General features: G+C 40.7%; 6 protein-coding genes across 7 annotated transcripts; all 6 read left to right on the top strand.

The window, feature by feature from the left end:
* The first annotated feature begins 11696 nt into the window (after nt 1-11696).
* Nucleotides 11697-12269, top strand: LOC148216782 (olfactory receptor 2T5-like). Its single transcript, XM_088134706.1, has one exon. It carries the CDS (start codon nt 11697-11699, stop codon nt 12267-12269), a length of 573 nt encoding a protein of 190 aa, XP_087990832.1.
* A 6272-nt stretch (nt 12270-18541) lies between these two features.
* LOC103061247 (L-amino-acid oxidase-like) lies at nt 18542-31594 on the top strand. Its single transcript, XM_088134708.1, has 7 exons — nt 18542-18554; nt 20252-20478; nt 22044-22150; nt 23585-23786; nt 26684-26737; nt 28722-28858; nt 30814-31594. The coding sequence occupies exons 1-7, from the start codon at nt 18542-18544 to the stop codon at nt 31592-31594; spliced, it is 1521 nt and encodes a 506-aa protein (XP_087990834.1).
* A 5799-nt stretch (nt 31595-37393) lies between these two features.
* Nucleotides 37394-37981, top strand: LOC148216783 (olfactory receptor 2Z1-like). Its single transcript, XM_088134709.1, has one exon. The coding sequence runs from the start codon at nt 37394-37396 to the stop codon at nt 37979-37981; it is 588 nt and encodes a 195-aa protein (XP_087990835.1).
* Nucleotides 37982-43494: 5513 nt separating this feature from the next.
* Nucleotides 43495-46351, top strand: LOC148216784 (olfactory receptor 2T29-like). The gene is made up of 2 exons (XM_088134592.1): nt 43495-43572; nt 45390-46351. Exons 1-2 carry the CDS (start codon nt 43503-43505, stop codon nt 46349-46351), a joined length of 1032 nt encoding a protein of 343 aa, XP_087990718.1. The 5' UTR covers nt 43495-43502.
* Nucleotides 46352-54794: 8443 nt separating this feature from the next.
* LOC148216785 (olfactory receptor 2AK2-like) lies at nt 54795-58614 on the top strand. Of its 2 annotated transcripts, none has more exons than XM_088134590.1 (3): nt 54795-54892; nt 55691-55832; nt 57653-58614. In XM_088134590.1, the coding sequence occupies exons 1-3, from the start codon at nt 54866-54868 to the stop codon at nt 58612-58614; spliced, it is 1131 nt and encodes a 376-aa protein (XP_087990716.1). In that variant the 5' UTR covers nt 54795-54865. The 2 variants fall into 2 exon arrangements, with proteins under 2 accessions (XP_087990716.1, XP_087990717.1); XM_088134591.1 differs by lacking the exon at nt 54795-54892 and adding an exon at nt 55064-55166.
* A 7599-nt stretch (nt 58615-66213) lies between these two features.
* LOC148216786 (olfactory receptor 2Z1-like) lies at nt 66214-66801 on the top strand. The gene has a single exon (XM_088134710.1). The coding sequence runs from the start codon at nt 66214-66216 to the stop codon at nt 66799-66801; it is 588 nt and encodes a 195-aa protein (XP_087990836.1).
* Nucleotides 66802-71441: the final 4640 nt, after the last annotated feature.

Here is a 71441-nt window from a genome sequence, read left to right on the forward strand (position 1 = left end):
TGTTTTGTATTTTTATATGCTTTCATTTGTGTTAATGTTGTAAGCATCAGGTACTAAGATGGGTAGCTATATGAATCGATTTAAAAATAAATAAATAAAACATTTTTGGAAATAAAGCAATCAAGTATTTTTCAATTAAAAGACGTTTTTATTTGATAGCAATAAAAAAGTATGCAAATGTCCCTTGTTTTGGTTACTAACAGTACTTTTTAGGCAGTGGCAAGGAACAACTGAGATTCATTCATTCATTCATTCATTCATTCATTCATTCATTCATTCATTCATTCAGCCGTCTGGGAATCAAACTAGGATGCAGATCCCCTGACTTGTTAAAAACCCCTTTGGGCAAGGGGGGAGCTCATGCAAGACTGCCAAGGGCCATGTGTGATCTTGACCCTGAGATGTTAGAAAAAGATAATCCAACTTCTTAGACAAAAGAATCTGTAAATATGCAGTGTCTGTTTCTGTATGAAGTTAAGTTGCTTCTGCACACCGGTTAAATCAAGTTACTGTTGGGAATCCCTACAATACCAGAGTCTTTTCCTTGGATGGTGAAAACCAGGCATTTAATTTGCAAACCAGTGCTGAGATAATGATTCCTGAATAAAATGACTAGGCAGAGTTTCACAGTTCAGTTAGAATATTAATTCCAAGGAAGAGTTCAGATGTTAGAACCTCTTGTCTCAACAAGGATCTGCAGTGGAACAGGTATATTTTTCGTCCAAGAGCCTAGTAAAGTCAGCCAAAACAAAATCAAGTTTAACTTATTTTTTCCCTTTTGTTTCATCTTAATAAAATTGGTTGCCTAAATTTTTTCTATCCTTGTCATGTATAATAGCTAATAATGACATAGTATACTAAATATGGGGTTTTATTTTGTTTTGTTTTAACTTTGGTATTTTAAAAATACGTTGTAAACATCTAGCCTCTTCGGTTAGATTTCGATTCAGAAACTGGGTGATTCCGCAACACTACCCAGAATGGAGGAATGGTTGGTGAAGACGATGGAGCTTGCAGAGATGGCTAAATTAACTTCTTTGATTAGAGAAAAAGCAATATCTGCGTTTATGGCTGACTGGAACCCCCTTATAGACTTTTTGCATGAAAGAGAAAAAACATGCCTTAGGACTTGTGGTTTCAATGGCTAGAAAAAAAAATTGTATCATAGAAAAAAGTGAGCTTTTTTTTATAATGATAGAGTAAGAGATAATTTAGTAATTGTACTTATATTTGTTGCAGAAGAAATTGGAAGCTGCTTCTTTCTATTTCTTTTCACTCTTTCTTTCTGTATGTCAGGATCTGTGCAAGCTACAAACCATATTTTCCTTTTAATTTAGACTAGCAATGAATGCTTAACAGTTAAATGGTTAAAATGTTAATTGTAGGCCCGGTTGCTTGTTCCTGCCATTGAAGTTAGGAGAAGGGGGGAGAAAGATGCCAAGCCAGGTGCTGCTGTTATCTCTACAGAGGTGCCAACAAGGTCAAGCAACCGTGAGACCAGGAGAAAGGCGTGAGGAATTTCAAGTGGGAAAAGAAAGGGGGGGGGGAATGGGCTTAAAAGGAAAGGATTTGCTTGGAAATGCTTAGACTCAATAAATTACAGATGCTGTGCATTTCTCCTAATAAAGAAATCTTTAATGGAACTAATTAGACTCCAGAGGATTTACTGAACTTTGGGAATGAGTGTGCAGACTCTGACACTGTACTTCCCCCCCCCCCACTTTTTTGTTTCTTCTTCCTTTCTCTCTACCTTGTATTAGTTTGTGTTCATTTTTACCATATTTTTCCATTAATAAGACGCCCCCATGTATAAGATGACCCCCACTTTTCCAACCCAAAATTAAGAAATCAATATTTTAAAGATAAAGCAGGACACATTTTAATTTAGTAATTCGGTAACATTTACACGATACACTCAGTGGGAGGAGGTCCAAACTGTCTCTCTGCAGCCCTATTTGCATGCTCTTTTGCATAACTGATTACATTCAGTTTGAGTTCTGCAGAGTAAGACATTCGCTTATTTATTTTTTTATTTTCCGACATCTTTATGGGCTCAGAATGCTGTGACATTACCGGTCCCTAATGCATCTACGCGCTGCCTACAAGCTCTCCACCTCCAACAGGATGTGTTCCAATTGGTTTGTTCAGCATCAGCTGACATCAGTTACATAAGGCTCGTGATTGGAGGAAGCCTGTTTGCAGAGACAAAGTATGGGCAGTTTCACTCGTGATTGGAGGCTCGTGATTGGAGGAGGCCTGTTTGCGGAGACTAAGTATGGACAGTTTCGCAACCGCGCGGTTCTCTCCTTGGCTTACTTCCTTGCATAAGACGCCCTTCAATTTTTAGTGTAACGATTTTAGAAAAAAGTATTGTCTTATACACGGAAAAATATGGTATGTTCTTTGGAAAACTTTTAATAAAATTTATTTTAAAAAAAGAAAGAAAATGGATGATTCTAGTAATTAGTTAAACAAGTTATGTGAATGCAGCCAATGACTTTAAAGGCATTACAAAAGGCAAAACAAATTGGAATAGCTTTTCCACCAGTTCCATAACAGTCTACAGCATTTTCCCTAATCTGCTGTAGAGGATTGGGTGCAAATACAGGAGGGAGCAGGATTTCTGTTTTCCCAGTTCTAGTCTAAATTGATTTCTCTAAGGGCAGATCAACACTCTCAGCTTTGCTCACTGCTAGTACAGGCCACCCACTTGTTCCAGAGTGGATGATGTTGTCCTCTTCCAACTCCCAGGCCATTGCGATGCATCCTGTGCCTGTGGTTTTTCACCTTTGGTTCAAAATGGTTGTTTTCCAGCTCCATCGGTCAGAGCAGGTAGACTCCAGCTCTTCGTTCCATAGTAGCTTCATTCATTCATTCATTCATTCATTCATTCATTCATTCATTCATTCATTCATTCATTCATTCATCCGTCTGGGAATCAAACTAGGATGCAGATCCCCTGATTTGTTAAAAACCCCTTTGGGCAGAAGGGGAGCTCATGCAAGACTGCCAAGGGCCATGTGTGATCCAGACCCTGAGATGCTAGAAAAAGATAATCCAACTTCTTAGAGAAACTAATCTGTAAAAATGCAGAGTCTGTTTCTGTATGAAGTTAAGTTGCATCTCCACCCCGGTTAAAGCCTTGGGAATCCCTACAGTACCAGAGTCTTTTCCTTGGATGGTGAAAACCAGGCATTTAATTTGCAAACCAGTGCTGAGATAATGATTCCTGAATAAAATGACTAGGCAGAGTTTCACAGTTCAGTTAGGATATTAATTCCAAGGAAGAGTTCAGATGTTAGAACCTCTTGTCTCAACAAGGATCTGCTATGGAACAGGTATATTTTTCTTCCAAGAGCCCAGTAAAGTCAGCCAAAACAAAATCAAACTTCACTTATGTTTTCCCTTTTGTTTTATCTTAATAAAATTGGTTGCCTAATTTTTTCTACCAGTTGCAATCCTTGTCATGTATAATAGCTAATAATGACATAGCATGCTAAATATGGGGATTTATTTTGTTTTGTTTCAACTTTGGTATTTTAAAAATACGTTGTAAACATCTAGCCTCTTCGGTTAGATTTCGATTCAGAAACTGGGTGATTCCACAACACTACCCAGAATGGAGGAATGGTTGGTGAAGACGATGGAGCTTGCAGAGATGGCTAAATTAACTTCTTTGATTAGAGAAAAAGCAATATCTGTGTTTATGGCTGACTGGAAACCCCTTACAGACGTTTTGCATGAAAGAGAAAAAAAATGCCGCTAGGACTTGTGGTTTGAATGGCTAGGAAAAAAAATTGTATCACAGAAAAAAGTGAGCTTTGTTTATAATGATAGAGTAAGAGATAATTTTGTAATTGTACTTATATATGTTGCAGAAGAAATTGGAAGCTTCTTTCTATTTCTTTTCACCCTTTCTTTCTGTACTCCCCCCCCCTTTTTTTTCTTTCTTCTTCCTTTCTCTGTATCTTGTATTAGTTTGTGTTAGTTTTTCTGTTCTTTGGAAAATTTTTAATAAAATGAATAAAAAAGAAAGAAAGAACATGGATGATTCTAGTAATTAGTTGAACAAGTTATGTGAATGCAGCCAATGACTTTAAAGGCATTACAAAAGGCAAAACAAATTGGAATAGCTTTTCCACCCCTCCCAGAACAGCCTACAGCATTTTCCCTAATCTGCTGTAGAGGATTGGGTGCAAATACAGGAGGGAGCAGGATTTCTGTTTTCCCAGTTCTAGTCTAAATTGATTTCTCTAAGGGCAGATCAACACTCTCAGCTTTGCTCACTGCCAGTACAGGCCACCCACTCCTTCCAGAGTGGATGACGTTGTCCTCTTCCAACTCCCAGGCCATTGCGATGCATCCTGTGCCTGTGGTTTTTCACCTTTGGTTCAAAATGGTTGTTTTCCAGCTCCATCGGTCAGAGCAGGTAGACTCCAGCTCTTCGTTCCATAGTAGCTTCATTCATTCATTCATTCATTCATTCATTCATTCATTCATTCATTCATTCATTCATCCGTCTGGGAATCAAACTAGGATGCAGATCCCCTGATTTGTTAAAAACCCCTTTGGGCAGAAGGGGAGCTCATGCAAGACTGCCAAGGGCCATGTGTGATCCAGACCCTGAGATGCTAGAAAAAGATAATCCAACTTCTTAGAGAAACTAATCTGTAAAAATGCAGAGTCTGTTTCTGTATGAAGTTAAGTTGCATCTCCACCCCGGTTAAAGCCTTGGGAATCCCTACAGTACCAGAGTCTTTTCCTTGGATGGTGAAAACCAGGCATTTAATTTGCAAACCAGTGCTGGGATAATGATCCCTGAATAAAATGACTAGGGCAGAGTTTCACAGTTCAGTTAGGATATTAATTCCAAGGAAGAGTTCAAATGTTAGAACCTCTTGTCTCAACAAGGATCTGCAATGGAACAGGTATATTTTTCTTCCAAGAGCCCAGTAAAGTCAGCCAAAACAAAATCAAACTTCACTTATTTTTCCCTTTTGTTTTATCTTAATAAAATTGGTTGCCTAAATTTTTTCTACCAGTTGCAATCCTTGTCATGTATAATAGCTAATAATGACATAGCATGCTAAATATGGGGTTTTATTTTGTTTTGTTTCAACTTTGGTATTTTAAAAATACAGTGTAAACATCTAGCCTCTTCGGTTAGATTTCGATTCAGAAACTGGGTGATTCCGCAACACTACCCAGAATGGAGGAATGGTTGGTGAAGACGATGGAGCTTGCAGAGATGGCTAAATTAACTTCTTTGATTAGAGAAAAAGCAATATCTGCGTTTATGGCTGACTGGAACCCCCTTATAGACGTTTTGCATGAAAGAGAAGAAAAATGCCGCTAGGACTTGTGGTTTCAATGGCTAGAAAAAAAAATGGATCATAGAAAAAAGTGAGCTTTGTTTATAATGATAGAGTAAGAGATAATTTTGTAATTGTACTTATATTTGTTGCAGAAGAAATTGGAAGCTGCTTCTTTCTATTTCTTTTCACTCTTTCTTTCTCTACTCCCCCCCCCCTTTTTTTTCTTCTTCCTTTCTCTCTACCTTGTATTACTTTGTGTTAGTTTTTCTGTTCTTTGGAAAAATTTTAATAAAATTTATTTAAAAAAAAGAAAGAACATGGATGATTCTAGTAATTAGTTGAACAAGTTATGTGAATGCAGCCAATGACTTTAAAGGCATTACAAAAGGCAAAACAAATTGGAATAGCTTTTCCACCCCTCCCAGAACAGCCTACAGCATTTTCCCTAATCTGCTGTGGAGGATTGGGTGCAAATACAGGAGGGAGCAGGATTTCTGTTTTCCCAGTTCTAGCCTAAATTGATTTCTCTAAGGGCAGATCAACACTCTCAGCTTTGCTCACTGCCAGTACAGGCCACCCACTCCTTCCAGAGTGGATGACGTTGTCCTCTTCCAACTCCCAGGCCATTGCGATGCATCCTGTGCCTGTGGTTTTTCACCTTTGGTTCAAAATGGTTGTTTTCCAGCTCCATCGGTCAGAGCAGGTAGACTCCAGCTCTTCATTCCATAGCAGATTCATTCATTCATTCATTCATTCATTCATTCATTCATTCATTCATTCATTCATTCATTCAGCCGTCTGGGAATCAAACTAGGATGCAGATCCCCTGATTTGTTAAAAACCCCTTTGGGCAGAAAAAAGAAAGAAAGAACATGGATGATTCTAGTAATTAGTTGAACAAGTTATGTGAATGCAGCCAATGACTTTAAAGGCATTACAAAAGGCAAAACAAATTGGAATAGCTTTTCCACCCCTCCCAGAACAGCCTACAGCATTTTCCCTAATCTGCTGTGGAGGATTGGGTGCAAATACAGGAGGGAATAGGATTTCTGTTTTCCCAGTTCTAGTCTAAACTGATTTCTCTAAGGGCAGATCAACACTCCGGGCTTTGCCCATTGCCAGTACAGGCCACCCACTTCTTCCGGAGTGGATGACGTTGTCCACTTCCAACTCCCAGGCCATTGCAAATGCACCCTGTGCCTGTGGTTTTTCACCTGTAGGGCGAGATTGCTTTTTAATCTATTTAAGTCTATATTCAATAAGCTGAATCAATTAGTTTCATCCTTCAAACAAGTGTGGAATTATTAAATGGAATAATACTAATAATACTAATAATATAAAATGATATTTGCTAGTAATAAATATTTAAAAATGGGCATGTTACTACAAAACATTCTTCTCAGGATAAAAAAATAAAGAGCAAAAAAGTGTGAATAAGTATGAAGTAAGAAATCTTGAGTTCTGCTGTCAAGATACTTAATGGCTTTCATCAAGAAAATATTCCAAAATTTGGAAGAGCTGATCCTTGCGGAAGCATTTTGTAATAAACTATGTTTGGGGTTTGCCCTTGGAGGGGAGGAAATTGCTTTAAATATAGATATACAATGGGAACAGAGAACTAAAGGGATCACGAAGTGATTCTTGGGAAGCCACAGGGACCATTAGAAGAGAGCTGGATAGATGGGTTCAAAAGATCGCTTTAGTTTCCTATTAATCTACTTCCTTTGTTCCTCCAATGGGCGCTATTGTGTCGATTGTGTCGACTGTGTCTAAATAACAGAAATAGATGCTGCAAAGTCTCACACACCTTAAAAAAAAAAAGGAGGTGAACCTTCAGTGGCACCATCATGGGTACCATCTTGACTTTTCTTCCTATTCTTTGCCGTTTCTCAGCACCCCTACCAATGCTATTATCATTACGTAGAACAGAGAGAGAGAAAAAAAAGTCTGAAGTAACTACAAACCTAAGTACAAAAGGGGAAACAGGGTTTCCCACCCAGTCCAGGAGACTTTTGGCTGCTGCTACAAAGGAGGCAGGAATCTCTCCCTTCCCATCAATATCTTACCTGTCATCTGAAGCCAAGCTCTTGGACAGCTCATACTTGAAAGAGATGCGTAGGCAGGAAGCGTTGGGTAGGAACTCTTCAGGACATGCTGACTAGCAGTGCCACCCCATTACCTCCTCTGACAAACACCAGCCAAAGCTCCTGGCCAGCACATCCTACAGGAGGACACGTTAGACATCCTCTGGGAGGACACATTTTGGCAGCAGGTGCCAGATGGGCAAATCTCCAGGTTCTGTTGGTTAGGAGTTTTGGCCATTAGTGCCAGAGGGAGGTGGGCAGAGAACACCTCTGGCTCATCCTTCCTGAGAGAACTGAGGGAGAACTGAGGGGTCTTCAGGCTTGCCCTCTCTGGCCCAGGCAGAGGTTATTCCTGCAGTCCACACTGGACAGCCTAGCTTAGGAGATCCCTTGGCCACCTTCCTTCATAGTGCAAGTGGTGCAAGAGAAGGCCAAGGGTGTCTTTATGTACTGTATGTATGTATGTATGTATGTATGCATGCATGCATGCAGCTGTTTTTATGTATTTATTTTTTTAATTATTGTATGCCACCCAGAGTCATCTCATATGAGATGGACAGCTATATAAATAGATAAATAAACAAATAAAAAATAAATCTCTGAAGGGGACTGAAATGGAATGCTTCAGTTGCGTCACTTTCTTCTTAGAAGTCAAGTGAGCTCTATTTCTTACTTTTGAAACCACTGTGAAGGCAGGGCTACCTTTGAAACTTTGTTTTCTGATGGCAATTGCCAATAACTGGCTGAAAGGGGACCAGCCGTAGCTTGCTTGGACTGTTTTTGGTAGCAAGGGATAATTGAAGCACAACTTGTTTGACTGTCTGTGGCCCTCTGTTTGGGTTTAAATGAAAAAATAATCTGGGTATCAAGATGTCAATTGTCTCAGTAACTAGAGTACGAGTGGCCCACGACCACAGTTTTTGTGGTGCTTGTGGCTTTCAAAAGGAGGAAACTCTGCCATGGATTTTCAACATTAGTGATCAGAAGAGGCTCAAACAGCAGATTTGGGGCCACATGGGCCCCAGATTCACCTTGTGAGGGGAAGAGAAAGCACTTATGATCCTTGAAATCCTGGGCATGTAGCCTTTTCTGAGCTAGAGTGCCCCAAAGATACCTCCCCTCCCCCCCGCCACCTTTGTAAGGTTAGATTTGAATTCCCTTCCCTCAAAGAGGGTCAGCCTTGGAGGCTGATAGAGAGGAGGAAAGGAGGAACTGATTGTCAGCATATCTTCTCAAAGGTTGGAATCCTGTCTCTGGCCTCAGAAAAGAAAATCATTTGAATTCTGTAGCCACTAAAGGCATCAGGATTGTCATCTTCTTTAGGAAAGAGGGAACTTAATTGTTAATATTTGCTTGAAAGAATTGCCACTGTTTAATGGGAATCCTTCCAAGGGAAAATATATAAGATTATGTTGGGAAACCTGCTTGATATTCAAATAATACGGCTGTGTTGCTTCTCTACTGTTGATCAAAATGGTTGCTGATACTGGACAGAAATATTAAAAATAATTAGTCTGGATGTGTCCTTGTTTTCTCAGTTGCATTCAAACTGTTAAATCCAAAAGACTCTAAAATGATACAACACAGCTAGTGTAGAATTGCTCACATACAGTGAACATGTAGACAGCAGATTGGACACTCAGATAGATTCATTGTTTACAGCCCCCTGCTCTGCAGATGAGATGTACTGCATTCTGATTTACATGAGAAAGATTTCAAAAATTACAGGTATTGATATAAATTAGTAACTGTCAACTTATTGCAACAATTTTTTGGTGATATGACCATGTTTACAAGGACAGCTGTAGGCTTAAATCCATTGATTCATTGATTTTTTCCGTCTCTCTCTGCCCCAACCTCTCTTTTCATAGCTGATAGGATGACATTCACTACCAATTCAGAAGTGCTTATTCTTTTTCCCCAATCTCATCCCCATATTTCTTTCACAAAGGTCAGATATTGTATTAATCATGTGTAGTTCCCCTTTTTGTCACATTTAATAAGAAAAAACCAATGCCATGTCAACATCTAATAGCGGGTCTCTCCATCCTCTTAAGCAGCACTCAGCAAAGTGATGAAAACCCAGGAGTGGACTTTCGTATCAAAGGATGAGTGAGTGATCTGATTCTGAGGTCACCATGAGGAGGAACCTGATGAAGCTGGTGAGAAGACGTCTGAGCAATGCACCATGGCCCTGAGGCTCTACTTCAGGCAGAAGTTGCTTGTAAACACTCCAAAGAAAGGATGGTAGGAAAGTGGCATCTTAATTAAAGTCTTGAAAGAAAATTTCCCCAGGGTGTGAAGGATACTCCTTGGAGGAATGAAGATACTGTCACTAAGTTAATACATTCATCTGCACTTGCACATACACACCTTCAGTGGGATGGCCGCAGATTTGGGAAGAAGCTGCTTTGCTTTTTAAGAGGTAAGATCTTGAATTATTCTTCGAAATAGAAATTTCCCCAAAGTTTGTACTGTGTTGACCAAAAATCCTAAGAAAATAGGAGTTACAGGATGCCCCTGTTAAAGGGCAAAAAAGCATTAAGGAAATGCTTTGTAATTGCTTTGCTGGATATAGTTTAGAGTCAGGTATGTCTTTTTACGATTTTACATTGGATATTTCTCTGAAATTTGATTTTTCTCCTGTTAGTTGGTTCACAGAATGAAAACTGAATGGTAAGTAAAGGGATATCTCATCCCTTTGCGGGTAATGCTACAGTACTTGGCTCTGGGGGCTCTGGGGCCTACAGAATAATGCTATTCTGTACTTGGCTCTGGGGGCATTTTCAAATGAAATCTTTCAAATTTCCGTGTATTTTAGAATCATTCACGGAAAACAAGACATTATATTGCTATTCAATATGGAATCATCCCTGCAATTTCTATAACAGATATATCACACTGTATATGTAATCTAGCATCTTACTGATCTTTAGGTTAAATGCATGGAAGTGCACTTTTTCTGGGAAGAAAGAATCTTTTCACTGAACAATTGAACTGAAAATACAAGCAGAACCTCAGCAGCAATCAAAGAAAGAGAAGCTTCCTATGAAGTGTAGACTGAGCTACGCCTACTGAGCTGCTGGCAAACCGATGTTATGCATGCAGGCCTCTTCTCCCATCCTGCAGCTGGTTTGCAACAAAGGGTCTTTCTCAGTTGCTGCATTGAAACGCTTGACACCTATTTTGGGTCACAAGGAAGTGATTTACTAACCCCCACCCAACCTCTATTGTATCTCTTCTCAGTTTTTGCCAGATAGCACTGTCCTCTTTGTATGTGTGTGTGTGTGTTTTGTCTCCAAGTCATGCTTGACCCCTGGTGACTGCCTGAAGAAGTCCTTGAAGTTTTCTTGGCAACATGTTCTGAAGTGGTTTGCCAGTGCCGCCTTCTTAGGGCTGAGGAAGTTGACTTAGTACCTGAGGCTTGACTGGAACTCACAGTTCTCCGGTTTCTAGCCCAGTGTCTTCAGCCACTGCACCAAATTAGCCCTTGTTGGGTATGTAACACATCATAAGGAAAAGGAATGACTCTTCATCACACCCACAGTCAGTGGAAGAATGCCATTTCAGCAGTGCAACAGGAGTGGAATTGATTTGGCTGCAGGAGTCTGTCCTCCTTCCCTGGCTCCTTCATGTGCTCCTCCTACCCATGTCACGTTATTTCAGCCCAGGGCTTCCCAAGTGTTTCCTCGCTGAAGCACTGGCCGGCCCAAATCTGTTTCGCTTTTTGAGAAAAGCCAAGATCAGCCACATATTCCCTCCTGCTGTATGTTTTACTGGATTATATACAAGCCTCTTTTTGGTCTTGTAATGTCTCCCCGGCCATGCAGCTTCCTTTCATTTCTTTCTGTGTTCTCCTTCATTCTACAAACCAAGGGGAAGATACATAAAATCCATTCTCACAAGCTTTTTCTTTGTTATTAGGTGAAATCCAGACAGTGAAAGAGGGATGGGAGAAGAGAATATAACGCTGTGGACAGAATTTGTTCTTGCTGGACTTCTCCATCAAAAATCACCCACCATTTTTGTTGGTGTGATTAATTCCATGTTTGTGATTGCTCTGGTAGGAAACAGTCTTCTTCTTTTCCTTATTAAAGTGGATCCTCGTCTTCATATGCCAATGTACTTTTTCCTGAGTCAGCTGTCTGTCATGGACCTCTGCCAAGTTCTTGCCATTGTTCCCTTGATGACCGTGAATTTTGCAACCCAGAGATACACCATTTCACTCTATGGGTGTGCTCTCCAAATTTTTGTCACCCTGGCTGTGGGAGGAGCTGAATGCCTGATCCTGGCTATCATGGCTTATGACAGATATGTGGCTGTCTGTAGGCCTCTGCAGTATCCAGTCCTCCTAAGGAGCAAAATATGCTGTATTATGTCAGTAGGTGTCTGGTTTTGGTCTTCTGTGCAGGCATTGACTTCTTCTCTCTATGTCCTGCCTCTTCCTTACTGCAAAACTAATGTGATTTTTCATTATCTTTGTGAGCTTCCAGCCCTGATACATTTGTCTTGTTCAGACAATTCTGCATTGGAAAAGGCAAGATATTTTGCAAATTTCCTATCTTTTCTCATCCCTGTCTCAGTCATCCTTGCTTCCTATCTGGCCATTCTCTTGCAGGTTCTGAGGATGAAGTCCACAGAAAGGAGCCACAAAGCCTTGGGCACCTGCTTGTCCCACTTGTGCGTGGTGGGGTTCTTCTACGGAGCGGCTATTTCGACCTTCATGATACCCACATCCTCCTATTCAGCAGAAAGGGCCAGTATCAGCTCGGTGTTTATAACTGTTTTCCCTCCCATGATTAACCCTTTCATATATAGCCTGAGGAACCGGGATGTTTTAGCCGCATTCAGAAAAGCTATTTCAAAATAGATCCAAGGTAAATTATATGTATGTATTGTGAGAGGAAAATTATTAGTAGCCTTCTATATGTTTTAATGTTAGTTTTGATTGCATTTAATAAAGCCAAGTTAGCTTCTTATGACCTTTAGCGCAATGACAAGAAATGTCAAATGCAAGACTAAGCAAACTTGTTGATGGGAACAGACGTGACAGGAACGAATAGAACAGGAAAATATGGTAAAATTAGCACCAAGGAAGTTATGGTCCAATTGCTAAACCTAGGAGTCATGTCTGTGGTTTGTGGTTTTTAAGGATAAAAAGGATTTCAACGAGGGGGCTGGTACCCACTTGGTCAAGCTGTCTACCTGATAGCTCGGTCAAGTTGGTCGGCATTGCAATGTGAATCTAAGTGAGTACCTTGTATGCTATTGGTTGAATTTTACTTGCTTGTTGAACTAACATTTAATAAAACTTTTAGAACTTTGAAGTGACTTGTTTTATGGTGTGTCTGCTTCCCGTGTTTAACGTAGTTTTTTCCCTGACAGTTTGTATGAAGTAGTAAATTATTATTATTATTATTATTATTATTATTATTATTATTATTATTATTATTATTTTGACTTGTCCCCACCCATCCCCCCACAATGGGGGTCTCTGGGTGGCTTACAACAAAATTACATGAAAATCACTGGAATCCCCTTTGAAATAGCTCATTTTGCTTAATCTGCAAGCAATTAAGGAGGGGAGTAACTTGAACTCCAGTTGTACAAATAGACAAATAAGGACGCTTTCTTTGGAGTAGCGGGTGATCTAACATCATATAACATGTGCCCAAGCCTGGGGCCCTGGGGGTGTGATGCAGCCCATTCCAAAACATCTGGAGCACCACCTGAACATGATTAGCATTGACAAAATCATCATCAGTCAATTGCAAAAGGCAGCTTTACTTGGAACAGCTGACATTCTGCAACGATACCTTTAACACCATCAACAACATCTGCCTATCCCAGGTCCTTCGGAAGGCAGGTGGATAAAAATGGCAGATCCAGACTAAATATTTGGCTGACTGTGGGACCAACCATAATAATTTAAAAATGATATTTGCTAGTAATAAAGATTTTAAATGGGACAAATTACTACAAAACCTTTCTTCTTGGGCTAAAAAAGCAAAGAGCAAACAAGTATGAATGACTATGAAATAAGAAATATGAGTTCTGCTGTCAACATACCAAATGGCTTTCATCAAGAAAATATTCCAAAATTTGGATCAGCTGATCCTTGTGGAAGCATATTGTAATTATGTTTGAGGTTTGCCCTTGGAGGGAAGGAAATTGCTTGAAAGATAGAATATAAAATGGGAATGGAGAGCTCAGCAGGGAGGAGATTTAAGCCTCATGGAAACAGTTTTCGGTTGCTAGAAGCAACTTCAGCATCTGGCTTCACGTACCGTGACTCTTTCTTTGAATCCAGTTACTTACGGCCCCAGCTTGTTAATTGACTAAGACCTCATCTCTCCCTCAGTCTGACATCATAAATCTTGGCTTGACTTTGGACTGCTTGACCTGGAATTCACCTTTGCCCAGTTAAGGGCTTATCTTCGATTAATTGCTGCTTTCTTGCTTTTTGCCTTTTACTCCAGCAACTCCTGCTGCCTCGCTGTTGGAACTTGCAGAAACAAGTCTTTCCCTTAACACTGCACGTGCCCACGACCTGTGTCTGGCTCTGGAAAGGGTGCTAGGAAAGCCAGGATGTGAAAGCGGGACCGGATGGGGGAAACAGATTATGCTTGAATCCCAGCGAGATGGAGTTACCCCTGAAGGAGTCAGTAGGCGATCCGGGGGTTCTGTCCTCCCAGCTCCTGCTGGAACATCAGGTGGAAGCTGTTTCCAGGAGAGCTTTGACCAGCTTTGGAGGGTCTGCCCGTTGTACCCTCTCCTGGAATAGGAGGCACTGAAGACAGTAACTCTTACCCTTATCATCTCTCAGACGACTGCATTTTTCTGAAAGGTCAATTGTGTTCATTATCTCTCCACATGATCTACCTCACTGTTGTTACGTAAAACGAAAAATTGCCAGGTGAATTACAAAAGGCAAACCTTCTCATAATTTGTGGATATATTCATGTTTTTTTTTCTCCTATGTGGCTGGCGCTGTAAAATGTGAGATACGTATTTTTCTTCAAACTGATTGACAAAGAGGGTCCCAAACCTCAGTGCAGGATGAATGAATTCCCAATTCAATCACCCGTAAGAGACTTTCTCCTGTCGATAAGGAGGTTACAGCCACATTTGTGTTGGAGTATGTGTGAAAATCTGCAAGATTTATAACTGACAAATAACATCCTCTTTGTAGGCGTGTGCAGTATCAATACATGTGCAACAAAGGTTGCACTTCAGTCACAATGCCATGCCTGCCCTCTTGCATACCCTGTGGGCACTACTGGGTAGCCATTGTGGAAATAATCTCCAGGAGCAGAGCGGCCCATCTTCTCAAAAGATCCTCTGCCTTACATTGAAACCGGGGGGGGGGGGGGGGGGGGTTGGTGTCATTTTCAGAGCCTACCACCCTAATTTTTTATACGCAGGTTGCTCTTTGAAAATAGAACAATTGCCAGAAATCTTGCATAGCTACGTTCTTAATAAATCTGACTAATCAGTATCTGAGAAATGGTTCTTGGAATTAACTATTCTAGTCCAGGCACCTGCCAGAGAAGCTTGTTATGATCCTATTACTAATGTCTGCATTATCAAAGGCTTAATATTTAGCTGTTTGGGAATGGAAAAAATCTTGTCTCATCTGACATTATGATCTTGGATAAAGAATTTTAAAAAATTGTTATTATGTATGTGCATTTGAGCATACCAGAACTCTAAATTGGAGCCCAGCGACTGTAATTTGTTTCAGATTTAATACTTCTCCCCACCCCTATGCATACAGGGAGGTAGATTGTGCTGAAAGATAATGAGTCAAATTGACATTTTAGAAAATGTACATTACTAAGGAGTGCTACAGCCAGAATGCTTAGGTATTGGGTTATTTAGCTAACTGTATAAAAATCGTGGGTACAAAATCAGGAAGTCCAAACAAATAATTACTTCCCAGCATTAGCTGATTTTTCAGAATTACCTTTGTACCATTGTATATTTAACAAAGAATAGCTCATAATTCCCTTCTATTAGAATAACAGAAGGAAATACTTTTTTTAAGGCAAAAGAACGCTTAACATATGCTTTTCAGAGATAAGATTAATAATAAGGAAGATTTAATTTTGTCACTGTATTCTAAGATTTACAGTACATTTCCATTATATTCTATGTGAGTTCTTAGACAAAATCCAGTCAAACAAAGGAGGAAAGAACAGAGATTGCTTTTTGACCTTCTGCATCAAAAACTGCTCACAGTTCTTATCAGTGTGGTTTTCTTCATGTTTGTCATCGCTCTGTTTGGAAACAGCCTATGCTTTTTTCTAATCAAGGTAGACCCAGGTCTTTAGACCCTAATGCACTTCTTCCTCGGTCAGTCGTACATCATGGACTTCAGCCAGGTCCTTGCAGTTGTTCCCAAGATTTCTCATATGTTTGTGAGAATTAGGTTGAAAGCCTGTGGGCAGCTAATTCAGCTGAGGAACAGGTGTTGTTCTAGTAACATGGCTAACACTGGACTGCAAGTAGGCTACTACATTCTGTGACAGCTGCACAGGATGTGAAGTCTTCTTCAAGGGCAACTTCATTCAAAGTGAGTTGCAGTAGTTTGAGAAATGAAAAGGGTAAATGTCACTGTCTTCACTGCCTCCTGTTCCAGGAAAGGATGTAACTGGTAGAGCCACCAAAGATGGCCAAAAGATTTTGTTCCAGTAGAAGCCAGGAATTGAGGAAAAACCCCAGACTGCACAATGATTCCTATAGGAATTGAGGGGGATGTGTGAGAGAAAAGCTTTTGTACAGTCTGAATGGCCTTTATAAGTACATTAAAATTAAGCAGTTAAGGTTTTAATTTTGGACATATTTTAATTTGAGAAAAAATAATCACAAAAACATAGGCTGTGCATCCTTTCACTCCAGCTGTAAATATTGACATATTTAATGACTCTTACTAGAAAAAGATTTGTCAACCAAAATATCTCATTAATTTAGAACAACTGATATATGATTTTTTTTGCTAAAAAAAGAACATTGCACAAGGTATAATCTGTATGAGAATACATATCTTCAAATACTTTTAAACAATGACTATGGATGGGAGACTAAATAATATTTGAAGATTGAATTAAATCAGTCAGAACAATTCAAAGCTTTTCAGCCACTTCCAGACCAGGAGATAGAAAACCACATAATTTAAAGTATTATAATACTTTGTGTGCAGAAAGAAAGGGTGAGAAGAGTATCCAGAAAGCATTTTAGGCTGTCTTGAAAGTCACTAATTCAGAGTCACTATCTGTCAAAAAGAACACTGAACAGAATTTTGCTGAAAAATCAGAAACTCCATGAATTTCCTGTGATTCCAACACAGACCACCAAACAATGTTGTATATGCGATAAAATTTAGTTGGCAAGATTGTCACTGTATTTTTCCTTGGATGGCAGGGTGCTAATGATGGTATATTAACAGTAACAGAAGATAACTGTATGTATGCCTTCAGAATAGAACTTTCCTTTATGAATATTAATTGATTCAAATTATAACTGCTCTGCTTAAGCAGAATGCTAAATGCTAAAAGCTTTCCTGAACAAGGAAGCCAGATGCCTCATTTCAGCTTATTTTTGCTATTCTGCAAATCTGTAAACATGGAGATGGCTTTACAGTTTAGCGTAACCTGTTTGAAGTAGATGGGCTGAGATGAGTGTCTGTTCCCTGAGAGAAGAGGTAAAAACATGGAGGAAACTCAGGAAAATCTAAAGCTAGGGGCTAGAGCACATGATGTGCTGCTCCTTGTGTTATATCCAAACGCCACCATGCTTCCACAACTTCATGAGCAGATTGCAAAAGGGAGGCACCATCTGCGGTAATTTTTTTGGCTTTCTGGATAAATTCAAGAATTTTCAGAGTCTAGGAGCTAAGGAACATGTCAGGGGAGAGATACATCTTTTCTGCTTTCTTTCAGGGCATAATCTGACACCCCTGCAAGCATGAAAGGATAGCATATTTTTGCTAACATGTTCCTCCAGCCTGTCTCAAAACATGTGGGTTTATCTTTTCCTTCCCTGCATGGCAGGTCAAAAGTTTCCTCTGAGCAGACATAGTCCTTTCAGGCTTCCTTAGGCTGAATAAGGATATCTAAAATAATACTAGATCCCTTCTATCCAAAATAAAAATGCTATCTCTCTGCCAAGCTTCACAACTCGTTTCAACAACTGCCCAAAAGAACATCTCTTTGCAAAGCCTTGAATATTTTAAACAATATTGGCCTTCATCCCAACTGAAGGGCCTAAACCCTGCCTTTCCTGGGGTACTGGGGCACTCTGAATTAATATTTGGACGACTTAGCTGTTCTATGTTTTTGCAAATCAACTACAACCAAATGTCTATGATTGCAGCCTAACACTATATTCATCTTTTTAGCAACTACATCATACTGTTACAATTCAAAGTCCTTTTCCCACATGCTGCATTTGGTTTCTTTTTTCCTAAATGCCTTGCGTATGCCTCAGTTAAAGTGCCTTCAGTTATTTTCAGCCCACATCTCTAACCTATCAAAATCATTCTGAATTCTGGTTTCAGAACAGTAGCTATCCCACACAGCATCATGAGAGTTATGTACAGAAATAGAATGGACTTTTGTAGAAGAAACCTTTGGGAAACTGAAACACAGATTTTTCACACATTTAAGAGTTTTCACACATTTAAGAGCTTCTGACATATGCTGCCTTGGGATCTGCAGGAAGAATAGCTCCAACTGTTTTCAAAGGAAATTCCTTGATTTCTACCAAGTTCTTTTTTTTATGGCCTGTTTCTGTTTTAGAATATTCCAGTTTCAAAGAACCCTTTGAGAACAAGATGCCCCATACTTGAATTATACCATTATTGCTGTTAAAATCCTCCGTTAGAAGTTACAAGGCAGGAGTTCGGTTGTACCATACATCTTGGTTGAATTTTATGTTTAAATGCAAACTGTGCTCTACTGAACTCTCTGCTCCCTCCAGGTAGGTGCGTAAGGATCCAAATCAGAGGAATGTTGGCTATTTAAAGGGTTTCAAGTGAAAAAGCCAATTTTCTCCAGTTGTGATTTACTGCTGGCTCAGAGCCAGACATCTCCTGAGTATAAATAAGAGCACAGATTTGTATCCTTGTCCTGACCATTGAACATGGCCAAGTTCTGTAAGTATTTTATTTTCTGCATAGAGGTTATTTTAGGAAACTTCCGTGTTTTGGGGTATTGAAGTATAACTCTGAGCCTTTTAACTTGAATAATAATTTAAGCCATGCATATGATGGATTTCCTTTGGGATCCAAAGCAAGAAGGTCCTTTGGAGTGCTCCTGTTGGCAGCTCCTTAGCAGTTTTATCTTCTGGATCATGTGGTTGCCTTCTGCAGTGGCACTGCACTCCCTGGAAAAGATCTTACATTGATTGGGTTAAGGAATTGCTGACAGGGGTTATGAGCATATCTTTGCATACTCCAAAGCTATGATTCCCATGAGTCACTGCTATTTGTTTGGTTAACTTTCTGAGCAAAAAAATAATTTGCCCAAGACATGGCTGAAAAGCCTTTTAGAGAGGTTTAGAAAAAAAAAAGGGGGGGCGGGCGGGCTGTACTTATGGTCCATGACTTGACAAAAGGATCTGATTCCCTGGGTTCTCCATAATTCATAAAATTCATTTCTATGTTCTTCTTGACATTTTTTTTTCCACTGACAGAACTGGGAAAGGGAAGTGTATTATTATAGCAAGAACCCTTAAAATCCTTTAATCCTCCCCCCACCCAACCCCAAATATGGATTGATTTCTCTGGTTCAGCAACTTAAATGAGGAAAACATTTGCACTGGATTAAGGGGAAGTGTTTTAAATCATTTGTTTATTTTTAGACTGCTAGCCCACCTTCCTCCAAGAACTCATGGGGGCTTCCATGGGGATCCCCCTTCATTTTATCCCCCAACAGCTATCCTGTGAGGTAGGTTGGGTTGACAGAGCATGACTGGCCCAAAGTCACCCAATGTGGTTCTACGGTGAAAGGTTCCCCATGATCCTAGTGCAACATCTTAACCACCATAACTGCATACTGCCCTTGAAAAATATAAGCTTTTCCTCTCTCCACAGCATAGGTTAGTATAGCTGCAAATAACCAGAGGCCCATTAGATGGCAATAAAGATGTATAATTTTAAATATCCATTTGCTGCCATCTACTGGTCCTCTAGATTTAGGGACCATTTGAGGTTACGACAGCACTGAAAAAAATGACTTACAACTGGTCCTCACACTTATAACTATTGCAGTGTCCTCGCAGTCTACATGATCATGATTTGGGTGCTTGGAAACCATCATGCATTTATGATGGTTGCAGCATCCTGTGGTCACATGCTTGCCATTTGTGATTTTTCTACATCCTTTCTGACCCTGCCCCCTTCATATTCTTTGTAAAGTAGGATGATAGAATGGCTACATGGATAAGGAAAATGGATGTTCTCAGGTTATCACTCTGTATTTTTACATAAATTCAAAGTTTGGTAAAAACCATCACAAAATAGATCATTGTTCATTCAGCTATTAGTAATCATACAGTTATTACTGTGAAAAGGATTTTGGTGTTCTTCCTTGGCCAATATGTTAACTGATTCTTTAAGCTACTTGAAATGAGGTTGGTCATGCTGTATGTTCACCCAGCTGATCAGCTGTCACAACTGGTGAGCTAACACCAAATGGTTACTTACCCGAATGAAGATTTCTCTAGAAAAGTTCTATAGCGTCAAAATTAAATGTCTCACTCAGGAAAGCTGGCCAAAACATATTTTCAGGATTTATTTTCATTTGCTGTCTACTTTCCTTCACCTTTCAATCATAGCTTGGTTTTTTCTAGCAATTTTGCCACTCATACCACTTCTAACAGCTGCCTGGGTCTCTGAAAACCATGCCAATGAACAGGAAGATTGGAGGAAATGTTTTGAGGACCCGAACTATGAAGAACTGTTACATATTGCCAGAAATGGGCTGGAAAAGACTTCGAAGCCAAAAAGAATTGTGATTGTTGGGGCAGGAATCAGTGGACTCACTGCTGCCAAATTATTGAAAGATGCTGGACATCAGGTAATAGTGTTGATGAAAAAAGACCAGTCAGCAATCTTAACCCTCAACAATGAGGAGACATACCTGGGGTGAGTGGGGGGAGAGATACAGGTAGTCCTTGACTTACGACCATTCATTTGAGGTTACGACAGCACTGAAAAAAGTGACTTACGACTGGTCCTCGCACTTATAACTATTGCAGTGTCCTCGCAGTCTACATGATCATGATTTGGGTGCTTGGAAACCATCGTGCATTTATGATGGTTGCAGCACCCTGTGGTCACATGCTTGCCATTTGTGATCTTCACAGCTGGCTTCCGACAAGCAAAGTCAATGGAGAAGCCAGGAGGGAAGGTCACAAGTTGTGGTCATGTGATGTCTCACTTAATGAACACACTGCTTAACGATGAATTTTCTGGTCCCTATTGTAGTCGTAAGTCAAGGACTACCTGTATTAATAATTTCGTGTTCCCCAGCATGACATCTCAACATGATCTCCCAGAGAAAAAGATAGGTCAGTATAATTCAAACTTTATACCAGTGGTTCTTAAATTGTTTGACCCAATTACCCCTTTTCCCAGTCCTGAATAATGCCATTCTCCCCACAAAACAAAACAAAACCAGACTGTGTTGTTTCACATAAGTGCCTTGGCAGCAGCAGTCCCAAATTGGATCCTCAATTCACAAACAAGCAATTACAAATTACTCTATTACCCTCTAGGAGAGTGTTTCTCAACCTTGGCAACTTTAAGATGTGTGGACTTTTTATGTATTTATTCTTTTTAATTGTTGTACACTGCCCAGAGTCACTTTGTGTGAGATGGGAGGCTATATAAATATGATAAACAAATAAACAAACTCTGAGGGGAATTCTGGGAGTTGAAGTCCACACATCTTAAAGTTGCCAAGGTTGAGAAACACTGCCCTAGGATATGCCTAAATTACCCCCTGTTTAGGAGCTATTGATTTATACCAGTGTTGTCCCCATGGCTGGCTGGGGAATTCTGGGAGTTGAAGTCCACTCATCTTAAAGTGGCCAAGTTTGGACAACACTGCTTTATACAGAAGGAGGTGGCTAAGCACAGAAGTGAGTCCAAATTACCAATGTCGCTTTTACAGACAAATGTGCTTGAGTGGACTATACTGACCCTTCCCAATGCAGTGTTCTTTGCAAAAAACCAGTTGTTTGATAACTAGCATCAAATTTAGTATTTGCCAGTATTTGAAAATTGGCAGACAATAGTGTTCAGTATCTCAATAAATATTCAATAAATAACATGCCATGTTATCTAATATATGGTAGGGTTCAAAATCTCAACATTCTGCCAAACGCAAAATCAAGAGATTTATTTGTGGATGGCATTTTTTTTCCTCCGGGTCAATCGGAAACATTCTGTTCGATGAAATTACTGTTAAAACTGCTGCTTGTATCCCTCCCAGCAGATGTTTGAACATGAATTCTTTTATCAGTTAGAAACTTCACTTGTCCAGAAAAATCTGGATTTTGTTACTTTTGTTTGAGGAGTAGCAATATGTGAGAAAGGGGCAGGAGGAAGCAAAAGCTACTGTAATATGTTTGTTCCTAGGTTTGGGTCTTAGAAGCCAGTGACCGTGTTGGCGGGCGGATAAAGACCCATCGTGAGAAGGGTTGGTATGTGGAATTGGGAGCGATGCGCCTACCCAAGACCCACAGGTAACAAAAAGGATGTGAAACCAGTAATAGCCGCCCCCCTTCTACTATTGTGGTTTCAAGCATGGCTTCCAGTATTTCTCTCAGCACTTGTTCCTCTCTTCCCAAAATGCTCTTTCTTTTTTCCCAGTCTTCTTGGATCTGTTCTTTATGTCCTTCTTTTCCAGCAGTTTTATCCAGTTCTTCCTCTGATGCCTCCTGATACTCAATTTTCCCACCCTCCCCACCAGCTTTCTGACCATTGGTGGCCTGGCTCTGGGGTTCAATTGCTCTTTAAGCTCCCTAAGATTCCCACAATACAGCGACCTTTCACAGTTATGATGGTAATGAAAAAGTAACATTCTGACCAATCCTCGCATTTATGACCTTGGCAAGTCTGTAAAGCAAAGGAAAGCTGAAGTAAGATCATAAGCACAGTCACTGTTTTAGTTAGCAACCACTTTGTTTAATGACTGAGTTGCTAGTCCCAATTGTGGTCACTAAACAAGGACTATCTGTATTAATATTCTTGATAGTAATTGATTAATATGGTGAGTCCAGCTAGGAGGCTACACTCATTTGACCTTGGCTGATTGAAAAAAAGATTAAGCAGAGTTGGACTTAATTAGTATTTGGATGACAGACCACTGAGAAATTCCCAAGCTGGGGACTAGATGGTGAAATTAAAAAAAAACAGAAAAAGGAAATGGTGAACTCCTTCCATATTCATGTCAAGAAGACAAGATGTGCCCGTTAAGTCACCAGAAATCAAGCTCAACTCAACTTTCTTTTCTAATTAATATTGTACTTACTGAAACAGAAATTATAGAAGGGCAACACTGCATTTATTTTAGATTTATATCCCATACATAATGCTTCCTCCTCCTATTTTCCCCACAACAGCAACCGCATGATGTGGATTTGGGCTGAAACATACTGGTCCGTAGTCACCCAGCTGGTTTCCATGCAGAACCTAGGTTCTAGTCCAGCGCTTTCACCACTACAGGTAGTCCTTGTTTAGTTACTGCCTCATTTAGCAACTGTTTGCAGTTACGACAGTGATGAAAAAGGAACTTTACATGACCAATCCTTACACTTATGACCTTCTCAGGTCTGTAAAGCAAAGGAAACCTGAAGTAAGATCATAAGCACGCTTGTGGTTTCACTTAGTGACTGCTTCATTTAACGACCAAGTGACCACTTTGCTTAACAATACTTGTTTCTGTTTTTTAAATACCTTTTTATATTTTCCTAGAGGTAATCCCCCATTATTTCCACCCAAGCAGAAAACTGATGAAAGGTTTGTGTATTGTGTTTAGAAGAACATCTGCATGGAGCAACTAAGAGGGATACAAAGCCAGATGCAGGGCAATATATTCTCACCTTTTTTCTACTCTCATTTTAAAGGTTTTGGAATTAACCTGCAGGGACTTGCTTCTTTGCATTATTTTTCACCAGAATTATTCATGAATATATTAAGAAGTTCAACCAGTCATTAAACTCCTTTGTTCAGACGGATAAAAGAGCCTGGTACTTGTTCAGAAACAGAAGAGAAAGGGTGGCAGCTGTGAATGAAAAGGCAAATCTCTTTGGATATCCAATGTATCCCCATGAGTTGGGAAAGTCTGCTGGAGAACTCTACATGGGTGCGTTGGACAGAGTATGTATGACTTTGCAGCACTGTAAAGATGCTATTTTGCTCAGTACAAATACTGAATACCCTCCCTCCAAATGGTGACCTCTGATTTCTAAAAAAGGCTCCCTGAAGTTGAGCTTAACTCCTGGTGACAGCAATATGTTGTTTGCTGTTCCCTTTCTCTAGGATGCTTTTTCAATTTCCCAGCCTAACCTACAGCCTTAGAAATTCCAGTGGTCTCCCATCCAAGTGCTAAACAAATCTGATCCTTTTTAGCTTTTTGAGATCAGCCTACAGGAATATTATTTGTTAGGTTAATACATGTTTTACTTTAATTACAGAAGTGTATATGCTTGGTTGCTTCTCAAGGAGTTCATCTCTCTCTCTCTCTCTCTCTCTCTCCCTACCTACCTCCCTCCCTACCTACCTACCTACCTACCTACCTATCTCCCCTCTCACCTCTATGGGTGGTATGTGTCTTCCTCAGTCTCGGGTCCTCTACCAGAGTCCTGGAAGTTTGAGGGTTTGTGCAGTATCTTAGCTGTTCCTAGCATGGCACTCTTCTGGACAGAGAGCTCTGATGTTGTTCCTGGGATCTGTTGGAGCCACCCTCCCAGGTTAGGAATCACAGCCCCATGTTCCTATCACCACCGGGACCACTTTGGCCTTTTACTTTCCACATCCTCTCTAGTTCTTCCTTCAGGCCCTGGTACTTCTCCAGCTTCTCACACTCCTTCTTCCTGAAGTTGCTATCACTTGGCACTGATACATCTATCACCACTGCTGTCTTCTGATCCTTGTCTACTACCACAATATCTGGTTGATTGGCCAGTACCTGCCTGTCCATCTGGATCTGGAAGTCCCACAGGATCTTAGCTCTGTTATTCTCCACGACCTTCTGTGGAATCTCCCATCTGGACTTGGGGGGGTCTAGCCCATACACTGTGTAGATGTTCCTGTACACAATGCCAGCTACTTGTTGTGCCATTCAGTATATGCTGATCCTGCTTGCATGTTACACCCTGCCACTATGTGTTGGACTGTCTCTGAGGCCTCTTTGCACAATCTGCACCTTGGGTCCTGTCTAGTGTGGTAGACCCCTGCTTCTATGGATCTGGTGCTTAGTGCCTGTTCTTGTGCTGCTACGATCAGTGCCTCAGTGCTGTCTTTTAGTCCAGCCCTTTCCAGCCACTGGTAGAATTTCCCAGTGTCAGCCACCTCAGCTATCTGTCGATGGTACATCCCATGCAGAGGCTTGTCTTGCCATGGTATTTCCTCCACTTGTGTGAGATTTGCCCCGTTCGACAGAGAAACTCTCGTGACACGTGTGGTTCACAAAGAAGGTTTACTCATGCGTAACGTAGTAGTCACAAGCAAAGCCAGGACTGGCTTGGTACAATTGCATCACTTGTTATATTCCCCCCTTCCCGCGCTTTTCCCCGCCTCGTGATCGCGTTGCAGCTGTGGACTATTGGGCCCCCCAATGTCCCCCTTGATTGTTCATGATGGCAGGGTCGGTCAGAGTCCATTGTCCTTGATTGCCAGTCCCCCTCCGGCCGGGTTGGTCCCTCCCTGCTACGTGCAGACCCGCGGGTTCTGTGCTGCGTTGCGATCTTGTTTCGCTGCCCTGCGGCCCCGTTCCTTGCATGCTCGCGCCGTTATCAGTTCATAGTTAAAAGCTTCCGCTGCGGTTTTCCTGTTTAGCTGGCCGCAGGTGGCTCGTTAATTAGCGGCGCTTTCGGTTCCTCTTTTCCCCGCTAGCTACCGCCGGTGGATTCCGCGTGGTCTGGTTGCGAGCTTCCCTGCAGCCCCGTGCTTCCCTGAAGCCTCGTGCTGACCGAACCTGACAACTTGAACTTCTTCCCATGTCTGCTGCTGCCTGAGGCATTCTCTCAGCAGCTCCTCTTTGGGTGTCATCTTAGTGATGTACTCCTGGATGCTCCAGGTTTCATCCAGGACAGTGGCTTTGACACTCACCAGACCCTGCCCGCCCTCTTTGTGGCTTGTGTATAATCTCTGGGACTTGGGGTGGAAACCTCTGTACCTTGTGAGGAGCTTCTGGGTCTTCACATGGGCAACCTCCATGTTTTGGAGGCTGGCATGCTTTGGCCAGCTCACTATACTGGCAGGGTATCTGATGACTGGCAGGGCATACATGTTGATGGCATGGATCTTGTTCTTCCCATTGAGCTGGCTCTTCAGGATCTGTCTTATCCTTTGGTGGTACTTGGATGTTGCTGTCTTCCTTGCCTCCTCATCGTGGTTCCCATGTGACTGTGGGATACCAATGTACTTGTAGCTGGTCTCTATGTCTGCTATGTGGCCCACTGGTAGTTCCACCCCATCGGTCTTAGCTACCTTCCCTCTTTTTACTACCATCCAGCCACACTTCTCCAGCCCAAATGACATCCCAATGTCCTCGCTGTAGATCCGTATCAGGTGGATCAGTGAGTCATGTCTCATTCAATATCTCTATCTCTATCTCTATCTCTATCTCTATCTCTATCTCTATCTCTATCTCTATCTCTATCTCTATCTCTATCTCTATCTCTATCTCTATTGATACTGAAACGCAGGACAAATTAGAAAAATATAGGAATTATAGAATGCCATTCAATAAAATTAGCTCACAACTTAACAGCCTAAACAAATATCAACAACTAAACAAATATCAACAGCTAGGACAAAACCAAACAGAAGAATCATATATATAATCATATTCTGTCACACGCACACACACACACACACACAGATATTATGCTTTGTGTTAGTTTTAATAGCTCAGTTGCATCATTTGCTACAATGTTTTATGACTGTAAACCATCTAGCGTGCTGAGAGTAGAGGGCATTCAGAACTGGGGTTGGAGAATTTTATGTATTTCTTTGTTCTTATCTGCTTCCTTTTTCATGACTCCTGTCAGACAACAAAAAACTGCACAGTGCTGAAGATGAAATATGACTCATATTCCACCAAGGTAAGCCAATGACATCTGCCTGTTTTTAAATAATCTCAAGCATTTTAAATGTTTTTAAATAATCTCAAGCATAAAATAAATTATATGTTGGGGTTTTCTTCTAGTCAAGGTGAATATGCATCCTATGTATGCCAGTATATTGCATATGCCTCCTCGTTGGTTGGATGCAAGCAGCAATATATTACCCTGCAACTTAGTCTCTTGATCCTAGTTCGCATAGAATAGCGTGAGCATGTATGAAGTAAAATTGGGCTTTGGCTGTGCTTGTACCATGCTGGCCAGAACTGTCTACGCCTTCGCTATTGTACTAAAAAGTGCTATGTAAAAGTCTTGGTTAACCCAAGCCATAATAGTGGCGAGGATTACAGGTTACGGAAGATTATGACTTGAAATGTAAGAAGACTAAATGGTAAAGAGTATAAATGGATGAATGAAATGAAAGAAAGAAAAATAGATATATTGCAGGATTGTAAAACTAAGAGAAAGGGAAATTGTTCTGAATGATCATGATCTTGTGGAGTTGATGAATAGATGTGGGCAGTGAAGGTGTGGTTTGAATTACAAAGGAAAGAGCCAAAATGTATGCCAGACCATATAAACTGATGTTAGTCTAGTTGATATGGGTACATATGGGAAGAGTCCTATGTTATGCTGTGCATGTTACACTCCAGTGAATGATGACAATCAGAGATGAATTTGGAGAAAAATTAGATAACGTTCTGAATTAGTGTGATCTGTTAAGTGATTTCTGTTAAGTGATGCAAATGGATGGATAGGACTTCAAGGAGCAAGTACAGAGAAGTGTTTGGGCCTTTAAGACCCAAGAATGTATGAGAGTGGTGACTGTTTGTTGAGCATCTGCTTAGAAGCAGATCTGTTTGTTTGAATAATATGTGGTTTAAACATAATCTAGTTATGCATATGCTTATTTATGTATTCATTTGTCTCTGTTATTTAAATAGCTGCCCACTTGCAAGGTTAAAAATGTCACACTATAAAAGCAAAAATAAAAAGATACAACTCTCCAGGAACAAAACATGACATTAGAAGAGAAGATCTGTAGCTCAGGGTGGAACTGTGGAGTCCTTGGTGCTCTCTGAGCTTGGTTGTTTGCTTGCAGACATTTCATTACCTAACTCAGTAACATCATCAGTGCCAGTAAGTGTGGGGTTTGCTCCCCCACAACAAGGGCAAGTTAGCATACAGTAGCTTGCCCTGCCAGTTTTGGTGGGGGTGTGGTTTTCTCCTTGGTAGTTCCTTGATTAGGGTATTGTTCTCTGCTTCCTTGTTTGCTTGTTTGTCTGGTGTTAATCCCAGATTATCTGGGTGTTGGCTGCTGGAGAGGATGTGTTCTGGTCTTTTTGTTTCCTTCTTAGTATTTTTATTGTCTCTTTTGAATGGTGTGTAATTATGGTTTATCTCTATGTGTCTATTGATGGCTGATTAGTCTGAATGCCAAGCTTCCAGAAATTCCCTAGCATTTTTACATTTGGCTTGGTCTAAGACGCTAACAGTTTCCCACCAATCTTCCTGTCAGCCACTTGAGGTTGTCCAGCTCAGGTAAAAGTGGTCTTAAGAGCAACCCCATTAAGAGTGCATTGTAGTAGTCCAAAGGAGAGATAACTAAGACAACTACAAGAAGATTAGAACAATGTTTTATTGAGATAGAATATATTAACAGAATCTTGCAAGTTTTCCCTTCCCTTCCTCATATCACCCAGGGAATCAGAGAAGAGCCAGCCCAAGTCTCTTCCTAATACTTTCTCCTTTCCCAGGGCTCAAGGCGTGCTTCTACACTTTTTGCTTTTGTAATGACTTCTGAATATTTTCGCCAAAGTAATTTTCATGGCTTCCTACATTTCCCCCAAAAAAGGAGGTTGGAGATGAGTCAGAAATTATCTATTGGGATTAGCTGTGATTCAAAAAGGAAAAAGGAAGCATTTGTACTTTTTTCCCTCCACCAATTCCCATTTATCTTCAACAGGAATATTTAATTAAAGAAGGAAATCTGAGCCGAGGGGCAATAGAAATGATTGGAGATTTCTTGAATGAAGATGCTGGATACTATATCTCATTTCTTACCTCTGTCCTGGCCTACGTAACCTTCTTAGATGACGATGGGTAGGGTTTTGTATTCTCTTGATTGTTATGAAAAAGTGTCTAGACAAGGATATCTCATTGATCAGGTCTCAACTAGGACACTGCAATTTAGAAAGGACATTGACGAACTTGAGAATGTCCAGGAGAACAACCATGATCTCAAGGGGCCTGAAAGGGATTTATGAGGAATGGCTGGGAGGTGTTGGGTATGTCTGGCCTTGAGAAGAGACAACTATGAAGAGATATGATAGCTTTATTCGAATATCTGAACAGCTGTTAGGCAGAAGATAGAGCAGAATTGTTGAGAGTTGTTTCAGAAAATACGACATGGTTTTCATGGAGCTTCCTAAATAATGAACAGAGTTCAATTCCTGATAGAGGGTTTGAACCGCACAGAATAAGATCTGGCTATGTACAACTGACAATTCCCAGTAAGGATGGAACTAGTCACATATTGCCTCCTGATATCAGTCAGTATAACTGAAAATACCATACAGGATATATACTGTGTATATATCATCATTGCAAATCTAATGCTTGTAGAGAATATTGTGAACTTAGTGCTCAGCCTCTTTTCCTCCAGCTGACCATAGGAGAGTGCAAAGAACAGTAGCATTGTCCCTTAGTTACTTCTGGTCATAAAGTAATTCTCTCCCACCCACTCCACAGAGAAAGGAAACCTAATGAGTTGCTGGCATTCCCTCTCCCCTCCCATTTTTCAGGACATATACAGTGGTACCTCGGGTCACGAACTTAATTCGTTCCGCGACTCTGGTCGCGACCCGAATCAAATTTTCCCATAAGGTTCAATGTAAATACGGTTAATCCGTTCTGACCCCTCCGAATTTGGTCGCCAACCGATTTTGGTTGCCAACCGAATCAAATTTTCCCATAAGGTTCAATGTAAATCGGTTAATCCATTCTGAACCATATGTATTTTTTTTTTAAACCACAAAAATATGACACAAAGTACACTACAGTACAGTACGAAGAGAGAGAACACTAACCTTGCTTGAGGCGTGGAGGACAGGAAGGCGGGTGGGGAGGCGGTTATTGCTTGGAGGGAGAGTCCCCCTCCCTACAGGAAGCCACGACCACGTGGCACGGGAGGGAAAATGGCCGCGGATCCTGTTCGTCACCCGATGCGGCGTTCGCGAACGGAGGCAAAATTTTGCGAACGGTGCTGTTCGTGACCCGAATTGGTTGTGAACAGAAGCGTTCGTGACCCGAGGTACCACTGTATTTGTATACATTTTTCTAGTGGTTTGAAAAAGAAAAGAAGAAGCTGAGATTGCTATGGTTAAAGTACAGTAGATGTAAATAGATCCAGTGAATATCTCTAAAAGCCTACCTAATCACTATGATACTAGTTCACTGTTCCATCAAAAAGCTCCGGTTAACTTGTGAAAGTGGCCTGCCAGCATGCCAGAAATGTTGCAATCATGCACTTTTTTGTTTATTTGTTACAGCAATATACAACATGGCCATACGGGTGGCAGGGGCGGGGGCAGGGTGAGTAAAAGAAGATAATTTCTAACCAGTAATAAAGGGCAGGCTCCAGGCCTAGTTTTTCCCACAATTGCTATTAACTAGAGCAGTGTTTTTCAACCTTGGCAACTTTAAGATGTGTGGACTTCAACTCCCAGAATTCCCCCCCAGTTTGTGGGCTGGGGAATTCTGGGAGTTGAAGTCCACACATCTTAAAATTGCCAAGGTTGAAAAAACACTGGACTAGAGCAAAGTCTGAGGTAAATCAACTCAAAAACAATCCTGAAATGAATCAACGCATCCACCTAGAAGCATCGTGAACTGCCTGTTCCGGATACATCCTAATATAGCTCAGTAAATAAAGTAAAAACAAAAAGAGTTATCCTATTCTTTTTGAAAGAACTGCTGGCATTATAACTGTGGCTATAAATAATTCTTTCACTTCTCTGTTTAACTTATGCCTCCTCCTTCTACCTCAACCTTTTCAGTTTTGAGGAAATCACAGGTGGATTTGACCAGCTGCCCAACAGCTTCTATCAGGAAATGTCCAGGACAATCCATTTAAACAGCAGAGTAGAAAAGGTCATTCGCTCAGGCGAGAAAGTGAGGGTGTTTTTCCACAAGGAGGACGAAGATGACTCATCATTCCTGATTGCTGACTATGTCCTTGTCACAGCCACGGCAAAAGCCACACGACTCATCCAATTCCAGCCCCCTCTTTCCCATTTAAAGGCTCATGCTCTGCGTTCACTCCATTATACAAGTGCTACTAAAATTGCCTTGGCTTGCACTGACAGATTTTGGGAGAGGGAAGGAATCCGAGGTGGAAAGTCCATCACAGATCACCCAACACGAATAGTCTACTATCCAAATCATGACTTCCCCAGTGGCCTTGGGGTGCTCCTTGTCTCATATACACTGAATGATGATGCTGACTTCTTTGTTCCTCTTAGTGACGAAGAGTGTCTTGATGTAGTTATGGATGATCTTTCAGAAATTCACAACATCTCCAAGAATTATCTTGTAAATGTATGCAACAGGCATGTGATTCAGAAATGGGCCCTGGACAAGTTTTCCATGGGGGCCTTTGCTTTTCCCACTCCATACCAGTTTAGCCTTTTTTCCAAGGCTTTGTTTCAGAATGAAGGGAGAGTCTACTTTGCAGGAGAACACACAACCTACCCTTATGGTTGGATTGACAGTGCTATGGCATCTGCTATAAAAGCTGCAAGTAACATTCATCATACCGCTAATAAATCTGTATTGTAGGAGCTGAAATAATAAACCTGGTGATGCTTCTCCTTCAGGTGAAAGAGGGAAAAATTACTTCATGGTTCTTGCTGTCAAGTGGTGATATGCTTGTGATAATGGCTGATTCTTAAGAGATATAACAATAGATTTAAAAAATAAAGAGGAGAAAGAAGAAGATTATTTCATAATCCTGATTGCTGGAATAATAATGCTGATGTTTTATTACTGAACATGAATAAAAATAAATCTTCACTTTAAACACTTTTCATGCTTGATTAATGCAGGGTGAAGAATATGTGGTTGGAATAATGATGCTAAGAGGTGCTACATCTGTGTGAAGCTACCCCATACAGTGAGCATCTGAACTGCATGTGGCAGTTTTCAAAGCCTTGGACTAAATCTGCCTATTCAGGAGCCTTATGGGCTTGGATTGTATAAAAGGCTTCATTTATTTACAGAACTCAGAGCTATAGGAAATATGGAGCCTTCCATTGCATTAGATTCTACCAGATATTATATTCATTTTTGGAATATTGTGTATAAAAACTATACATTTTAGTATACACAATGGCCTCCTTCTGATTATCGACAGAAGCATACCAAATCTGGTGAAGACTAGTTAAGATATGAGCAAAATGGGCTTAAAAATGGGCAACTTTAGCAATATTCACAACCAATTTGGGGAAGATCAAACATACATACTGTATCTAGGTGTTTTTTTTTTGACCATGTCACCTTTTACCCAAAAACACAGCCTGCCAGCTGCAACTGTAACATCAGAAGAAGGCTGGGAATAGTGAATTCACCATGAGAATGCAAGTCCACAGCTCTAAACAATTCTTTGGAGAGAAAGTTCTGATTCTTCACATACAAAGTCATAGAATGTAAAAGTTGGAAGGGATCTTGGAGATCATGTTTTGTCTTCTGGAAGAACTCTGAACAATTCTGCCCCAACCTCCATAATGATATGTATCTGAAGATAGCTCTCATGTCTTCCCAGTCTTCTCTTTTCCAGGCTAAATATGTGCATTGCTTCCAACAGTTGCTCAGAGATTTTTCCTGCTGAACACCTTATCCACTTGGTTGTCTTCTGGGTGTGTTCCAGTATCCTTCCAAAAATGCAGCACTCAGATCAGGATGCAATATTCAACTGAGGCGACTAGAGAGAAATGATGACTTCCACGCTATTGTATAGAGCAGTGTTTCTCAACCTTGGCAACTTGAAGATGTGTGGACTTCAACTCCCAGAATGGCTGGCTGGGGGATTCTGGGAGTTGAAGTCCACACATCTTCAGGTTGCCATGGTTGAGAAACACTGATATAGAGAGTGTGGAAGAGAAGTACCTGTTCTGACCTACTGAGCTTAACATACATAAGTCAGCAAAACTCATTCTTGGTTGGAAGCACACAATAAATCATAAGGCACATTCAGTCCAAGTTTATATGCCAAAAGTTCCTACTAAATGACAAATGCAGACAAAGGCAAGGCACATAATGTCATCAAAGGCAACTGCATCACACATTCCAGCAAAAGGCTTGCCTTGGTTCAGCAAACAATATCAAAATAAAAGACTATCACAGAAAATTTGCTCTAGTTTCCCAGTGCCCTCAGGTGGGGTCTTAAATCCCTTGCATGTCTTCAGCATCCCTCCAAGAAGAGACAAGATACTCAAGGGTAGAATTCCTATGTATTTGTTTACTTGTGCAGAGTGCGTAGTGTATATTTTCCTCAAAGTTGATACACGACAGTAGTCCTCGCTTAACAATGGCAACTGGGACTGCCAGAATTCCCGTTGCTAAGAGATGTGGTCATAAAGCGCAATGTCACGTGACCATGTCACTTAGAGATGGCAATTCTGGTGGTCCCAGTTGCCATTGTTAAGCGAGGACTGCATGGGTCATTAAGCAAGAACATCATGTGACCATGACTTCCGACTTCCAACTTTCCGCCAGCTTCCCCATTGACTTTGCTTGTGGGAAGCTGGCAGGGAACGTTGGAAATCACAATTACATGGCCACGGCTCACTCCAACATCGTAATTGCAAGCTAGGTGCCAAGTGCCCAGATTGCAGTCACATAATCGTGGGGATGCTGCGACAGCTGGAACTATGAGCAGCTCTCATTTGTTCAGCGCCATTGTAACATTGAACAGTCACTGAACAAATGGTCATAATCTGAGGACTGTCTGTATCACTGCTCTTTTTAAAAAAAGAAATTGGATCCTGTTGTTCCCCCTTAGATGTTGCGGCAGTTGAGTAGCACAGACGGAAGAAAGGAAGAGCTTCTTTTTTAAAAAAATTTTTTTAACACCTTGAAGAAAATGTATAAACAAGGAAAGGGGGAACATGAAAAAACAGTACAAGAATGTAATACAGATAAATAAATCAGGGATTTTAAAATGTCGTGAAAGCTATAGCTTTCTAAAATATCATTCATGAATTATGAATGATTAGTTATATGATATATGTCACATTAAGGAATGTAGAATTACTACTGAACTTAAGCTCAGAATGGCTAACAAAGATCATGCTCAGCACGTAGGTAGGAAGTTCTCTTTAAAATAAGAAAACCAGAAAATTTTAAAAAAGCCCTGCAGAAATAAAATGGTATGATTTACATTCTGAACTACTCACTTTTGAAATTACTTCTTAATTAAAATCTTGGACTGAGAACCAAATTCCCTGAAGTGGAAATAGCTCAGAACATCTCCCTGGATATATGAAAGACTTGGTTGCTGCAGGGAGAATGACAAGAAGATTGGCCCAGTTTGAATTTTTCAAAATAAATAGACAGTTTTTTCTCCCTTCCTCTATTGTTACATACAAATTTAATTATGTTGATTATAGATAATTAAGATTGGAAAAATAGACTAAGTCTATTTCTTATTTTCTTTTTGTGGGTGTGTGCAAGTGACCCTAGAATTAGAGTCTAAATTTTTAAAAATTAGATCAATACTCGTCACCCATCTGTAAATCTGTAGCATAGATTTTTCTCCCTGATTCTGGTTTGAAAAAGTTTCAGCTTGTCTCAATAATTTTCACAATAGAAGTTGCTTGTTTCCTGAAGGATGTAAGACGATGAATACTCCCTTGGAAGAATAATTACAATATATTTGAATAGAATCACATTGGATGGCTTGAGGAAGCTATGAAAGAAGCAATGAAAAAAACATTCAGTTGTTGGAAGACTCAGAACCTTAAACTGAGCTTTCTGATTTTAAAAGACCCTGTTTTCCCCCTTTCTGTTGCCAACACCTACAGGTATGTAATTCTTGATTTCTGAAGAGTTAGTTGTTTCTTGGAAAGCTGATATTCTTTAACAGTCCATAATGCAACTATTAAATTCATAAAACTATATTTGCAAATGACTTTCAGGCAGGCAGATATAATTACCACATAATTATAGCAACAACAGTAATAATATAATGATATTATGATGAAGTAGTATTGCATATTAATACACACACACATATACTATAACAGTAATAACAATAACAATCATAATAAAAATAAAAATTATAATTGTATCCCTACTTCATCCAGGAATTCATAAGGCAGTAAATAACACTCTGTGTGCGCGCGTGCGTGTGCGTGCGTGCTCATGCATGTGTTTAAAATCGAAATTTCATTTTAACGGTAGGCCTGACAATGCAGATCACTCTCTGCTAGAATAAGGACAAACAAATCTGTTTGCCTGATCTTGTTAAATAAGTACTTATTTTCCAAATGTTCAACAATTTCATCCTCCTTTGCTGCTCTTTATCAGAGATGCCAAACGAAAGCTTGTCATTCATGTTTAATTGTTTCAACTGGCGTTAGATAAAGAGAACGTTCTGTCTCATGCTTTGAGTGTAAGGCAAATGCTGTGTCTTGTGTTTTTATTAAGAGCATTGCAGATTTTTTATTTGGGGCTTGTGGCTGCTTATATAGGCTCTCTCTCTTTCAGCATATCATGGTAGTATTCAAGAGCCTTTTCTTTTGTGCTTATTGTTAAAGAAAATGTTTTTCAAGCTTTTAAAAACTCAGAAATGTGCAGGGAGATACATCAGGGTAAAACAGATGCTTTCCAAGATAAGGCTGGTGAGGCAGAGTAGTGAGGGAGTAGGAAGACCCACGTTAAGTTCCCCTTCGCTGCATGACTTTGGGTGGGTCATTTGCCCTCACCCCACTTACTCACAATATGTTTCCTGTGGGGAAAATTAACCCTCCTGTGGTGGGATAGAAATCAAATCAAATCAATCAATCAATCAATCCCCAATGCTTTGGGCTAAAATTCAGATCATCCCTGACCATGACACAGATTGGGGTTTATGGCTTTTATAATTCAAACTTTTTGGGAGGGACCAAAGTTGCCATCCTCCACACCGAAAGATCCTAAGCAGTTACTTGAACACAACACACATTTGCAGAGGCTTAAGACATCTGCATGTCTACTCCATTTCCATCCTAATGGCAAAAATATTCTATTTCAATGTATCTTGCTACATTTCAGTAAATATCTATACTTGTATCTATGTCTATGTCTATATCATACCTGTATCTACAGTATCTATCTCCTATCTATCTATGTATATGTATATGTATATGTATATGTATATGTATATGTATATGTATATGTATATGTATATGTATATCTATATGTATATCTATATCTATATCTATATCTATATCTATATCTATATCTATATCTATATCTATATCTATTATATCTATATCTATGTCTATCTATCTATCTATCTATCTATCTATCTATCTATCTATCTATCTATCTATCTATCTAACAGACAAATAGAGAAGCAACATGGAGAGATATATACTTGGTTCTACATGATCACAAATAATGTATATTGAAAGGAATATTTTTCAGTGTTCTCTTACAAAACAATTTTTTAAAAATTATAATTTCTTAACTGATGTCAACAAGATAGGACTGCACAAGACTTTGAATCTGACACCAAAACATCCCTTGGAACATATGAGGCCCAAATGTAACACCTGACTTCAACTCTTCAAAGCAGCTGCGTTTGGGGGGGAAATTCTTTAAAAGTGCTTGGAAGAGTTGTAGAAAAGTGATACTTTCATACTTTTGTACATTCCAAAGTACCTTTTTAAAAACAAATCTGAAGCATGGATGGCTCTAATACAAACAATACAGAATTTCTTAATTTAATGGAGGGAAATAATAGACAACTAGAAGGCAGTGAGTTGGAGAATGGTGACATATCCAAATGAAGACAGTATCCAAATTATGTTACCTGTATATTTTCACACATAGGCACGTACCTCCTGGACATTAGAGGTAATCTGATCAGACATGGCACATGATATGCTGTTTCTTCAAGTTAAAACAGAATGGGGAGTAGGGAAGCAAATATATTTTAATAATTATGCATTTCAACAAAATTTATCATCACAGTTCTCACAAATTATTTTGGTATCTTTAGGTAAAAGCTTGGAAAACAAAGGAGGAATGAGAGAGGAGAATATAACTTCATGGAGAGAATTTCTTCTTGTTGGGCTTCTGCATCAATGGTCACCTACCCTGTTCCTCTGGGCGCTTCTCTTTATGTTTCTCATTGCTCTGATGGGAAACAGCCTCCTTATTTTTCTCATTAAAACAGACTCTGGACTTCAGACTCCCATGTACTTTTTTCTTAGTCAATTGGCTTTCATGGATCTCTGCCAAGTTCTCTCAATTGTTCCACAAGTATTGGTCAGTTTTATAACCCAAAGGTATACCATTTCACTCTATGGATGTGTTGTTCAGATTTCTGTAATTTTGGTTTTAGGAGGAGCAGAATGCCTCATCCTGGCAACCATGTCTTATGATAGGTATGTGGCCATCTGCAAACCTTTGCAATATCCCATCCTCATGAGGAGAAGTGTGTGTTACATGATGTCAGTGGGGGCCTGGTTTTGGTCTACTGTACAGGCACTGACCTGCTCTCTTTATGTCCTGCCCCTTCCCTACTGCAAGTCCAACGTGATTAACCATTACATATGTGATTATCCAGCCCTTATACAACTGTCTTGCTCAGATAATTCGGATTTTGAAAGAACAACCTATTTTGGAAATTTCATGGTACTTCTCTTTCCCATCTCAGTCATCCTCACTTCCTACGTTGCCATCCTCCTCCAAGTCCTGAGGGCACGATCTTCTGAAAGGAGTCACAAGGCCTTGGGAACTTGCATGTCTCACCTGTGTGTAGTTGGGATCTTCTACACAACTGCTCTTCTGACATATATGACACCTGCATCATCTTATTCACCACAGAGGGCCATGGTTAATACACTGTTCTTTACCACTGTACCTGCCATGACAAACCCCTTCATATATAGCCTGAGGAATCGGGATGTCTTGGCAGCTCTGAGAAAAACCTTTGGAAAACACAGCTTGCATCAGTGACTTGATAGGAAATACATAATAGTGAATATTTTCTGTTTGCAACGTGGATATCTGCCCTGGTAGAAGTACCGTTATTGATACTTGATGGCATTAGGTGTCTCTTTTTCACTGCTGTTATTTAATTGATGGAAGAGTGAACATGTCTATCCAAAGAGTGCATTATGGAGCTTGAGTCTAGAATACTATATCCTCTGGTCTGCTTATGAAATGATTAATGTACCAAGGCAAAGTGACTTTTACTTTAAGCATCTGAACTGCAATGCGTGTATGGTAATGTGGAGGTATTGTACAGAATTGCTATTAGAGTTTTTGTACAAGAAATGCTTACATCTCTGCAAAATCCTTTACGAAAGCTAAGAATTGTGATTTCCCTTGTTCAACTAGCAGATATTTGTACAATAGTGTTCAGTGATGAGCACTAGTCGAGGTTCTATGAGGTCACTACTACCAATAGGGCAGTCAAAATTATCATATTATCTTATCTAAATTATCTCCAAAGACTTTGAACATAAGAGGTTCCTATTGGGTCCCATTGTGGTGTCTGTTTGGAACTATTAAAGAGAAATCTACAGGCTGTAGTCTAGGTCAATGCCCTGCTGTAACTTTTCTACCTGGTTCTTGAAGTCTTCTGCTTCCCATGAAGGCTCTCCTCTTTCCACCTATAGAGGCTGAGTTTGTGAATCATGGCTATGCATCCCATGTCTGATACTGTGAAAAGAACCTTATCATGAAGAGGATCAGTTGACTTCCCAGATAGCATCTTGATGCTCACTGGTGTCACATAGGGCCCTATTGATTGGGATACTAAAGGCTGACCGGATGATGCTCTGCTCTTCTGGACATTCTGGGAATTGCTGTCCCAATGTATGGAGGGCATCTGGTTGCAAATGATCAGAATAGATAGTGGCATCCTGAAAGTACCCGATCTGTAGTTATTACCCCCCCCAAAATCTTCTTTGATACTGTTGTATCGGGGTCTGCTTCCCCAATAACTGCTTCCAAAAGAATGCAAGGCAAGCTGGGAAATTTGGAGACAAGAAAGTAACACTGACTGTTATAATAAAACCTGGCAGAAATTGCTTCTTATTGTCTTTTAAGTGAAAAAAAAAAGTAGTTGACCCTTCATGCAATTGCCCTCCGTACCTAGTTCATGCAACACTTTAAACCATAATGTACTTCATCTGTTTTAGGCTGCACGTACTGTGTGAATCCAGCAAGCAGGGACTTCTTCAGGAAGCCACGTCTGCATAAATCACTATGAACTACCGTTATGATACGAATGTGAATGACAAAGAGAAGGGTTAAGGATTTATTATGAGCATAATATTCAGTCGGTGTAGAGAAGAGGGTTTTTAATTTGTTGAGACCTCAGAACCTCTTAGTTAAAAAAAAAAAAAAATCCCGAGAACCCCGGATCAAAAGGCAAAGGTCTAATGATGGAAAATTGGCTACACATTTGAGGGAACATTTTTTCTCCTTAGTGGAAGCCCATCAAGTTCTGACAGAACCCTCAAAAACCGTGGTCTAGCGTACAGATAGAAGAACAGAAGCTATGCAAGCGTGCCTTCCTCTTTTTTTCTACATGGGGTCATACTCGAGAGATTTTGTGATTTTTATTGTTCTGGGTTTCGTGCTAGAGGCCTCAAGGCCACTTCCTCTTAAGAGGGCCCTTCTGTAGCTTCAGGTGTTATATTAGCTACTTATCAGAAGGAGGCACTACTCAACTGGTTTTGTCCTTGTTGGATTTCTTCAGGGGTAGGTATCTATATGTAGCACTAGACAACCCGCGACCCGTTGGGTCAACATTTCAGAGGTATTTCTGTACTTAAACAGAGAGACAGAATGACCAGGGGAAAAAAGCAGTGGGAGGGCAAGCGACTTACGAATTGCTGCTGGCCTCCCCACTGACTTTACTTATGGGAAGCTGACAGGGAGCCACAGAAATATTCCTTCCTTCCTTCCTTCCTTCCTTCCTTCCTTCCTTCCTTCCTTCCTTCCTTCCTTCCTTCCTTCCTTCCTTCCTTCCTCCCTCCCTCCCTCCCTCCCTCCCTCCCTCCCACCCACCCTTTCCAGATATATTAATAAGCTTGTGCCATTTGCCGTCCCCACACAACGTCAGGAGAGCCCCCATGAAGCCTCCTCCTCCTCCTCCTCCTTGACTGACCCGTGGAACTGTCTGCCACCTTGCTGGGGGGAGGTGGAACAAAGGGCGCCTTCCTCACAGACTGTGAGGAAAACTGCATCCCCACTCCTCATCCTGGCCTGTGCCCAAAGATCCCCTCCCTCGAGGGAGGAAGAGGGCTCACCCGTTGACTGTCAGCGGTCCCCAGCTAGCCCTACCTCACCAGCAGGCATCCAAGTTGCTCCCTGATCCTTCCCTCAGTGCCCACAGTCATTAAGAGATTTCAAATTTGTGTCTCGTTTCCAAAGCAGCCAATCGCCACTTGCCTGTCGGGTCTTGCCACCAGCCGATTGGGCACAGAGGACAGAGGGAGGCAGGAAAGAGGTTGGGGATACACCCATGACAATCACACGACCTGGCCTGACTGTGGTGGCTCAGCAGCCCAGCAGTGCTGACGCAGCCACAAGTTTCTCAAATTTTAATCCCATGGGAGTAATGGGTCTTGGATTTTGGATGTATTCTATAAATTAACCCAACTGAGGTGTCTTGGTTCAAAAATTGTTGCCCTATGATGCACTGTTTTGCCCAGTTGAAGGTTATAGACTTGAGAGTTTTAGTAGTATATACTGTAGATGGAGGACTATTTCAGTTTAGTTTTCTTTCACTTTCTCATGTTTGTTCATCTGTCAAAATCAGTTTTTCTCAGCTTAAGACCGAAATCTTTATTGTACAACAAATACTTTGATGCCAGATACAGTGGTTATTAAATGTTATATTCAATTCTGAATGAAAAAGCTAAATCATCTTATACTGATTAACACTGACAATTTAAATCATAACTAATACTGATATTTAGGGTTCTCTCTAAATATAGTTCTCTCTTTCTTATCTTCACTGGTCTACATTATGTAAACATTAGAATGTTAATAAACTTTAGTCGATACTGTACAAATACCACTGTATCAAAATAATATAATGTATTATGTCTGTTTCACAGCACTATAAATAAACATATTATTATAAAAATCCATTTTTCCTCATTTTTTTTAATGTGAATATGCCAAGTTCAGTTCATCAAACTTAAGATTTTTTTAAAATGTGCAGTAAAATGTATATTATTTTTGCATTTATTCCTCCATTTCTTTTTTCTTTCTTTGCAATGTATCCATTATTTTAATGAATCTTAGCATTTCTGGAAAGAAATCTCCCCAGTACACTTTTTAAAATATGCCAAAGACATGATAAAATTCAGAAGAATGCCCATTTCAAAAGAACGCTACAGTTTGGTTGGTGGAGTGGTTTAAAAGTGCAAACGAAGATAAATTTGCATTCATTGGCAAGCTAAAAAAATTTCTCCCTCATTCCCAATTTGAAGAAACCTCATTCCATACTTTCAGAGGCTGTGCATGGCAGGTGGAACATTTTAGGAGCTGGAGATGGGCTTGAGTTTAGCTGGGTCATAGGTTGAAACAACATGGCACAATGCCAGGACTAACTGGACATTGCCTGGAGAAAGAAGCAGTGGATAACCAGGTCAGCTTCTCAGATAAATAAGGATTAGGGAGAGATTTTTGCAGCTGTCATTTTGTATTTTAATAAATGGGTAGAAGTTCTCTTTAAAACAAAAAAACGCACAGAATCCTGCACCATAACATGTACTAATAACACATAGCATTATAACGCATAACACTACAACTTATACTAACTAATAACACATAACACTGTAACATTTCTAGGCTAATCTTTTTGTTTTTGGTTGCATCTTAATTAACATCTGAATTACATTTAGAACCAAATTCCCTGAAGTAGAAGTAGCTCAGAGCTTCTCCCAAGATATATGAAAGTTTCAGTTGACTGCAGGAGTGTGCAAAAGATTGTCCCTAACTTGAATGTTTCAAAATCAATTGATTGATTATGTGTCCTGAAGTTGTTTTTGACTCCTAATGGCCACATAGAGAGATTTTTCTCCCTGATAGTCTTTCTCTAACCTTTTCTTTCAAGTCTCCCGATGATGCACTCACAGCCACTGTAACTGAGTCCATCCACCTTGCTGCTGGTCATCTTCTTCTCTTTCCTTCCACGTTCCCCAGCATTAAAGACTTTTCCAGAAAGCTGGGTCTTCACATCATTTGTCCGAATTAGGATAATTTGAGTCTGGCCATTTGTGCCTCAGGTGAGAACTCTGGGTTGATTTAGACATGTTTTTTCCCATCTTCTCTTGTGAAGTAAAAAATTAACTATGACAGCTGTAGATAATTAATGTTGGAAATGTACCTTTTTTTCAGTGTGACAATTTGAGTTTCTTCCTTTTTCTTCTTCTTTCCTTGCAGAGGACCTTAGAATTAGAGATTAGAGTGTTAAATACGTTTCCTGAAAAAGGACATAGAGCAATACCCATCTGTAAATCTGTAGCACAGATTTTTTTCCCTGACTTTAACTATAAAAAGTTTCATCTTGTCTTATTAATTTTCAGAATGGTAGTTCTTTGTTTCTTGAAGGAGGTAAGACAATGAATGCTCACACTGGAAGAATAATTACAGTAGGTCTGAGTAGAATTACTCTGAATGCTTTGAGGAAGTTAAGAAAGAAGCAATGGAGACAGTTGAATTCAATCTGTAAGAGAATGAAAACCAGAAGCTGAACTTTCACAATTCTAATTTTAAAAGATCCTATTTTCCCCCACTTGCTGCTCCAAAGGCATGTCGATGTGTAATTCTTTGTTTCTGAAGAATTCGTGGTTTATTTGTAAGTTGCTCTCCTGTAATAATCCATAACGTAAGTATTATACTGATAACGTTATAGAGAAAAATATTTGCAAATGATTTTCACGCAAGCAAGTACATTTCAAACATAATGATTAAAACAAAATAACTCTATAATAGTAGAATTCTATATGCATTATATAGTATACTATTATTATATAGTTCTTTTGTATATTTAATAAAAATAGTTACTATAATCACATATTAAAGTTATAGCCCTGCTTTAGTATCCGGGAATTCATAAGGTCATGTGAATTCTGTCTCTGAGTTTATTTCCATCTCTGTCTGTCTGTCTGTCTGTCTGTCTCTCTCTCTCTCTTGTATATATTTATATTTACATTTAAAATGTAAATTTCTTTTTAAAGGTAGACCTGAGGATGTAGATCAGAGGTCTTGGATAAGAAACAATCAAATCTCTTTGATAGATCTTGCCAGAGGAATGTGCATCTTCTAAATGTTCAATAATTTCATTCTTTGCCTTTTTTTTTTTAGCTTTATCCAAGATGTAAGACTAATATTTATCATTAATGTTTATTTATTTCAACAGGATGTTGGCTAAACAGAATGCTGTATCTCAAACAAATATGCAGGGACATCCATCACGGTAAAACAGATGGACAATATTATGCTTTCCAAGATGTGGCCCGTGAAGCAGGGTAGTGAAGGACCAAGAAGATTCAAATCTCCTCTCAGCGATAGAAGCTATGGTATGTGTGAGTCAGCCGAGAGCCAGTTTGAATTTGAGTTTTAATAAGATTCAATCAAATATGCAACTTGAGGTTTGCATGCACAGAATTGGAATCGATATAGTAATGACAATCATCATTGTACCGGACATGTGTTTTTGTTATCACTGTTCCATATTCTGTATATAATTCACAGTGTTGGAAAGGAATAGCCTGGGAGGGGACTCGACTTTGCCTTCACTTAGAGCTTCAGGCTACAACGGGAACACACTTCTCTTTGGAAGGGCAGGGAGGCAAGGCAGATGGCCTCAACTACTTGTCTCAGGTCTGGACATCAGACCTGACCCTTGAGTCTTTCCAGGGCTGGTCAAGCAAGGCAGGAGAACCACCGATCTGAGCTTCCCCTCACACCCCGCCCAGCCTTCTTGTGGAGGCCCTCAACAAAGAGCAACTTCACTATCTCTGACCCACTCACGAAATGGACCCTCTCCCCCAGTATCAGACAAGACAGGGACAGATAAATAGAGAAGCAACATGGAGAACCTTTCTTATTTTATTTTTTAGCAGAGCATGAGGAGAATGAAAGGGAATGAAGGGGGGTGGAAAGAGATGCAGAAGTCAGACAGATTGGACATGCATACTGACAGTTACTCTATTACAGGTCCGACAAACAGACTGAGAGGTATGGGGGGTTATGGATGGGCAGGGAGAAGGTGAAGTATACCATTAGAAAGAGTAATCCAGATCAAAAAGGGGGACCGGAATGCTGCCAATCCATCTGTCACACAGCTCACACCTCTCTCATCTTTGCCTATACTATATGCTGGAAGGAAAACTGCAACAGTGTTAGAGACTTCACAAAGCCAGAAAGTCCATTAAATCTTTCTTTTGGCTTCAATTTCTTTTGAAATGATTTGGAGGCATTTGAATAATTTGAAGATTTGATTCAAAGGCTGGATTCAGTCAGGTCTTCTTTGAATGAAATAAAACTTCAAACACAAAACTTTGCACACAAATAAAATATATCAATACATCAACAGGTGTTAATATTCTCCATCTGTCTGTCTGTCTATCTATCTCTCTAGATGTATAGATAGATAGGCATACAACTAGAGTGGATTTTCCATAGACACAGAAAAATAGATATTCAAAGGAACATTTTCCAATTCTACATTACTGTACAAAGCAATTGAAATAACAACAAGAACATAAACAACAACAATAATTAATTACTTAAATGTATATGCTGCCCAACTCCCAATGACATATAATTCTTACATGATACCTCCAAACTAGGGCTGTGCAGTACTTTGGATCTGATTCAGAAAACATGCTTTGGAACACATGAGGCACAAATGTAACATCTCATTATATCTCTTCAAAGCAACTGTGTTTTATTTCTGTGTGTGTGGGGATTCTGCAGGACAATCCTGGGAGAAGATGCAAATGCTTTAAAGAGTCGCAGACAAGTGCTACTTTCACGCTTTTGCACATTCTAAAGTAACTTTTTAGAATTAAATCTGAAGCATGGATGGCTCTAATACAAATACATAATTTCTTAATTTAATGGAGGGAAATAATAGACAACTAGAAGGGAGTGAGTTGGACAATGGTGACATATCCAAATGAAGACAGTATCCAAATCATGCCACCTGTATATTTTCACATATAGCCACGTACCTCCTGGACATTAGAGGTAATCTTATAAGACATGGCACATGATATGCTGTTTCATCAAGTTAAAACAGAATGGAGAGGAGGGAAGCAAATATATTTTAATAATTTTGCATTTCAACAAAATTTATCACAGTTCTCACAAATTATTTTGGTATCTTTAGGTAAAAGCTTGGAAAACAAAGGAGGAATGAGAGAGGAGAATATAACTTCATGGAGAGAATTTCTTCTTGTTGGGCTTCTGCATCAATGGTCACCTACCCTGTTCCTCTGGGCGCTTCTCTTCATGTTTCTCATTGCTCTGATGGGAAACAGCCTCCTTATTTTCCTCATTAAAACAGACTCTGGGCTTCAGACTCCCATGTACTTTTTTCTTAGTCAATTGGCTTTCATGGACCTCTGCCAAGTTCTCTCAATTGTTCCACAAGTATTGATCAGTTTTATAACCCAAAGGTATACCGTTTCACTCTATGGATGTGTTGTTCAGATTTCTGTAATTTTGGTCTTGGCAGGAGCAGAATGCCTCATTCTGGCAACCATGTCTTTTGATAGGTATGTGGCCATCTGCAAACCTTTGCAATATCCCATCCTTATGAGGAGAAGCGTCTGTTACATGATGTCAGTGGGGGCCTGGTTTTGGTCTACTGTACAGGCACTGACCTGCTCTCTTTATGTCCTGCCCCTTCCCTACTGCAAGTCCAACGTGATTAACCATTACATATGTGATTATCCAGCCCTTATACAACTGTCTTGCTCAGATAATTCGGATTTTGAAAGAACAACCTATGTTGGAAATTTTCTGGTACTTCTCATTCCCATTACAGTCATCCTCACTTCCTATGTTGCCATCCTCCTCCAAGTCCTGAGGGTAAGATCTTCTGAAAGGAGTCACAAGGCCTTGGGAACTTGCATGTCTCACCTGTGTGTAGTTGGGATCTTCTACACAACTGCTCTTCTGACATATATGACACCTGCATCATCTTATTCACCACAGAGGGCCATGGTTAATACACTGTTCTTTACCACTGTACCTGCCATGACAAACCCCTTCATATATAGCCTGAGGAATCGGGATGTCTTGGCAGCTCTGAGAAAAACCTTTGGAAAACACAGCTTGCATCAGTGACTTGATAGGAAATACATAATAGTGATTATTTTCTTTTTGCAACATGGGCATCTGCCCTGGTAGAAGTACGTTTATAGATACTTGATGGCATTAGGTGTCTCTTTTTCACTGCTGTTATTTAATTGATGGAAGAGTGAACATGTCTATCCAAAGAGTGCATTATGGAGCTTGAGTCTAGAATACTATATCCTCTGGTCTGCTTGTGAAGTGATTAGTGTACGAAGGGAAAGTGACTTTCGGAACTGCAAAGTGTGCATGGTAATGTGGAGGTATTGTAGAGAATTGCTATTAGAGTTTTTGTACAAGAAATGCTTACATCTCTGCAAAACCCTTTACGAAAGCTAAGAATTGTGATTTCCCTTATTTAACTAGCAGATATTTGTACAATAATGTTCAGTGATGAGCACTAGTCGGGGTTCTGTGAGGTCACTACTTCCAATAGGGCAGTCAAAATTATCATATTATCTTATCTAAATTATCTTCAAAGACTTTGAACACAAGAGGTTCCTATTGGGTCCCATTGTGGTGTCTGTTTGGAACTATTAAAGAGAAATCTACAGGCTGTAGTCTAGGACAATGCCCTGCTGTAACCTTTCTACCTGGTTCTTGAAGTCTGCTTCCCATGAAGGCTCTCCTCTTTCCACCTATAGAGGCTGGGTTTGTGAATCACGGCTGTGCATCCCGTATCTGATACTGTGAAAAGAACCTTATCATGAAGAGGATCAGTTGACTTCCCAGATAGCATCTTGATGCTCACTGGTGTCACATAGGGCCCTATTGATTGGGATACTAAAGGCTGACCGGATGATGCTCTGCTCTTCTGGACATTCTGGGAATTGCTGTCCCAATGTATGGAGGGCATCTGGTTGCAAATGATCAGAATAGATAGTGGCATCCTGAAAGTACCCGATCTGTAGCTATGACCAAAAAAAAAAAAATCTTCTTTGGTACTGTTGTATCGGGGTCTGTCAAGGAGTGTGACTGCTTCCAAAAGAATGCAAGGCAAGCTGGGAAATTTGGAGACAGGAAATAACACTGAGTGTTATAATAAAACTTGGCAGAAACTGCTTCTTATTGTCTTTTAAGTGAAAAAAAAAACCAGAGTGAGGGAATGGAAAAGCTGTGTGGCCCTGCCTGTTTCTATCAGATCCCTTGAATCCAGATATGTCCACTTCTGCACCCATAATACTGAAATTATGTCCATAAGCCAGAAGTGTACACCATCCATGGAATCATAGAATGGAATTGGAGTCTGTGTGGTCCAACATCTACCTGGTGCATCCCCAACAGGGAACTATCCTGCTTTTGTTTGCATTTCTCCAGCACAAGAGCGTCCAAGCCCTCACAAGGCACTCTGTTTCATTCTTGAACAGCTCTTAGTATTCGGAATGTCTTGCTGATGTTCAGCTGAAATCTCCTTCCTTGCAACGGCACCCCCTTCTTTCTTGTCTTGCCCTCTGGAATAAAACTGAAGAAGAGTTGTCCTACAGGACAACCCTTCATGCAATTGCCCTCCGTACCTAGTTCATGCAACACTTTAAACCATAATGTACTTCATCCGTTTTAGGCTGCACGTACTGTGTGAATCCAGCAAACAGGGACTTCTTCAGGAAGCCACGTCTGCATAAATCACTATGAACTACCGTTATGATTCGAATGTGAATGACAAAGAGAAGGGTTAAGGATTTATTATGAGCATAATATTCAGTGGGTGTAGAGAAGAGGGTTTTTAATTTGTTGAGACCTCAGAACCTCTTAGTTAAAAAAAAAAAAAAATCCCGAGAACCCCGGATCAAAAGGCAAAGGTCTAATGATGGAAAATTGGCTACACATTTGAGGGAACATTTTTTCTCCTTAGTGGAAGCCCATCAAGTTCTGACAGAACCCTCAAAAACCGTGGTCTAGCGTACAGATAGAAGAACAGAAGCTATGCAAGCGTGCCTTCCTCTTTTTTTCTACATGGGGTCATACTCGAGAGATTTTGTGATTTTTATTGTTCTGGGTTTCGTGCTAGAGGCCTCAAGGCCACTTCCTCTTAAGAGGGCCCTTCTGTAGCTTCAGGTGTTATATTAGCTACTTATCAGAAGGAGGCACTACTCAACTGGTTTTGTCCTTGTTGGGATTCTTCAGGGGTAGGTATCTATATGTAGTACTAGACAACCCGCGACCCGTTGGGTCAACATTTCAGAGGTATTTCCGTACTTAAACAGAGAGACAGAATGACCAGGGGAAAAAAGCAGTGGGAGGGCAAGCGACTTACGACTTGCTGCTGGCCTCCCCACTGACTTTACTTATGGGAAGCTGACAGGGAGCCACAGAAATATTCCTTCCTTCCTTCCTTCCTTCCTTCCTTCCTTCCTTCCTTCCTTCCTTCCTTCCTTCCTTCCTTCCTTCCTTCCTTCCTCCCTCCCTCCCTCCCTCCCTCCCTCCCTCCCTCCCTCCCTCTCCAGATATATTAATAAGCTTGTGCCATTTGCCATCCCCACACAACGTCAGGAGAGCCCCCATGAAGCCTCCTCCTCCTCCTCCTTGACTGACCCGTGGAACTGCCTGCCACCTTGCTGGGGGGAGGTGGAACAAAGGGCACCTTCCTCACAGACTGTGAGGAAAACTGCATCCCCACTCCTCATCCTGGCCTGTGCCCAAAGATCCCCTCCCTCGAGGGAGGAAGAGGGCTCACCCGTTGACCGTCAGCAGTCCCCAGCCAGCCCTACCTCGCCAACTGGCATCCAGGTCGCTCCCTCATCTGTCCCTCAAGACCGACTGCCATTAAGAGATTTCAAATTTCTGCCTCGTTTCCAAAGCAGCCAATCGCCACTGGCCTGTCAGGCCTTGCCGCCAGATGATTGGGCGCATGGGACAGAGGGAGGTGGGAAAGGGGTGGGGAAATGCCCACGATGACCCCCTGACCTGGGCAGAACATGGTGGCGTGGCAGCACAGCTGTGCTGAAGCAGCCACAAATTTCCCAAATGTCTAGCCCATGGGAGTCCCGGGTCCTGGATTTTGGGTGCATTCCGTAAGTTAGCTCGTTTGAGGTCCCTTGGTTCACAAACTGATTTTTCTTTTGTTTCTTTGTTTAATAAAAAGCATCACCAAGCTATCTGTTTTGCTAGCTGAGCTGCACAGAGCAGCATGTGTGCTCGCTCTGTCCTGGATATAGGGATTGACTGGGAGTGTGCTGGAGGAAACTAGTCTAGAAACTACCCCCAGTAATGTCCAGCAGTGTGAACAGTAAAGACTAGCTTCTCTTCCAAGATGAAACGCCTGAGCTGCAAACTCATGCCGACATTACCTTTTGGCACATTGGATAGAAAGCGTCCAAATCACATGAAAAATAATTCACGATTTTTCATAGATGGCTCCATGCAATACATGAAGATGTCCTCCAAGCTGGGAAATCTAAAGCATTGCTGCTCCTTCTGCAAAGCTGGGTATTTCGGGAGCTCATCAGACCCAAGGACAGGTTTCATTCTAGGCTGCTGGACTACCTTTTCTGTTCTTACCTTTTCATGAAAGCCACCCAGACTCACTTGGAGCCTCTCAATCAAATAAATTTTTGTTGTTGTTCAGTCGTTAATTCGTGTCCAACTCTTCGTGACCCCATGAACCATATTGCGCCAGGCCTTCCTGTCCTTCACTGCCTCCCTGAGTTTGCTCAGATTCATGCTCATTGCTTCAGTGATGCTATCTAACCATCTCATCCTCTGCCGTCCTCTTCTCCTTTTGCCTTCAATCTTTCCCAGCATCAGGGTCTTTTCCAAAGACTCCTCTCTTCGCATTAGGTGACCAAAGTATCTGAGCTTGAGCTTCATTATCAGTCCTTCCAATGAGTAATCAGGGTTATTTCCTTTAAGATTGACTGGTTTGACCTCCTAGCAGTCCAGGGGACTCTTAAGAGTCTTCTCCAGCACCACAGTTCAAAGGCATCAATTCTTCGGCGCTCAACCTTCTTTATGGTCCAGCTCTCACAGCCATACATTACTACTGGAAAAACCATAGCTTTGACTATGCGGATCTTTGTCGGCAAGGTGACGTCTCTGCTTTTTAATATGCTATCTAGGTTTGCCATAGCTTTCCTCCCAAGGAGCAAGCGTCTTTTAATTTCATGGCTGCAGTCTCCGTCTGCGGTGATCTTGGAGCCCAAATAAATGAAGTCTGTTACTGCTTCCATTTCTACCCCTTCTATTTGCCAGGAATTGATGGGTCCAGATGCCATGATCTTAGTTTTTTTAATGTTGAGTTTCAAGCCAGCTTTCGCACTCTCCTCTTTCACCCTCATCAAGAGGCTCTTTAGTTCTTCTTCACTTTCTGCCATTAGGGTGGTATCGTCTGCATATCTGAGGTTATTGATGATTCTCCCTGCAATCTTAATTCCGGCTTGTGATTCTTCCAGCCTGGCATTTCTCATGATGTACTTTGCATATAGGTTAAATAAGCAGGGTGATAGTATACAGCCTTGTCGTACACCTTTCCCTATTTTGAACCAATTGGTTGTTCCGTGACCGGTTCTAACTGTTGCTTCTTGGCCCGCATACAGATTTCTCAGGAGACAGGTAAGATGGTCTGGTACCCCCATCTCTTTAAGAATTTGCCACAGTTTGTTGTGATCCACACAATCAAAGGCTTTTGCATAGTCAATGAAGCAGAAGTAGATGTTTTTCTGGAACTCTCGTGCTTTCTCCATGATCCAGCGAATGTTGGCAATTTGATCTCTAGTTCCTCTGCCTCTTCGAAACCCAGCTTGTACGTCCGGTAGTTCTCGGTTCACGTACTGCTGAAGCCTAGCTTGTAGGATTTTGAGCATAATCTTGCTAGCATGTGAAATGAGTGCAATTGTGCGATAGTTTGAGCATTCTTTGGCATTGCCCTTCTTTGGAATTGGAACGTAAACTGACCTTTTCCAATCCTGTGGCCACTGTTGCGTTTTCCAGACTTGTTGGCATATTGAGTGCAGCACTTTAACAGCATCATCTTTTAGTATTTTAAATAACTCAGCTGGAATACTGTCATCTCCAAGAGCTTTGTTGTTAGCAATGCTTCCTAAGGCCCACTTGACTTCACTCTCTAGGATGTCTGGTTCAAGGTCAGTGACCACACCAGCATGGACATCAGGGACATTAAGATCTTTCTTGTATAGTTCTTCTGTGTATTCTTGCCACCTCTTCTTAATCTCTTCTGCTTCTGTTAGGTCCCTGCCTTTTTTGTCCTTTATCATGCCCATCTTTGCACTAAACGTTCCTTTCATATCTCCAATTTTCTTGAAGAGATCTCTAGTCTTCCCCATTCTATTGTTTTCCTCAATTTCTTTGCACTGTTCATTTAAGAAGGCCTTCTTATCTCTCCTTGCTATTCTCTGGAAATCTGCATTCAGTTGCTTATATCTTTCCCTTTCACCCTTGCTTTTCACATTCCTTCTTTCCACAGCTATTTGTAATGCCTCATCAGACAGCCATTTTGCTTTCTTGCATTTCTTTTTCCTTGGGATGGTTTTAGTTGCTGCCTCCTGTACAATGTTACAGACCTCCGTCCATAGTTCTTCAGGCACTCTGTCTACCAAATCTAATCCTCTAAATCTATTCATCACCTTCACTGTGTACTCACAAGGAATATGGTCTAAGTCATACCTGAGTGGTCTAGTGGTTTTCCCTACATTCTTCAATTTAAGCCTAAATTTTGCAGTAAGAAGCTCATGATCTGAGCCCCAGTCAGCTCCTGGTCTTGTTTTTGCTGTCTGTATAGAGCTTCTCCATCTTTGGCTGCAAAGTATGTAATCAATCTGGTTTCGGTATTGACCATCTGGTGATGTCCATGTGTAGAGTCGTCTCTTGTGTTGTTGGAAAAGAGTGTTTGCTATGACTAGCTTGTTCTCTTGACAGAACTCTATTAGCCTTTGCCCTGCTTCATTTTGTGCTCCAAGGCCAAACTTGCCTGTTATTCCGATTACTCCTTGACTTCCTACTTTAGCATTCCAATCCCCTATGATGAAAAGGACATCTTTTTTTGGTGCTAGTTCTAGAAGGTGTTGTAGGTCCTCATAGAACCGGTCAATTTCAGCTTCTTCGGCATCAGTGGTTGGGGCATAGACTTGGATTACTGTGATGTTGAATGGTTTGCCTTGGATACGCACTGAGATCATACTGTCGTTTTTGAGGTTGTGCCCCATTATTGCCTTTCCCACTCTCTTATTGACTATGAGTGCAACTCCATTTCTTCTAAGGGTTTGTTGGCCACAGTAGTAGATATAATGGTCACCTGAATTAAATTCACCCATTCCCATCCATTTCAATTCGCTGATTCCCAAGATGTCGATTGTCAATCTTGTCATCTCATGTTTGACCACATCCAGCTTGCCTTGGTTCATAGATCTTACATTCCAGGTACCTATACAATATTGTTCTTTACAGCATCGGACCTTCTTTTCACTTCCAGATACATCCACAGCTGAACGTCCTTTTGGCTTTGCCCCAGCCACTTCACTCTTTCTGGAACTACTTGGAATTGCCCTCCGCTCTTCCCCAGTAGCATATTGGACACCTTCCGACCTGAGGGGCTCATCTTCCGGCGTCATATCTTTTAGCCTTTTAACATTGTCCATGGGGTTTTCTTGGCAAGGATACTGGAGTGGGTTGCCATTTCCTTCTCCAGTGGACCACATTTTGTCAGAACTCTCTGTCATGACCTGTCCGTCTTGGGTGGCCCTGCACGGTATAGCTCATGGCTTCACTGAGTTACGCAAGCCCCTTCGCCACGACAAGGCAGTGATCCATGAAGGGGCAATCAAATAAATACATTTCCACTAATTTACCCCCACCCCCATTCCTCAACGACAGGGCCTGTAAGTGTATTGGTGATAAGGACCAATCCTCACCCTTTAGAATAGGATGCCAAAGGATGGTGTGGGATAAACCATCATAGCTACTGGCAATCAACACAAGTCCATAGGCAGAATAATGAAAGAAGGCCTTCTGAACTACAGAGCATAAAATCGTGCCCCTGAGTAATGGATGCCAGCCAACGTTGCCTCATCTTGGAAGACAAAACAGGGTAAGACCTGGTAAGTCCTTGGATGGAAGATTGCTAGGAAATTCCAGGGCTGGAGGCGAGGCCGGGAAGTCAGGCATGTCTTGAAAGAAGAGATAAAGCTAAGATGCTCTCAGGCTGAACCTGACCCTTGATGATGGCATCCAGATGGATGTATCTTGGTTTGTTTAACTTCTGGAACAACTCATGTTGGCTGGGTGCTCCTGCCTGCTGAGGCTTTTGATAAGAAAGCAGAGCAGAAACACCTCTCTCATTGCTAAGAAAACTCATGGAGACGCTCATGCAGAGACCATGAGTTGAGCTTGACCTGAAGGAAATGTGAGCATTAGGAAACGAAATGTATGTTATGCTGGCAGAGGTGGGCTTTCCCAGGAACAAAGGCATCCTTGTGTGGAAGGCCTGGGAGCAGAAGACAGCCAGCTCTGGAGTTTGAGAGAGATGGGTTGGAGGTTTAGCCCAGTCTTTGGCACAAACAACATGGCACAATGCCAGGACTAAGCTGGACATTGGCTGGACAAATAAGTAGTACATAACCATGTCAGCTTCTCAGATGAATAAAGATTAGGGAGAGGTTTTTGCAGCTGTCATTTTGCAATTTATTAAATGGGTAGAAGTTCTCTTTAAAACAAGAAAACCCACAGAATCCTGCACTATAATATGTGCTAATAACACACAACACTATAACACATAATAACTAATAACACATAACACATAACAATATAACATCTCTAGGTTAAATTTTTCACTTTTTGTTGCATCTTAATTAACATCTGAATTATATTTAGAATCAAATTCCCTGAAGTAGAAGTAGCTCAGAGCTTCTCCCAAGATATATAAACGATTCAGTTGACTGCAGGAGCGTGAAATATGATTGTCCCTAACTTGAATGTTTCAAAATCAATTGATTGATTATGTCCCCTCAAGTTGTTTTTGACTCCTAATGACCACATAGAGAGATTTTTCTCCCTGATAGTCTTTCTCTAACCTTTTCTTTCAAGTCTCCTGATGATGCAGTCACAGCCACTGTAACTGAGTCCATCCACCTTGCTGCTGGTCATCTTCTTCTCTTTCCTTCCATGTTCCCCAGCATTAAAGACTTTTCCAGAAAGCTGGGTCTTCACATCATTTGTCCGAATTAGGATAATTTGAGTCTGGTCATTTGTGCCTCAAGTGAGAACCCTGGGTAGATTTAGACACATTTTTTCCCATCTTCTCTTGTGAAGTAAAAAATTAACTATGACAGCTGTAGATAATTAACATTGGAAATGTACCTTTTTTTCAGTGTGACAATTTGAGTTTCTTCCTTTTTCTTCTTCTTTCCTTGCAGAGGACCTTAGAATTAGAGATTAGAGTGTTAAATACGTTTCCTGAAAAAGGAGATAGAGCAATACCCATCTGTAAATCTGTAGCACAGATTTTTTTTCCCTGACTTTAACTATAAAAAGTTTCATCTTGTCTTATTAATTTTCAGAATGGTAGTTCTTTGTTTCTTGAAGGAGGTAAGAGAATGCATGCTCACACTGGAAGAATAATTACAGTAGGTCTGAGTAGAATCACTCTGAATGCTTTGAGGAAGTTAAGAAAGAAGCAATGGAGACAGTTGAATTCAATCTGTAAGAGAATGAAAACCAGAAGCTGAACTTTCACAATTCTAATTTTAAAAGATCCTATTTTCCCCCACTTGCTGTTCCAAAGGCATGTCGATGTGTAATTCTTTGTTTCTGAAGAAATCTTGGTTTATTTATAAGTTGCTCTCCTGTAATAATCCATAATGTAAGTATTATACTGATAATGTTATAGAGAAAAATATTTGCAAATGATTTTCAGGCAAGCAAATATATATTTCAAACATAATGATTAAAACAAAATAAATGTATAATAATAGAATTCTATATCTATTATATAATATACTAGTAGTATATGTTATTTTATATATATATAATAGAAATAGTTACTATAATCATGAATTATAATTATAGCCCTGCTTTAATATCCAGGAATTCGTAAAGTCATGTGAATTCTGTTCCTGTCTTTATTTCCCTGTCTGTCGGCCTGTCTCTCCCTCTCTCGTATATATTTACATTTACATTTAAAATGTAAATTTGTTTTTAAAGGTAGACCTGAGGATGTAGATCAGAGGTCTTGGATAAGAAACAAGCAAATCTCTTTGATAGATCTTTCCAGGGAAACGTGCATCTTCTAACTGTTCAATAATTTCATCCTTTGGCTTTTTTTTTTTTACCTTTATCTAAGATGTAAGAGTAATATTTATCATTAATGTTTAACTGTTTCAACAGGATGTTGGCTCAAACAAATGTGCAGGGATGTACATCAGGGTAAAACAGATCGGCAATATTATGCTTTCCAAGATGTGGCCCGTGAAGCAGGGTAGTGAAGGACCAAGAAGATTCAAATCTCCTCTCAGCGATAGAAGCTATGGTATGTGTGAGTCAGCCGAGAGCCAGTTTGAATTTGAGTTTTAATAAGATTCAATCAAATATGCAACTTGAGGTTTGCATGCACAGAATTGGAATCGATATAGTAATGACAATCATCATTGTACCGGACATGTGTTTTTGTTATCACTGTTCCATATTCTGTATATAATTCACAGTGTTGGAAAGGAATAGCCTGGGAGGGGACTCGACTTTGCCTTCACTTAGAGCTTCAGGCTACAACGGGAACACACTTCTCTTTGGAAGGGCAGGGAGGCAAGGCAGATGGCCTCAACTACTTGTCTCAGGTCTGGACATCAGACCTGACCCTTGAGTCTTTCCAGGGCTGGTCCAGCAAAGCAGCAGAACCACTGATCTGAGCTTCCCCTCACACCCCGCCCAGCCTTCTTGTGGAGGCCCTCAACAAAGAGCAACTTCACTATCTCTGACCCACTCACGAAATGGACCCTCTCCCCCAGTATCAGACAAGACAGGGACAGATAAATAGAGAAGCAACATGGAGAACCTTTCTTATTTTATTTTTTAGCAGAGCATGAGGAGAATGAAAGGGAATGAAGGGGGGTGGAAAGAGATGCAGAAGTCAGACAGATTGGACATGCATACTGACAGTTACTCTATTACAGGTCCGACAAACAGACTGAGAGGTATGGGGGGTTATGGATGGGCAGGGAGAAGGTGAAGTATACCATTAGAAAGAGTAATCCAGATCAAAAAGGGGGACCGGAATGCTGCCAATCCATCTGTCACACAGCTCACACCTCTCTCATCTTTGCCTATACTATATGCTGGAAGGAAAACTGCAACAGTGTTAGAGACTTCACAAAGCCAGAAAGTCCATTAAATCTTTCTTTTGGCTTCAATTTCTTTTGAAATGATTTGGAGGCATTTGAATAATTTGAAGATTTGATTCAAAGGCTGGATTCAGTCAGGTCTTCTTTGAATGAAATAAAACTTCAAACACAAAACTTTGCACACAAATAAAATATATCAATACATCAACAGGTGTTAATATTCTCCATCTGTCTGTCTGTCTATCTATCTCTCTAGATGTATAGATAGATAGGCATACAACTAGAGTGGATTTTCCATAGACACAGAAAAATAGATATTCAAAGGAACATTTTCCAATTCTGCATTACTGTACAAAGCAATTGAAATAACAACAAGAACATAAAGAACAACAATAATTAATTACTTAAATGTATATGCTGCCCAACTCCCAATGACATATAATTCTTACATGATACCTCCAAACTAGGGCTGTGCAGTACTTTGGATCTGATTCAGAAAACATGCTTTGGAACACACGAGGCACAAATGTAACATCTCATTATAACTCTTCAAAGCAACTGTGTTTTATTTCTGTGTGTGTGGGGATTCTGCAGGACAATCCTGGGAGAAGATGCAAATGCTTTAAAGATTCGCAGAAAAGTGCTACTTTCACGCTTTTGCACATTCTAAAGTAACTTTTTAGAATTAAATCTGAAGCATGGATGGCTCTAATACAAATACATAACTTCTTAATTTAATGGAGGGAAATAATAGACAAGTAGAAGGCAGTGAGTTGGAGAATGGTGACATATCCAAATGAAGACAGTATCCAAATCATGCCACCTGTATATTTTCACATATAGCCATGTACCTCCTGGACATTAGAGGTAACCTTATAAGACATGGCACATGATATGCTGTTTCATCATGTTAAAACAGAATGGGGAGGAGGGAAGCAAATATATTTTAATAATTTTGCATTTCAACAAAATTTATCATCACAGTTCTCACAAATTATTTTGGTAACTTTAGGTAAAAGCTTGGAAAACAAAGGAGGAATGAGAGAGGAGAATATAACTTCATGGAGAGAATTTCTTCTTGTTGGGCTTCTGCATCAATGGTCACCTACCCTGTTCCTCTGGGCGCTTCTCTTCATGTTTCTCATTGCTCTGATGGGAAACAGCCTCCTTATTTTTCTCATTAAAACAGACTCTGGGCTTCAGACTCCCATGTACTTTTTTCTTAGTCAATTGGCTTTCATGGACCTCTGCCAAGTTCTCTCAATTGTTCCACAAGTGTTGGTCAGTGTTATAACCCAAAGGTATACCATTTCACTCTATGGATGTGTTGTTCAGATTTCTGTAACTTTGATTTTAGGAGGAGCAGAGTGCCTCATTCTGGCAACCATGTCTTATGATAGGTATGTGGCCATCTGCAAACCTTTGCAATATCCCACCCTCATGAGAAGAAGCGTCTGTCATATGATGTCAATGGGGGCCTGGTTTTGGTCTACTGTACAGGCACTGACCTGCTCTCTTTATGTCCTGCTCCTTCCCTACTGCAAGTCCAACGTGATTAACCATTACATGTGTGATTATCGAGCCCTTATACAACTGTCTTGCTCAGATAATTCGGATTTTGAAAAAACAACCTATGTTGGAAATTTTCTGGTACTTCTCATTCCCATTACAGTCATCCTCACTTCCTATGTTGCCATCCTCCTCCAAGTCCTGAGGGTAAGATCTTCTGAAAGGAGTCACAAGGCCTTGGGAACTTGCATGTCTCACCTGTGTGTAGTTGGGATCTTCTACACAACTGCTCTTCTGACATATATGACACCTGCATCATCTTATTCACCACAGAGGGCCATGGTTAATACACTGTTCTTTACCACTGTACCTGCCATGACAAACCCCTTCATATATAGCCTGAGGAATCGGGATGTCTTGGCAGCTCTGAGAAAAACCTTTGGAAAACACAGCTTGCATCAGTGACTTGATAGGAAATACATAATAGTGATTATTTTCTTTTTGCAACATGGGCATCTGCCCTGGTAGAAGTACGTTTATAGATACTTGATGGCATTAGGTGTCTCTTTTTCACTGCTGTTATTTAATTGATGGAAGAGTGAACATGTCTATCCAAAGAGTGCATTATGGAGCTTGAGTCTAGAATACTATATCCTCTGGTCTGCTTGTGAAGTGATTAGTGTACGAAGGGAAAGTGACTTTCGGAACTGCAAAGTGTGCATGGTAATGTGGAGGTATTGTAGAGAATTGCTATTAGAGTTTTTGTACAAGAAATGCTTACATCTCTGCAAAACCCTTTACGAAAGCTAAGAATTGTGATTTCCCTTATTTAACTAGCAGATATTTGTACAATAATGTTCAGTGATGAGCACTAGTCGGGGTTCTGTGAGGTCACTACTTCCAATAGGGCAGTCAAAATTATCATATTATCTTATCTAAATTATCTCCAAAGACTTTGAACACAAGAGGTTCCTATTGGGTCCCATTGTGGTGTCTGTTTGGAACTATTAAAGAGAAATCTACAGGCTGTAGTCTAGGACAATGCCCTGCTGTAACCTTTCTACCTGGTTCTTGAAGTCTGCTTCCCATGAAGGCTCTCCTCTTTCCACCTATAGAGGCTGGGTTTGTGAATCACGGCTGTGCATCCCGTATCTGATACTGTGAAAAGAACCTTATCATGAAGAGGATCAGTTGACTTCCCAGATAGCATCTTGATGCTCACTGGTGTCACATAGGGCCCTATTGATTGGGATACTAAAGGCTGACTGGATGATGCTCTGCTCTTCTGGACATTCTGGGAATTGCTGTCCCAATGTATGGAGGGCATCTGGTTGCAAATGATCAGAATAGATAGTGGCATCCTGAAAGTACCCGATCTGTAGCTATGACCAAAAAAAAAAAAAATCTTCTTTGGTACTGTTGTATCGGGGTCTGTCAAGGAGTGTGACTGCTTCCAAAAGAATGCAAGGCAAGCTGGGAAATTTGGAGACAGGAAATAACACTGAGTGTTATAATAAAACTTGGCAGAAACTGCTTCTTATTGTCTTTTAAGTGAAAAAAAAAAACCAGAGTGAGGGAATGGAAAAGCTGTGTGGCCCTGCCTGTTTCTATCAGATCCCTTGAATCCAGATATGTCCACTTCTGCACCCATAATACTGAAATTATGTCCATAAGCCAGAAGTGTACACCATCCATGGAATCATAGAATGGAATTGGAGTCTGTGTGGTCCAACATCTACCTGGTGCATCCCCAACAGGGAACTATCCTGCTTTTGTTTGCATTTCTCCAGCACAAGAGCGTCCAAGCCCTCACAAGGCACTCTGTTTCATTCTTGAACAGCTCTTAGTATTCGGAATGTCTTGCTGATGTTCAGCTGAAATCTCCTTCCTTGCAACGGCACCCCCTTCTTTCTTGTCTTGCCCTCTGGAATAAAACTGAAGAAGAGTTGTCCTACAGGACAACCCTTCATGCAATTGCCCTCCGTACCTAGTTCATGCAACACTTTAAACCATAATGTACTTCATCCGTTTTAGGCTGCACGTACTGTGTGAATCCAGCAAACAGGGACTTCTTCAGGAAGCCACGTCTGCATAAATCACTATGAACTACCGTTATGATTCGAATGTGAATGACAAAGAGAAGGGTTAAGGATTTATTATGAGCATAATATTCAGTCGGTGTAGAGAAGAGGGTTTTTAATTTGTTGAGACCTCAGAACCTCTTAGTTAAAAAAAAAAAAAAATCCCGAGAACCCCGGATCAAAAGGCAAAGGTCTAATGATGGAAAATTGGCTACACATTTGAGGGAACATTTTTTCTCCTTAGTGGAAGCCCATCAAGTTCTGACAGAACCCTCAAAAACCGTGGTCTAGCGTACAGATAGAAGAACAGAAGCTATGCAAGCGTGCCTTCCTCTTTTTTCTACATGGGGTCATACTCGAGAGATTTTGTGATTTTTATTGTTCTGGGTTTCGTGCTAGAGGCCTCAAGGCCACTTCCTCTTAAGAGGGCCCTTCTGTAGCTTCAGGTGTTATATTAGCTACTTATCAGAAGGAGGCACTACTCAACTGGTTTTGTCCTTGTTGGGATTCTTCAGGGGTAGGTATCTATATGTAGTACTAGACAACCCGCGACCCGTTGGGTCAACATTTCAGAGGTATTTCCGTACTTAAACAGAGAGACAGAATGACCAGGGGAAAAAAGCAGTGGGAGGGCAAGCGACTTACGACTTGCTGCTGGCCTCCCCACTGACTTTACTTATGGGAAGCTGACAGGGAGCCACAGAAATATTCCTTCCTTCCTTCCTTCCTTCCTTCCTTCCTTCCTTCCTTCCTTCCTTCCTTCCTTCCTTCCTTCCTTCCTTCCTTCCTTCCTTCCTTCCTTCCTTCCTCCCTCCCTCCCTCCCTCCCTCCCTCCCTCTCCAGATATATTAATAAGCTTGTGCCATTTGCCGTCCCCACACAACATCAGGAGAGCCCCCATGAAGCCTCCTCCTCCTCCTCCTTGACTGACCCGTGGAACTGCCTGCCACCTTGCTGGGGGGAGGTGGAACAAAGGGCACCTTCCTCACAGACTGTGAGGAAAACTGCATCCCCACTCCTCATCCTGGCCTGTGCCCAAAGATCCCCTCCCTCGAGGGAGGAAGAGGGCTCACCCGTTGACCGTCAGCAGTCCCCAGCCAGCCCTACCTCGCCAACTGGCATCCAGGTCGCTCCCTCATCTGTCCCTCAAGACCGACTGCCATTAAGAGATTTCAAATTTCTGCCTCGTTTCCAAAGCAGCCAATCACCACTGGCCTGTCAGGCCTTGCCGCCAGATGATTGGGCGCACGGGACAGAGGGAGGTGGGAAAGGGGTGGGGAAATGCCCACGATGACCCCCTGACCTGGGCAGAACATGGTGGCGTGGCAGCACAGCTGTGCTGAAGCAGCCACAAATTTCCCAAATGTCTAGCCCATGGGAGTCCCGGGTCCTGGATTTTGGGTGCATTCCGTAAGTTAGCTCGTTTGAGGTCCCTTGGTTCACAAACTGATTTTTCTTTTGTTTCTTTGTTTAATAAAAAGCATCACCAAGCTATCTGTTTTGCTAGCTGAGCTGCACAGAGCAGCATGTGTGCTCGCTCTGTCCTGGATATAGGGATTGACTGGGAGTGTGCTGGAGGAAACTAGTCTAGAAACTACCCCCAGTAATGTCCAGCAGTGTGAACAGTAAAGACTAGCTTCTCTTCCAAGATGAAACGCCTGAGCTGCAAACTCATGCCGACATTACCTTTTGGCACATTGGATAGAAAGCGTCCAAATCACATGAAAAATAATTCACGATTTTTCATAGATGGCTCCATGCAATACATGAAGATGTCCTCCAAGCTGGGAAATCTAAAGCATTGCTGCTCCTTCTGCAAAGCTGGGTATTTCGGGAGCTCATCAGACCCAAGGACAGGTTTCATTCTAGGCTGCTGGACTACCTTTTCTGTTCTTACCTTTTCATGAAAGCCACCCAGACTCACTTGGAGCCTCTCAATCAAATAAATACATTTTCCCAGGAACAAGGGGATCCTAGTGTGCAAGGCCTGGGAGCAGAAGATGACCAGCTCTGGAGATCAAGAGAGATGGGCTTGAGGTTCAGCCCAGTCTTAGGTTGAAACAACATGGCACAATGCCAGGACTAACTGGACATTGCCTGGAGAAAGAAGCAGTGGATAACCAGGTCAGCTTCTCAGATAAATAAGGATTAGGGAGAGATTTTTGCAGCTGTCATTTTGTATTTTAATAAATGGGTAGAAGTTCTCTTTAAAACAAAAAAACGCACAGAATCCTGCACCATAACATGTACTAATAACACATAGCATTATAACGCATAACACTACAACTTATACTAACTAATAACACATAACACTGTAACATTTCTAGGCTAATCTTTTTGTTTTTGGTTGCATCTTAATTAACATCTGAATTACATTTAGAACCAAATTCCCTGAAGTAGAAGTAGCTCAGAGCTTCTCCCAAGATATATGAAAGTTTCAGTTGACTGCAGGAGTGTGCAAAAGATTGTCCCTAACTTGAATGTTTCAAAATCAATTGATTGATTATGTGTCCTGAAGTTGTTTTTGACTCCTAGTGACCACACAGAGAAATTTTTCTCCCTTATGATCTATCCCTCACGTGGTCTTTCAAGTCTCCCAACGGTGCACCCATCACCACTGTAACTGAGCCCATCCACCTTGCTGCCAGTCATCCTCTTTTTCACTTCCGTTCCATGTTCCCCAGCATTAAAGACTTTTCCAGAAAGCCGGGTCTTCGCATCATTTGTCTGAAGTAGGATAATCTGAGTCTGGTCATTTGTGCCTCAGGTGAGAACTCTGGGTTGATTTAGACATGTTTTTTCCCAACTTCTCTTGTGAAGTAGAAAAATAACTATGACAGCTGTAGATAATTAACATTGGAAATGTACCTTTTTTTCAGTGTGACAATTTGAGTTTCTTCCTTTTTCTTCTTCTTTCCTTGCAGAGGACCTTAGAATTAGAGATTAGAGTGTTAAATACGTTTTCTGAAAAAGGAGATAGAGCAGTACCCATCTGTAAATCTGTAGCACAGATTTTTTTTCCCTGACTTTAACTATAAAAAGTTTCATCTTGTCTTATTAATTTTCAGAATGGTAGTTCTTTGTTTCTTGAAGGAGGTAAGACAATGAATGCTCACACTGGAAGAATAATTACAGTAGGTCTGAGTAGAATTACTCTGAATGCTTTGAGGAAGTTAAGAAAGAAGCAATGGAGACAGTTGAATTCAATCTGTAAGAGAATGAAAACCAGAAGCTGAACTTTCACAATTCTAATTTTAAAAGATCCTATTTTCCCCCATTTGCTGCTCCAAAGGCATGTCGGTGTGTAATTCTTTGTTTCTGAAGAAATCATGGTTTATTTATAAGTTGCTCTCCTGTAATAATCCATAATGTAAGTATTATACTGATAACGTTATAGAGAACAATATTTGCAAATGATTTTCAGGCAAGCAAATATATTTCAATCATAATGATTAAAACAAAACAACTCTATAATAGTAGAATTCTATATGTATTATATAATATACTATTATTATATAGTTATTTTGTATATATAATAAAAATAGTTACTATAATCACATATTAAAGTTATAGCCCTGCTTTAGTATCCGGGAATTCATAAGGTCATGTGCTCTGAGTTTATTTCCATGTCTGTCTGTCTTTCTCTTTCTGGTATATATTTACAGTTACATTTAAAATGTAAATTTGTTTTTAAAGGTAGACCTGAGGATGTAGATCACAGGTCTTGGATAAGAAACAAGCAAATCTCTTTGATAGATCTTGCCAGAGAAATGTGCATCTTCTAAATGTTCAATAATTTCATCCTTTGCCTTTTTTTTTTTAATCTTTATCGGAGATGCAAGACTAACATTTATCATTAATGTTTAATTGTTTCAACAGGATGTTGGCTAAACAGAATGCTGTATCTCAAACAAATGTGCAGGGACGTGCATCAGGGTAAAACAGATGGGCAATATTATGCGTTCCAAGATGTGGCCCGTGAAGCAGGGTATTGAAGGACCAAGAAGATTCAAATCTCCTCTCAGCGATAGAAGCTATGGTATGTGTGAGTCAGCCGAGAGCCAGTTTGAATTTGAGTTTTAATAAGATTCAATCAAATATGCAACTTGAGGTTTGCATGCACAATATTGGAATGGATATAGTAATGGCAATCATCATCGTACAGGAGATGTATTTTTGTTATCACTGTTCCATATATCTAATTCACAATGTTGGAAAGGAATAGCCTGGGAGGGGACTCGACTATGCCTTCACTTAGAGCTTCAGGCTACAACGGGAACACACTTCTCTTTGGAAGGGCAGGGAGGCAAGGCAGATGGCCTCAACTACTTGTCTCAAGTCTGGACATCAGACCTGACCCTTGAGTCTTTCCAGTGCTGGTCCAGCAAAGCAGCAGAACCACTGATCTGAGCCTCCCCTCACACATGTGCCCAGCCTTCTTGTGGAGGCCCTCAACAAAGAGCAACTTCACTATCTCTGACCCACTCACGAAATGGACCCTCTCCCCCAGTATCAGACAAGACAGGGACAGATAAATAGAGAAGCAACATGGAGAACTTTTTTTTTTTATTTTTTTAGCAGAGCATGAGGAGAATGAAAGGGAATGGAGGGGGGTGGAAAGAGATGGAGAAGTCAGTCAGATTGGACATGCATACTGACAGTTACTGTATTACAGGTTGGACCAATATATGGAGATGTAAGGGAAGATACAGATGGCTATGGGGAAATAAAGCATCGTGTGAGAAAGAGCAAACAGGCCAAAAATGAAGAACATTTTGTTTTGAAGGCAGCTGTTTGAATTCAAAACATCAATATTTTGGATAATCCGCAATTACATCAATAAATGTTAGTTTTATCCATATTATATCAATCTATCTATCCATAAGATATAGATAGATAATTAAACAGACATACTTGGTACCTATATCATAAGGAATATTTTTCAATGCTGCCCCAAAAAACAATTTTAAAAAATTATAATTTCTTAACTGATAACAAACTAGGATTGTGCAGGATTTTGGATTTGACACCAAAACATCTCTTGGAACATATGAGGCCGAAATGTAACACCTGACTTCAGCTCCCAAAGCAGCTGTGTTTGGGGGGGAAATTATTTAAAGGTGCTTGGAAGAGTTGCAAACAAGTGCTACTTTCATACTTTTGCACATTCCAAAGCACCTTTTTAGAATCAAATCTGAAACACAGATGGCTCTAATACAACAATACATAATTTGTTAATTCAGCAGAAGGAAGTAATGCAATCAGGCATGACTCAGCTTTCCCCAATCTGGCACCTTACAAATGTGCTGGGATACTGCCATACTCCAGAATTCTGGAAAATCTGATCTCAACATAACTGGAAGATAGTGAGTTGGAGAATGGTGACATATCCAAATGAAGACAGTATCCAAATCATATTACCTGTGCATTTTCACATATAGCTATGTACTATTGGACATTAGTAGTAATCTTATCAGACATGGCACATGATATGCCGTTTCTTCAAATCAAAACAGAACGGGGAGGAGGGAAGCAAATATCTTTTAATAATTATGCATTTCAACAAAATTTATCATCACAGTTCTCACAAATTATTTTGTTATCTTTAGGTAAAAGCTTGGAAAACGAAGGAGGAATGAGAGAGGAGAATATAACTTCATGGAGAGAATTTCTTCTTGTTGGGCTTCTGCATCAATGGTCACCCACCCTGTTCCTCTGGGCGCTTCTCTTCATGTTTCTCATTGCTCTGATGGGAAACAGCCTCCTTATTTTTCTCATTAAAACAGACTCTGGACTTCAGACTCCCATGTACTTTTTTCTTAGTCAATTGGCTTTCATGGACCTCTGCCAAGTTCTCTCAATTATTCCGCAAGTGTTGGTCAGTTTTGTAACCCAGAGGTATACCATTTCACTCTATGGATGTGTTGTTCAGATAACTGTAATTTTGGTTTTAGGAGGGGCAGAGTGCCTCATTCTGGCAACCATGTCTTATGACAGGTATGTGGCCATCTGCAAACCTTTGCAATATCCCATCCTCATGAGAAGACGCGTCTGTCATATGATGTCAATGGGGGCCTGGTTTTGGTCTACTCTACAGGCAGTGACCTGCTCTCTTTATGTCCTGCCCCTTCCCTACTGCAAGTCCAATGTGATTAACCATTACATGTGTGATTATCGAGCCCTTATACAACTGTCTTGCTCAGATAATTCTGATTTTCAAAAATCAACCTATGTTGGAAATTTTCTGGTACTTCTCTTTCCCATGTTAATCATCCTCACTTCCTATGTTGCCATCCTCCTCCAAGTCCTGAGGGTAAGATCTTCTGAAAGAAGCCACAAGGCCTTGGGTACTTGCATGTCTCACTTGTGTGTAGTTGGGATCTTCTACACAACTGCTCTTCTGACATACATGACACCTGAATCATTTTATTCACCACAGAGGGCCATGGTTAATACGTTGTTCTGTACCACTGTACCTGCCATGACAAACCCCTTCATATATAGCCTGAGGAATCGGGATGTCTTGGCAGCTCTGAGAAAAACCTTTGGAAAACACAGCTTGCATCAGTGACTTGATAGGAAATACATAATAGTGATTATTTTCTTTTTGCAACATGGGCATCTGCCCTGGTAGAAGTGAAGTTGTTGTTTTGTTGTTGCTGTTATTTTATCCCACCACATATGTGGGATAAAGTCAAGGCAGCAAATGTATCTAATCCTTTTGCCTCCTGTTTTTCTCACAACAACAATCCTCAATACTTAGTGGCATTAGAAGTCAATTTTTCATTTTTATTATTTGATGGAAGTATTGAAAACATGAATCAAAAGATTGCATTCTGCAGCTTGAGACTAGAATTTTATGTCCTCTGATTTACTTAGGAAATCTTTTGCGTGCCTAGAAAAGGTTACTTTTACCTTCAGCATCTGAACTGCAACGTATTCAGGATAATGTGGATGGATCCTGCAGAGCTGCTATAAGGATTTTTGTATGGGAAATGTTTGGAATGTTCTGAAATGTCTTATGTAATCTAAAGATTGTGATTTCTCTTTGCTCAATAAATATTTGTACAATGATGCTAGGTGATGAGGACTAATCCGAACCAGGTACGATGCGGTCACCGCTACCAATAGGCCACTCAGTATTACCAGAGCTACTCCTGTGTGGTTTACAGCCTTTTAACACAGTGGCTGTTATGGTCTCTTATTGAATCTATTAAAGGAAAAATCAATAAATTTTCTAGATTTCCAGTCTAGGATGATGCCCAGCTGTAGCAGTTCCGTCCAGTTCTTGAGGTCTTATATTTCCAAAAAAGGCTCTCCTCTTTCCACCTATACAGGCTGGGTTTGTGAATCAAGGCAGTGCATCCCATGTCTGATACTTTGAAAAGAAGCTTATCACAGAGAGGAGCAATTGACTTCCCACATAGTACCTTGATGCTCACTCCTAGGTGTCACTTAGTGCCCTCTTGACTGGGGTACTAAAGGCTGGCCAGATGATGCTCTGCTCTTCTGGAAATTCTGGGAGTTGCTGTCCCAATATCTGGAAGGCATCTGGTTGGGAACAATCAGAATAGATAGTGGCATGCAGTAATTACCATGTCTATAGCTATGACTACTCTCTGAAACATGGTTGGCCAGAGACTCTGGAACACTGTGGATTCCAGTGTTTGTTGCTATAGAATTTTTAAGGGGTATGTTTGATTCAGTGACTAGGACACATTACACTGAAGTTCCAGCTGGTTTATTAATAGTGCTGGAGGTAAAGAGGAGCCTAAAGAGGGGTGGGTTACAGTCCCTCAAATAGGGCCTGAGTAATAAGCAGATCCAACAGAATCTCATAGAATCCCCAGTTCAGACTTTATCTCAAGGTCGGCAATGAGACCAGACATATGGAGGAATGTGGGCAGCAGAGCTGAGGGATGAAAGGCATTTCCCCCATGTACCAAGGATGGGGAAGGGTGGCCTTCCATATATGACTGAACTACAGCCTCTGGCATCCTTTGCCGTGGTTAAACAACTGCAGGTTTCCCACACTACTTTATCTTTATATTTTATTTTATTTTATATATCAAATTTGTCACTGCCCATCTTGTTAAAAAGCGACTCTTGGAGGTTTACAGAGAAAATAAAATCAATTAAAATCCAATATAAAAGCAGTCTTAAATAAATAATAAATAAATTCCAAGAACTGATGGAATTGGCGAGTAGCTCAGGGAGCATCATCAGGATTTCAGCCATCCCCAGGATTGATTAGAGCTCTTATCGCCCCAGGCAAGCTGACGGAGCCAGGTCTTTAGTCCTTTCCAGAAAGCCAGGAAGGTAGGGGCCCGCTGCACCTCTGGGGGGAGAATATTCCAAAGGGCAGGAGCAATGGCAGAGGAAGTTGTCCTCCTGGGCCCCACCAGCTGACATTCTCTCACTGATGGGGTCTGCAACATGCCCTCTCTGCCTGACCAAGTGGGATGGGTCAATGTGATGGGGGTGAGATGGTCCCTCAGGTAACCTGAACCCATGCCATGGAGGGCTTTAAAGGAAATAACCAACACTTTGAATTGGACCCGGAAGCAGGCTGGCATCCAATGCAGCTCCTGCAGTACCCAAGATTGTTTGCGTGGCCACATTTTGAACCAGCTGTAGCTTCCAGATACTCTTCAAAGGTAGCCCCACGTAGAGCGCATTGCAGTAGTCTAACCAAGAGATGACCAGGGCATGAATGACTGTCCAGAGAGCCTCCTGATCCAGGAAAAGGTATAACTCGCGCACCACACGAAGGTGGGCAAAGGGCTTCCTGGCCACAACTGCCACCTGCTCCTTGAGCAGGAGTTGTGAGTCCAGGAGGACCCCCAGATTACGCACCAGGTCTGACTGGGGCAGTGCAACCCCATCAAGAACCAAAGATGGTAAGTTCTCGGATACAGAGGGGCCTCCAATCGACAGCCACTCCGTCTTACCAGGGTTCAGCTGAAGCCCGTTGCACCCCATCCAGACCCCCACAGCCTTCAGGCACCGTGAAAGGGTGGTCCTAGTTTATCCTTTTGCATATTCTTTAAATAAATGCCCAGATATGGCTTACATGATTCAGGAATCACAGACAGATGGAAGTCAGGTTTTATTATAGGAATATGCAGTCCCATTGGACTATTCTAGGAGGTAGAAAAATGCAGAGGCTTTTTTTATTGTCAAAAATTCACATGGACCTGAGCTGGCAACATATTTAAACTATGAAAAGAGGCCACTTTTGTAATTGCCTCATAATTAAACTCTCAGACTCAAGGCCTGTTTCCCTAAAGGAAAAACTAAGTATGTCTCCTTGGAAAGTCTAAAATCTGGGGTGCTTGAATGATATGAATGCTAGAAATGATTTAGGTGTTAGTTTTAGGAACTGGAGCATTTTTGCATTAAAAAACAGCTGCAAATATTTTGCTTTGAAACAATGGGTTGATTAGGGAAAATGAGACAAATAATAAGTCTGGTGAATGTCAATCTGCAGAAGCATCGAAATGTTTTATCTGATTATTGCAGATTTTCAATAATAATAATAGAATAATTTGCTTCTTTATTGATTGGTGCAAATACAGGTAGGGGGTCTTTTTGGAGGGGGAGCTGTAATTCTTCCACAACTTACTTTTCTGATTATTTTCATTGTTAAAGTTATTTATATATTGAATACATTTAAATTTCTATAAGGTTATTCTACCATGAGGATGGTAATGATGATGCAAGATCAACAGGCAATTATAGGTATTACAGGCAATTTTGGCATCATGCATATAATTAATTCCCAAACTATTCCTATTTCGCAGGTTGTAATGCAACAGAAAGATTTAAAAAGGCAATCCAAATAAGGAGTGAGCTAAACACTACAATGAAAGGCTATAGCTATTGTGATGTATAGGTTGGAGTGAAGGTGGGTAAGGGGAGACATACGTTAAAAACTTGAATTGTGTGGGAAATGTGGGTAGAGACTGGTTTTTCTCCCTCTCTGGCAATGTTAGAACTCAGGGTCATCCATTAAAATTAATGCAAGGAATTCAAGACCTATGAGAGGAAGAATTACTTTATGCAATACATACAGTGGTTAAGCTGTCATATCTGCTGACATCAGAAGCAGTGATGGCCACTTAGCTAGTTTTAAAAGAAGTCCTGGAGCCTTTGTTAGAGAATGTGTTCCTGAGCATCAGCAGAGTCCTGAAAGAATGCTGTGTGATTATGTAGCACAGCACGTTGAAAAGAAGCTGTTTTGCGTGCAAAGTATAGGCTTAGCCCTAGTATCAATGAATGCTAACAGACATTAATGATTATTTGAAATAAAAAACAAAAAATAAGAAATACAGGAGGATTGAAAAGCCTCACTTTTCCCTAAACAATATCTAGAAGAGTATGAGACAGATTCACTTAAACGTAGAGGCTCCTTTAGCTAACAAGAGGCCAGGTGAGGAACAGAGAGAAAACATCTGAAGACCCTTCCCTTCATCTCTCTCTCATCATTTGCACTAGTGGTCCAACCAGCTCACAGGTGTAAAGAGATGATGTAATCTCCATCCAGAGAGATTCATGGGAGGCTGAGCTGTTCCTGGATACTGATCTTGACGTTGCTTCAGGAATCGCAGGTGACCAGCTGGAACTTCTACCTTGAGTACTAGCTGCTAGGGAAGGTAGCTGAAGTGGGCTATTACCCTGGTGTCCATGCTTCTGACTGGCCTGAGTGGCCTGACTGGCCTGAGTGTGATACTGACTATTGGGCTGGATGGGTGGTTGGGCTGATCCATATGGCTCTTCCTTATATGTTGTCCTGTATATTTGAGAAAGAATATTCTCCCTCCCTCCCTTCTCTCTCTCTCTTTCTTCTTCTCCTTCTCCTTCTTTCTCCTTCTCAACAGAGGGTCTCAAAGAACCAATTATTCTCTCATAGCCAAAGTTACACAGTTCCATCATCAAACAAAATAGGCTGTTCTGTAATATTTAAGGACTGATTTCTTGTTTCACAGAAAAATTGGAGTTTGTTTGTCCTGTCCTATTCTGAGTTTTGGCAGATTACAGAGTTTCCTTGTATGCTTATAAAAGTTTAGCAGGATCAAAACTCTTGACCATATTCTTTGCACTTTAGCTTGTAAGTTCTCTAAACAGTTGAATGCAGTCTAAATGATTCATTTCCCCACTCCTATATTTTACTTATACAAAGTCAGCCATATTGAGCTAGAGTGTGATTGT

This window comes from Python bivittatus, unplaced genomic scaffold (genome assembly GCF_059951505.1).
Source record: "Python bivittatus isolate LINGU-HERP-01145 unplaced genomic scaffold, Pbiv_v1 ctg000080_np1212, whole genome shotgun sequence".
NCBI lineage: Eukaryota > Metazoa > Chordata > Lepidosauria > Squamata > Pythonidae > Python > Python bivittatus.

Coding starts and splice junctions, on each gene's coding strand:
- LOC148216782 (XM_088134706.1), top strand. CDS start 11,697: ATGGCTTATGACAGATATGTGGCTGTCTGTAGGCCTCTGCAGTATCCA.
- LOC103061247 (XM_088134708.1), top strand. Junction 20,479..22,043: donor TGAAAGATGCTGGACATCAG/GTAATAGTGTTG, acceptor GTTTGTTCCTAG/GTTTGGGTCTTAGAAGCCAG. Junction 26,738..28,721: donor ATGACTCATATTCCACCAAG/GTAAGCCAATGA, acceptor TATCTTCAACAG/GAATATTTAATTAAAGAAGG.
- LOC148216783 (XM_088134709.1), top strand. CDS start 37,394: ATGTCTTATGATAGGTATGTGGCCATCTGCAAACCTTTGCAATATCCC.
- LOC148216784 (XM_088134592.1), top strand. CDS start 43,503: ATGTGGCCCGTGAAGCAGGGTAGTGAAGGACCAAGAAGATTCAAATCT. Junction 43,573..45,389: donor TCTCAGCGATAGAAGCTATG/GTATGTGTGAGT, acceptor TGGTATCTTTAG/GTAAAAGCTTGGAAAACAAA.
- LOC148216785 (XM_088134590.1), top strand. CDS start 54,866: ATGGTAGTTCTTTGTTTCTTGAAGGAG. Junction 54,893..55,690: donor TTCTTTGTTTCTTGAAGGAG/GTAAGAGAATGC, acceptor CTGTTTCAACAG/GATGTTGGCTCAAACAAATG. Junction 55,833..57,652: donor TCTCAGCGATAGAAGCTATG/GTATGTGTGAGT, acceptor TGGTAACTTTAG/GTAAAAGCTTGGAAAACAAA.
- LOC148216786 (XM_088134710.1), top strand. CDS start 66,214: ATGTCTTATGACAGGTATGTGGCCATCTGCAAACCTTTGCAATATCCC.